The sequence below is a fragment of the Rhinolophus hipposideros genome (assembly GCF_964194185.1).
Source record: "Rhinolophus hipposideros genome assembly, chromosome: 23".
In the NCBI taxonomy this organism is placed as follows: domain Eukaryota; kingdom Metazoa; phylum Chordata; class Mammalia; order Chiroptera; family Rhinolophidae; genus Rhinolophus; species Rhinolophus hipposideros.
In genome coordinates, this window is record NC_138069.1 from 4,245,778 (window position 1) to 4,308,354 (window position 62,577).

The 62,577-nt window shown below is 40.5% G+C and overlaps 2 protein-coding genes across 2 annotated transcripts; one reads left to right on the forward strand and one right to left on the reverse strand.

Annotated features, from left to right (window-relative positions):
• Positions 1 to 2,379: 2,379 nt before the first annotated feature.
• ZFP62 (ZFP62 zinc finger protein) lies at positions 2,380 to 27,951 on the reverse strand. The gene is made up of 2 exons (XM_081034999.1): positions 27,899 to 27,951; positions 2,380 to 17,693 (listed from the first exon to the last, which is right to left on the reverse strand). Coding segments are annotated over exons 1-2 (2,718 nt in total). The 5' UTR covers positions 27,900 to 27,951; the 3' UTR covers positions 2,380 to 14,976.
• A 21,290-nt stretch (positions 27,952 to 49,241) lies between these two features.
• Positions 49,242 to 53,481, forward strand: LOC308491962 (butyrophilin-like protein 8; the record flags this gene model as incomplete). Its single annotated transcript, XM_081036190.1, has 4 exons — positions 49,242 to 49,368; positions 49,770 to 49,796; positions 50,415 to 51,018; positions 53,412 to 53,481. 4 exons carry the CDS (start codon positions 49,242 to 49,244, stop codon positions 53,479 to 53,481), a joined length of 828 nt encoding a protein of 275 aa, XP_080892316.1.
• Positions 53,482 to 62,577: the final 9,096 nt, after the last annotated feature.

Sequence of the window (62,577 nt, forward strand, 5' to 3'; positions counted from 1 at the left end):
GTGCTATCAGCCCATCCCATTCCCACACCTGGGATCTTTGGGGATGGTCCCAAGAAAGTTAGGCCCAGGACAGATGGCGGGAGAGCCGATATAGGGCTTCCCGGTTCGCAGTGACGCCCGTGCCCGCCCTCTTCTCCGCACGCGGGAGACCAGGCGGCTGGGAGAGAAGGCCCTCCGACACAAGCCGGGAGAAGAGGAGCTGCAGCTGCCATCACCCATTTTCTTGGTTTCCCCTATGTTTTCATAAGCCCAAATGAGCCTTTACTCAAAATCCGAGACCCCCAGCTTCCTCAGAGAAATGGCTCTGCTGTGGACACGCGGGTATGGGGATTCGGGTGGTAGCTCTAACGGAAAGAGCTGGTCAGAAGGCGGGGCCAGGAGGGGTGGGATCAGGGCCAGGAGGAGGGCGGGACTTGGGCCGAGGGGGCGGGCCGGGCCGGGAGGGCGGGGCCTGCCGAGCTCCTCCAAGGTGGGAACTTAAACCGCCCTTGGGGTTCCAGCCCCTTCCACCAGAGCCTCACTCCCTCACAAATCTCCACACTCCACCTCTAACCTTTACCCTGTCCCAGAACACTTTCCTTCTCTTTCACACATGTCCTTGACCCCAGCTACCACGTGTACATTTCAGACTTCTAATCTCCTGAACTGTAAGATAATACATTTATGTTGTTTCAGGCCACCATTTATGCTGTTACCGCAGCAATGGAAAACTAATAAACCATATTTGGTAATTCCTTTTTAAAAAATTACTATCTATTGGTGGTATGAAGCATTGTTTTAAATTCTAAGAAGATTGTATCTTCACTTTCCATCTTGTGCATAAGCCCACTGGCCACCTCATGAGCTCCCCAGGACCAGTCAGGGCTGGTGGACTTTAATGTAGAGAGGTTCTAGAACAGCACTTTTCAAAATGTGGTCCCCAGACCAACAGAAAATGCATCACCTAAGAACCTGTAGAAATGTAAATTCTCAGCCTATTCCAGACCTATTGAATCAGGACCTCTGGGGTCTAGCAGTCTGTTTTAACAAGCCTTCCACATGGTTCCGACACTTGCTCAAGTTTGAGAACCACTATTTTAGGACTGAGGCACTAGTCTAAATCGAAGGAGATGAAAAAGATGCAAAATTAAAATGCACGATTCTGAACTGGATCTTTTCATTCCCAAGGACATTATTGGGACAAGAAACTTAAATGGGGTCTGAACATTAGATGGTAGTAATTAATCAATGTTAATTTCCTGATTTTGATGGTGTGTGGCAGTGATGTTGGAGGTCCCTGCTTGCAGGAAGTATACACTGAAAGTATTCAGAGGTGATGGGGCATCTTATAAGCAACTTATTTCTCAAATGGTTCAGGAAAAAAAAGTTTTATACTGTACTTTCCATTTTTCTTTGACACATTTCAAGATTTAAAAAAATTATTTAACAGCATGATATCATTTGACAAATATCAACTTGGCAAAAGTGAAAAATGTTGATAATATCTAGTGTTGTTGAAGGTATGGGGAAACAAAAGTTCTATGCTATTGCTGGAAGTCTAAGTTGTTGCAATATTTTTGGAGGGCAATTTTACAATATCTGTCAAAAATGTTAAAGCAAATTTGACTTAGCAACCCTGCCTTTAGAAATGTATCCTTCAGACAAGGATGAGAAAATATATTTTATCGCAGCATGGTTTATACTAGCAAAAAAAAAGGAAACCAAAATGTTTATCATTAGGCGACTGGTTAAATAAATTATGGTATAGCTATACAGCTACAAAGCCCTAGAAAGAATGCAAAAGATATATGTGTCCTTTTGCAGAAAGGTGAACAACCATATAAATGCAAATATATCAAGGTGAGGTTTCTCTGTGTTAAAAAACTGAAGCAAATGTTTCCAAGCAAAAGTACGCCTTTGAGCAAGCAGTGCAAGGAGCTGCTTCGGGGTCCTCTCACATACTTCTGGCGCTGCTGTGTCTGGTAGGAGCAGTGAAAACCTGCTGTTTGTAGAAATTCCTTAAAGTGTAAATGCACAGATTACTGGTTGAGGTTCTTCCAGAACAGGTATGTTATCCCTGAGTTTAAAATTGGTTGCATCCTGATAAGACATGAATGTTCCAGACCTGATTGAATACAACCCCTTAGAAGGGTCCCCTGGGCATGAAGGTGTGGGGGGCTTCAATTGTGATGTGCTGAATCTGCTTCTTTCCTGCCCCAGCCACCATCTTGCTTGTGATGATTTTGAATTCCTGGTTAATTAAATAGGAAACTTAATCTAACCTTCCAATGGGTGAATGTTTGTAGTCCCTTTCCATCAGTCTGCAGCCCACCTGAAATACTGCAGTTACAGGATTGGCTATAAGAAAGGAGGTCAGGAAGACAAGAGAGGAGAGCTGGTATCCCCAGGTGGAGAACCCACAGCAAGTGGCATGGGACTGCTGAGTCATCAAAGCTGTGTTTTGTGAAGAAGTTCCAGTATGGCGTTTGTCCACTGTCCCCTACCTTTGACTGTTTAGGCATGATGGAGAGTGGTCTGAGCCAAGGGCTGGTGTGCCCAGGGGCAGATCCCTGGCTTCTCCTAAATGCATTGGCCATGACAAGGACAGTGAATTTCAGAGACAACTAAAGAGCTGGGGGATGATAAAGGCCCTGAGGCAGCCCCTCAAAGCCTCACTAGTCAGCATATTTCCAGACAAAATAAACTAGATGACTTCTTGAACTCTAGATGTGGCGGTGGGGGAAGTGAGAATAGAACTGAGAAATGATGTAACTCTTGCCCTAGAAGTGGCTAAAAAAAGTGTTTTTTTTGGTGGGGGGAGGGTGGTAAGACCACAGGAAGAAAAATGTTAGTCTCAGTGTTGCTATTGTTGTATTTTTGTTGTAACATACTTAAATTGATCTTTATTTTTAGAGGAGAAAAGTCTGCTGAAAAAGTTGGGATCTAGGAGCTCCACCGTTTATGCTCATTGAGGAGTCTTGTTTTCTTTTATTTTAATGCTATCTTCAGAGGACAGGGTCTAAGAAACAATTTTTTTGGAATAAGTGACTTCTGAATGAAAAATAATAAATATATATTTGAAATGGCCTCAAGACAACTTAGCTACTAGTAAATAGCCAACTTCTGTATCTCAGACATTGTTTTTTGATGAACTTGCTGGATAACAGAACAACTGAAACAAAATTGGAAAGATGGCAGTGTGCCAAAAAAGTTATTTTTTTTAAAGTTAATTTATTTTTAAAAATTATTTACTAAGACTAGAAGTCTTCAGAAAAGGGATTTCTTTTCCATTTGTGTTCATTTGAAAATCTTGGCTTTAGACCACAACTTCTATAGCTCCTGAACCAAGTTCCCTTTTGCTGAAAGTTAACAAAATATAAAGAAGGGTTGTAGGCTGTGAAAGAATTGCGTAGAAAGTTACAACTGTAAGGTCCAGGGTTGAGAGCTTGACAGATAGCGGTATATCCGTCAGGAAAATGGTATAACCAGGAAAATGGAAACCACTCTACGTACTTGGACAGAGGGACTCTAATGCAGGGGACCTGTGACGTACTCAGAGATCAGCATCAGAGAAAGCCACTGTCAGATGTTATCCAATACAGCTTTTAAAATAATAGTGTTCAAGGAAAATAAAGGCAAATTTGAGAATTTGGCATGCTATTAAAAAGAAAGCAAATGGAAAGTCTATAACTGAAAAGTAGAATATATATTTAATGGCAGATTACACAGCTAAAGAGAGACTTAGTGAGCTGAAAGATAAATTACATACAGAATGAAGCCTGGGTAGGGAGTGGAGGACAAAGGGATGGAAATGAGAGATTAAGAGGCATAGGATATACAGTGAAAAGGTCTAATATACTTTTATTTGGCGTTCTAGAAGGAAATGATAGAGAATGGTGTAGAGCACACAATGGCTGAGAATTTACTGAAACTGAAGAAAGATACAAATGCACAAATTTAAAAGCCCAAAGAATCTCAACCTGGACTCACCTAAACATATAGTAAAACTATATAAATAAACCAAAGACAGAGAAAAAAAATCCTAAAAGAAGCCATTAACAAAAGAGTATATTAAACAGGCAGATGAGCAGCGGACTGCTCACCAGCCAGAATGGACATCAAAAATTGGTGGCTTGATGCCTCCAATGTGACAAAAGAATATGGTGCTCAACCTAGAATTCTATTCCCAGAAAAAATATCTTTTAAGAATAAAGGTGGAATAACACTATTTTTAGGCAAACAAAAATTGTAAGGTTTTACCTCTAACAGGACAGAATGTTCTAAAGGATGTTTTTCAGACAGAAGAAAAATGAGCACCACATGGAAAGTTGGAGAGGCAATGGAAAGTAATTAAAATAGTAAATATGGGGATAAATCTAAATAAAAATTTGTTGTAGAAAACAATAATAATACATTACAATACATATCTATATTCCTTTACATATACATAATTAAAATTCACAAAAACAATAGCATATAAGATGAGAGGTATATGAAGTTCAAGTATTCTAAGATCCTTGCATTGTCTAGGATGAAGATAAAAGTACCAATTTACATTAGGCTTTGATAAGTCAAAAATGGACCATTTAATTCCTTAGCCATTAAAAGAAGAAAAAAGTGTATAACTTTCAAACCAATTTAGGGGAAAATAGAATAATAGAATAATTGTAATAAAATTCTAATAGAATAATTCTAATCCAATCTGAAAGAAGGCAAGAAAAAAATAACAGAACTTAGATAAAATGGGATAAACAGAAAGCAGTGAACAAGATTTAAACCTAAACACATCAGAAATTATACATTAAAGGTCTGATGTTCCTGTTCAAAGAAGTTATTGGACTGGATTAAAACAACAACAACAACAACAACAACAACAGCTATACAGTATTTCCAAGAGGCACATCTAAAACAAGGGTACAGAAAGGTCGAAAATGAAATGATGGAAAGAAATATGCCATGTAACAGAATAAAAAAGAAGCGGATGTTATTAATACTGGAAAAAAATAGAGTTTAAGTAAATAAAAGGCATTACTACAGATAGATGTTTACTTCTTAAAGTTTCAATTCTCCAGGAAGCTATAACAATTCTACATTTATATGCACCTAATAACAAGGCTTCAAATATATAAAGCAAAGCCCACAGAATTATAAGTAGAAATGGATAACTCAATGATCTCATTAATTGACAGAAGTAGAAGAACCATTCATTAAGAGCAGAGAAGATCTGAACAATACATTACAAACTTGATCTAATGGTTTTATCTAGGTGACTGCATGCAGTATCTGTAGATCACATTCTTTTCAAGTGCCCACAGATCCTACCTAAGGTCAAGCACATACTGGGCCATAAACAAATCTTAACAAATTGCTAAGGATAGAAATATATAGAGTATGTGCTCTGACCACAACGTAATAATAAAAATGTAATTAGGAAGTCCCTGCATGTTTGGAAAAATTTTTTTAAGCCACACTTCTAAAAAACCTATGGGATCTGTTTTGTTTATCTGTTGTGTTTATCTGTTGTTTATTTGCTTTTTGTTTTTCCTTGTTTCTCACACCAAAGGTTTATTAATTTTAATATTCTTTTCAAAATACCAACCTTGACTTTTGATCCTTTCTACTGTGTTTTCTGTTTCATTAATTTTTGTTCTCATTGTTGTCTCCTTCATTTAACATTTAAAAATAAGATCATTAGTCAACTTAACAATAATGTTTGTATGAAGAATTACAAAATACAAAGTGCTTTTCATTAATCCTTATAGCAAGTTTGTGAGTTGGGTCCTTCCCCTCATTTTACAGATAGAGACATTGTAGAAAGGAAAATAAATAAATTTCTAATTATTGCATTCACTGGAATACTGGTCTTAAGGTTTGCATCGAAGACCAGAGGTACTTCTCCTGCCCTCCTCCAGGTCTTCACATTGCCCACCCCAGGACCTACTCTTAACCTTTGAGATCTTAAGGGACACTCACCCAAAACAGCCATGGTTAAGATGGTGGAAGCTTAGCTTTCACCAACCTTTTCTGCATGAATCTCCAGCACACCTATTGTCAAGAACTGGGAACAAAAAGCATACAGCATGACTGGGCAGGCTGCCAAAGCAAGTGTGAAGCAGCCCTGACTTCACCCAACACTCTGGGTCAATGGATAGAGATGGAGGCTGTGGGGACAGAGCCAGGAGTGCAGTTTCCAGGCTCTTGCCCTCACGTGGAAAGGTGCTCACTCAGGTAGTAAATGGCCATTAACTGTGATTGGATGGCCATCAGCTGTGGCTAGGTGGCCGTGGAAAGAAGATGGTGGCTGAGCTAGCAAGAGCAGATTGCAGTTAGCATGTGAGGTTGGTTGGCAGAGAAGCAGATGGCAGGTTGTGGACACTGTGGCTCCTGCTTCCTGTGTCTCCAACCCAGGCGCCAGCAAGTGTATAGTGGTATGACCCCTATCTATGGCTCCATGGTTATTCCTTTTTGACCTTGCCATATCCTGAGTTATGTGGGGAGTGGGACAAGAGACCCCACATGACACCCTGCGTGACAGAGGCTTCTCCTGCTAACCCCTTTTCCTGCTTGACAAAGCAAAGCATATTTGCTTAGAAACAATGCATTGCTTGCTTACAAGCAAGATACTACTGAGTAGCCAGATCAAAAAGTTATTTTCCTCAACTATGTGTGTGTGTGGTGGTCCTTGGGGGATTTTCTTGGCCATCAGGTGGGGCTGCCTTCCACTACCTAAGTGTCCAGATGCTAGTCCTGGGACTGGGGCCACCACACCTCCAGACTTACTTAACTCACCTGTATACAAACACTGCTCATCCCAAGCATGCTTCTAATGGCTCTAACAACACCAACTTCTCCAACCTTCGTTACAACCTGAGGTCACTACTGTGACTGTCCCAACCAATAAGAGACAGATGAGGACATACTGCATAAAAACAGAAGACTTAGCCACTTGCCTAAAGTCATCTGGGAGTAAGTGAGAGTTCTCATTTGAGCCTGGACTTCATGGCAGAAGTCCACTACACTTGGCCACTACACTGTGTTCACACAAACTCCTTCCTGAGTATAACCGATACAATGTATAGCCTGAGAAGAATTGCCAGAGTTAAATGGGAACACTCAATGGAAATACGAATTGAGTTAAAGTGCTGAGACTTCTTTCTTCCTGTCTCCAGGCTGTGCTCAGGCTGGGGAGAAGCATGGAGAGACCTCCCAGCTCTGGAAGGCCCCTGGGAGTGGATACGCCCAATTCTTCAAGGTCCTGATGCAGACAAACTTCAGGTTCCCACTGTCTGTCCTTTGCTAACTGGTTCTCAGATGATCCTCTCTTGTTTTTGAATCCGATGAGTAAAAATTCCCTTGTACTGCACAACTGGTCCTCAGTACAATTTCACGCGTAGTCTTTGTACACAAGCCCAGATGAAGTTATTTTTCAGGCTTTCTCTTTCAGACAGATTCACCAGTGGAAACAAAGAGTGCATGCCTGTGGAAGGCTTTTCTCGACCTTGTTTAAGGTTTTCCCTTCCTGCTTTCTTCCCCCTCCCCGCTCTCTGCTCTTCTCCTCTTGCTCCTCCTTTTTGTTCCATAAGGATTGAACTCTTTCTGTAGACTCCCCATACTCCCCACATCCATAAGATGTGAGATCATTAGTAAGTTTTGGTAAATTATATTTTTCCTAGGAATTTTCTCATTTCACCTATAATTTCTAATTTATTGACATAAAGTTGTAAAATGACATCAAATTTTAGAAGTTCTCGGAGACTTGTACTAGAAGGGAATGGGCTCTTTATTGAACCTGTTGCAACAGGGAAAGTTGTCAAACAGAATGTCTCCACAAACAGGAGGAATAGCAGAGTCTTACAGGGGAAATAAACAAAAGCAGCCATGCCCACTGCAGTTTCGGTGGGCTCTGGTCAGGTAGGTATCACAGTCTTACAGAAATGAGTTGTTTCTTTGTAATTTGGCTCATCTTATGTTATATCCTGTTCTCGAAATTGACTCAAGGAATTGAGAGGGGGTGGGTTATTCGCTCATATCAGGGAGCAAGATCAGTGTATGTCCAGAGGAAAAAATTTTTACAGTGCTTCATATTCCTCCTTTATTCCTGACTTTTGTTATTTGTGCTCTATTTTTACTTGATTTATCTCATCACGTTTGTCAATTTTATTAGTCTTTCACAGCATACACACACACACACACACACTCACACACTTGGCTTAACTGATCCTCTATATTGTGTTTGTATTTCTATTTTATAAATGTCTGCACCTTGTTACTTTCTTAACTTTTTTTGGAGATTTTGATTGTTCTGTTTTTCTTTAGATGGTACTTAGGTGATTAATTACTGTTTTCTGATTTTCTAAACTACATTTATTTTTTATTTTATTGGGGGAAGGGGAACAGGACTTTATTGAGGAACAGTGTGTACTTCCGGGACTTTTTCCAAGTCAAGTTGTTGTCCTTTCAATCTTAGTTGTGGAAGACGCAGCTCAGCTCCAGTTGCCAGTTGTTAGTTGCAGGAGGCACAGCCCACCATCCCTGTGGGAGTCCAGGGTTTGAACTGGCAACCTTGTGGTTGAAAGCCCGTGCTCCAACCAACTGAGCCATCTGGCTACCTGGGAGCTGAGTGGCAGCTCACTGACTTCATTCTAGTTGCAGAGGGTGCAACTCACTGGCCCACGTGCGAATTGAACTGGCAGCCCCGTTGCCCAGAGCTCACGTTCTAAGCAACTGAGCCACCCGTCTGCCCCTAAACTATCTTTTAAAGCTATACATTTCTATAAGCATTGCTTAAGCAATATCCCACTGGTCTTGATATGTAGTATTTCCATTACCATTCTGTTCAAAATATTTTCTTCTTTAAACTATGATTAAGAAGTCTATTTGTGAATTTCTGAATATAATGGGGATGACCAAGGTATCTTTTTATTACTAATTTCTAATTTAATTGCAGAGAAAATCCTCTGTATGATTTCAATTTTTAAAAATTTGTTGAGGTGGCTGGATGGCTCATTAACAACAAGGTTGCTGGTCAATTCCTTCTTGGGATGGTGGGCTGCGCCCTCGGCAACTAAGATTGAAAATGGCGACTGGACTTGGAGTTGAGCTGTGACCTCCACAACTAGATTGAAAGACAACGACTTGACTTGGAGTTGACAGGCCCTGGAAAAACAGTTTCCCAATAAAAAATAAAATAAAAAATTTTGTTGAGATTTACTTATGGGCCAGCATATGATCAATATCTTTCCCCAGCTTTACTGAGATGTAATTAATGTGTCAATAATGTTTGAAAATGTTTAATGTGTGCTTGAAAAAAATGTATCCTTGACACATTGGTGCCATGTCTCAAAAAATATATCCATTAGATTGCTTGTTAATCATATTGTTCAAATTTGTATCTTTACTAATTTTTGCTCTGCCTGTCCTATTAATTACTAAGCAAGCTGTCAAAAATCTGCCATCATGATTGTGGATTTTATATTTCTCCTTTGAGTTGCTTGCATATTATTTGCCAACTCTTAAGCTTTGTTATTAGGTAGATACTAACTTAAAATGGTTATATCTTCCCATTGCTTTCTCTTGTGTTAACCTTTTAATGTAATGGTTCCCTTTATCTCTAGTAATGATTTGTGCCTTAAAGTCTGTATTTCTTCTGGCATTAGTAGAGCTACACACACACCAGTTTTCCATTGGTTATTATTTATGTTGTGTCTTTTTTTGAAGGTTTCTTGTATTCAGCACATATAGTGGGGTTTTGTGCTTTTCTGTGTATTATAGTTGGTTCCCCCAGGTCACATGTTGGGATCCTAAGGCCCAGTGTGATGGTGTTAGGAGGTGCGGCCTTTGGGAGGTGATTAGGTCATGAGGGTGGGGCCCTCATGAATGGGATTAGTGCTCTTATAATAGACCCCATAGAACTTCTCAGCCCTTTTCACCATGCAGATACAATTAGAAATCCGAGACCATAAAGACAACGCTCACCCAAACATGCTGATCTCCAACCACTCTGATCTTGGACTTCCAACCTCCAGAATTCTGAGAAACACATTTCTGTTATGTATAAGCCACCAGTTTGTGGTATTTTGTTATAGCAGCCTAACCACACTAAGACACTGACAATCTTTGTCATTTAATGAAATTAAATAGAATGTAAATACTGATATTTTTGTCTTAAGATCTACCATCTTTTTGTCCTGTTCCACCCGTTTTCTTTTGCTTGCCCTTTTGATTTTTAAAAATTCATTTTTCTCTACTACGTAGTATTGAAACATATATATTCTATTTTATGATTCCCCTAGATTTTACAATATATATATATATATTAACCAAAACCTTCCATATAATACTTTCTTTTTTTACTATTGACTTGTTGTCTGGTATTTTAACTCTAGATTTTTACTGTTTCACATAAAATGTTCATTTATATTTGCCTACATATTTCTTACTCTTCTCTTTTCATTTCTTTTTGTAGCTCAGAACCCCATCTGGAATCACTTTCCTTCTGTATTAAAATTAAAAAATACATTATAGTTTTTTAAATTTATTAGGGTGACATTTGTTAGTAAAATTACATAGATTTCAGGTGTAGAATTCTGTATTACATCATCTATAAATCCCATTGTGTGTTCACCACCCAGAATCAGTTCTCCGTCCATCACCATATATGTGATCCCTATAGTTTTCTTTAATGAGGGTCAGCAGTGGATAATGAAACAAATTTTTGTCTTAAAATATGCTTATTTTGTCCTTAAAGATATTTTCACTGGGTATAAAATTCTAGGTTGACAGTTATTTTCTATCTTTATACTGATGTTTTCATTCCACTCTTGGGTTCCATTATTACTGTTGAGATGCCCATTATTCCTTTGAAGAGATTGTTTTTGTCCTTAGCTGTCTTTTTACTCTTTGATTTTCTGCAGTTACACTATGATGTGTGTAGATGTGATTTTTATAAATGTATCCTGCTTTGTATTCTTTGGGTTTTTAAACCTGTAAGTTAATATTTCTCATCAGCTCTGGAAAATTCTCAGCCCCATTCTCTTTACCCCTTTTGTTCTGTTCTTGCCTTCTGAGATATGATTAAACATGTATTAAAGTTCCCAATAAAATCCTTCTTCTCTATATTTTCTCTTATTTTTCTATCTCCATGCTGTATTTTGGGTAATTTCTTCACCCATATCTTTCATATTTTTCACCAATTTTCTCTTTTCCTATTACAACCTGTTGCCACATACATCTTTAAATAGTTTAAGAACAATTTCCCGCCCCCCCCCCAATTGTAACCAATAATTCAATATATGAAGTCTAAGTGGGTTTTTCTGGTTTTCAGTTAAGTTGCCTTTTTTCCTTATGGACCTAATTGTCTTTGTTCAATAAATTAAAAAAAAAATAATAATAAAGGTGTAGTCAGAGAATGTGAAAAAAAAAATATCTGTAAGGGTTACTTGAGGTCTAGATTGAAGGAGTCTTCTTCCAAACAAGTTTTGTGTTGCCTCTGCCAGGTCTCTGGTTGTGTTTACCTGGGTTGGTCAGTGACCACAGGGTGTCAGGGATGTTTTCCCTTTTTCTCTTACTGCTCTGCTCAGTAATAAGGCCACTCTCTATAGTCCTCTGGTTTTGGAGGATGGCTTTAGATCTGGTTTACTTTATCTCAAGGATGTAGCATTTTGGGAACTCAGTTTAAATATGGATAGGTCTCCTACAAGATCATTACCTCAGGTGAGCCTGGCCCTGACCTTCTTACTCCTTGTGGCTGAAGTGGTGCCCAACTGTGCAGCATAGGCAGAGCATAAGGCATAAGCTGTTTTGGTGTTCCCCTCGCTGATGACAGGGTGCCATTGTTAAACCACTCTGCCTGTTTAAACTGCAGTCTTTTCACCCTCAATCCTCTCTTGAGGGGAAGGGAGGGCATACTACTTACATTTTTTTAAATGCAGTCTTTTCCATATTGTTTTTGGTAGGAAATTGATCCAAATAACCTAGCCTACCCTTACCAGAAAGTACTGTCCCACATTTTCAATGTTGTTTTTCTCTTTTCTAGACTGAGGTTTTCCAGTCCAGATTTCTAGATTTATATATTTTATTTCTATCTTTCTAGTCCTTCTCCATGACATTTTATCAGTTAACTTAATAAAATCTAGACTTAAACAGCATCTTGACCATCCTCCCAAATACAAGCACTTGGGCTACTTGTATGCGTATCTTCCAGCCTCCGATTTACCTACTATTGTCCAACACCTCAATTGTCTTTAGTCCTGTGAATGAGACACTGCTTTTAAAAAAGTGTTTTGATTTATCTACTTGTTCACAATTTTCTCTTCCTGCATATCACACATTTTGTCTGAAAAAGTGGGGATGGTGGTTCCTAAACCAGCTTCCTGTCCTGAGGTGGGCTTGAAGAGGCGCAGCTATACCACCTAATTGGATCTGCACCACAAAGTCCACCTGGAATGGCTGGAGATCCAAAGGCTCCTCCTTGTCTGGGATCGGCCCAATCTGCATGTATCTGTCTCTAAGTAGACTCAAGGCAGAGGCCAAGAGGCCTGTTTCCTGTGGGTCAAAGTCAATGGAGGCCTGTTAGGAGTGTCCCAGAGCTCACAGGGTGGGGGCACTCAGTATACCCATTTGAGTTGTGGCCGTCATCTCCCTTATTAAACCTGTTCTCTCCCCAAAGTAGGCAGTACATTAGGTCCAGGTGGAACTCAAGTAGGTGTGTGTGTGTGAGGGGGGTAGAGGCCTCAAGCCCTGGCCACACACAACTTCAGGTAACCCATCTAAAACAGTTAGTGCCAGTCTTAGCTTCAGTAAATGAAAAATCAATAGATACTCCATGGCTTTCCTCTTTTCTTCCACTGGGCACCAAACCTCCCAGGGCCTGGCTACTCTGGAGAATGTTATGAGCTTTTCTGATGCTGCCTTTGATCAGGCCAACCCATTTCTCACTCCTCCCTCTTACAAAGTCCGCTTAAATTATCCCACCCAGATGTCACTGCTGCCTCCCTCTTCCCAGCTGGTAGTGGTCACTTTCCTCTGAATGCTGCAGTTAGTTCAGCATCCATTAAGCTGGCTTTACCTATGGGCTTTCTCCCTTATCCTTTACTTACTCCTGCTGCCTGTGCCTATGACAGTGGACTGTGCCTAGCAGATCCTCAACAAGTATTTGCTGAATTAAATTAACCTGTTTGTGGAGAGGATCATGTTTGACAGTGTTGCGTGTAGAGAGGTCAAAGAGCAAGTGTGGTAGTGACATTAAAGAGTGGACCTGAGTGGCAGAAATGCTTTTCCTCTCCCCTTCCTAGTCTTATCCCTCTGCCTCCATCAAAACTTACTGGTGGAGATTTGGAGACAAAATGAAAGAATTATGATCCTAGAGAGAGGCATGGAAACTTTGTGGCTAAATATTGTTCTCTTGTAAAAAGAGTGGATTTTGGAGCCAGAGAGACCTTAGAATTCAGCCTCCACCAGTGGGCCCCACCGAGTATTCTTGGGCAGGTAACTTAACTCTCAGAAAACTCTCCTTTTAGTTATCTAGTTAACACTTTGTAGCAAGTTAATATTTTGTTAAATTCTGTCTGTTCCCAACAGAACTGTTTCTATGTGTTGACCATCACTCACAGAGACTATCCATTCTCAGGAGTTATGATCCAGTCCCAGTATGTGAGGCTCAATCTATTCTGCACTTCTCCTGGTGGAGATGTCACTTAACTTCTAGTGAAACCTGAGCTGCTAGCCCTGGGGGATGAGCCCCTACTGTTCTCCCTGGTTTGTATCTGGCACAACTTACCCCAAAAAGATGTGACACAAATGGCTTTCTCTGCATACCGCTCCATCTAAAGTCAGGCACAGCCTGTTTACTTTTGAGGAATTTCTTTATTGGAGTTCCACCTTACCTCCCCACAACTACCTGGCTCTTCATGGCCAAGAGAGATTGAGCCCTGAACAAAGTATTCATAACATTTTACAACAGACAATACACACATGTAGTGCATGAAATCTACAAGTCAAAAACAATCAAACATTTAACAGAATTATTAAGAAGCATGAATTTCCTTCTATCCCTCAATTATTAGTAGCTACTTAGCTCTTTAGTTTCTGCAATAACATGCCCTCTTTCTCAGCATTCCTACTCATAGGAATCCTAGAATCAATTCTTTTTGTGTAAGGTGCAAATTTATGCTGAAGACGTGTTCCATTAGTTATTGAGTATACTGAATTTATCTCCATAGTAGAACCTTTTGTTTGCAGTATAATGTGTGAAGTTTTCACTCATCACACATTCATCATTCAGAGGGGTTCGTATAACATTTTTAAAGTTTCACCCACTCAACTAATATATCACAATATTACAACAGCATAGTCCAATCAACTTGCAGTTTTTCTGGAGTGACTATCTTCTATCTCCTGTTAGATTTGTAACTATACTTTTTACCTTTCTTACTACAGAATTCAAATTTTGTTTCAGATTTTATCATCACTCCCCTCAAATCATTCAATTATATCAAGTTTATACTTCATCATCACTATTAAATAAACTTATATTCCCTGAAGCCTATCTCTCCCTGAATTTGCCTTTTGGAGGCCCTTCTTGCATTTTTTTCCCCCACTGACCAATGTATAATTGGGAGTCAAAGTTATACCTGAATGCCCACACTATGATTCACAGAATTTACCCAAATATAAACTTTCTAATGGTGACTATGTGACTTCTAATTGGAATCATATCCTCATCCATGTTTTTCTGCTTATTCTAAAAGTTTTATTTTAACATCCCATCACTCTGATAGTTTTATTCCCAGTATGAACTATTTCATATTCCATAAGGGCTCAAGTACCTTGACATTGGAGGCTTCCTTGCAGCCTGATTGAAGATCACGTAGAAAAGATTACTCACGATTTCATTTATACTATGTAAATTATAAGCCATGAACAATGGCCTCAGACATTCTTACATTCACATGGTTTTTCTTCCATTTGAGTTCTCTGGGACTTGGTAAGCTCTTCCTCCTACAGAGAGAAGTTCATCTTGGTCCCATCCAGAACATTCCCACCCTCATGTGTTCTCTTCTGTGATGTGCCACTATGACTTCCCATATTTGTCACATTTAAAGATTCCTCTCCAGTATGGATTCTTTTATGCTTGGTGAGATTTGATCTGATATTAAAAGCCTTCCCACACGCATTACATCGGTATGGCTTTTTTCCAGTGTGGATCCTTTTGTGTTGGTCAAGGACTGATCTGTAACTGAAGGATTTCCCACATTCACAATTATAGGGCTGCTGCCCACGGTGGATGCTTTTATGGTTGATAAGACTCGAGTGTGAAATATATGCCTTCCCACACTCATCACATTCATAGGGTTTCTCGCCTGTATGGATCCTTTTATGCACTGTGAGGCCTGAGCTGTTCCTGAATGCCTTTCCACACCCTTCACATACATAGGGTTTCTCCCCAGTGTGGATTCTCTTGTGTTGAGAAAGGAGTGAGCTGTAGCTGAAAGATTTCCCACACTCAACACATTTGAAAGGTTTCTCCCCAAGATGGACTCTTTTATGGCTCATTAGAGTTCTGCTTGAGAAAAAAGCTTTTCCACATTCATCACATGTATAGGGTGTCTTGCCAGGGTGGGTACTTTTATGGTTAATAAGGCTTGAGTGTGAGATGTAGGCTTTTCCACACACATCACATTCATAGGGTTTCTCCCCAGTATGGATTCTTTTATGCACTTTAAGGCTTGAGTTGTTTCTGAAGACCTTCTCACACCTGTCACATTCAAAGGGCTTTTCTCTAGTGTGAACCCTTTTGTGTTGAGAAAGCAGTGAAGTGTAATTAAAAGATTTCTCACACACATCGCATTTGTAGGGCTTCTCCCCAAGATGAATTTTTCTGTGGTTCATAAGGGTTCGGTATGTGATGAATGCTTTTTCACACTCATCACATTTATAGGGTTTTTCCCCAGGGTGTACACTTTTATGATTTATAAGGCTTGAGAGTGAGATGTAGGCTTTCCCACATTCTTCACATTTGTAAGGTCTCTCCCCAGTGTGGATTCGTTTATGTACTTTAAGGCCTGAATTATTTCTGAAGGCTTTTCCACACTCATCACACCCAAAAGGTTTCTCCCTCGTATGAATCCTTTTATGTTGTTCAAGGGCAGAGCTGTAATTGAAGGATTTCTCACAATAGCTACATTTATAGGGCTTCTCCCCAAGATGGATTCCTTTATGGTTTTTAAGGCTAGAGCGTGAGATATAGGCTTTCCCACACACGTCACATTTGTATGGTTTTTCCCCAGTGTGGAGCCTTCTGTGGACTTTGAGGCCTGAATTGTTTCTGAAGGTTTTCCCACATACATCACATACATAAGGTCTCTCTCCAGTGTGAATGGTTTTATGCTGAAGGAGAAGTGAGTTATAGCTGAAGGATTTTCCACACTCTTTACATTCATGAGCTTTCTTCCCAGGGTGAATGCTTTTATGGACTGCGAGGCCTGAGCTATAGCTGAACGCTTTGCCACAGACATCACACTTATAAGGTTTCTCTCCCGTGTGGATCCTTTTATGCACAATAAGGCCTGAACTATTCCTGAAGGCCTTCCCACATTCATCACATTCATAAGGTTTCTCTCCAGTGTGGATGACTTTATGCTGAATGAGGAGAGAACTATAATTAAATGATTTTTCACACTCATCACATTTGTAAGGTTTATCGCCAAAGTGGATGCTTTTATGGTTTAGAAGTGTTCGGCAAGTAATAAAGGCCTTCCCACACTCATCGCATTCATAGGGCTTTTCACCTGTGTGGATCCTTTTGTGGACCCTAAGGCCAGAGCTATTACTGAAAGTTTTCCCACAGATGTCACATTCATAGGGCTTCTCCCCAGTGTGGATCCTTCTGTGGACTCTGAGACCAGAGCTATTCCTGAAGGCCTTCCCACACTCGCCACATTCATAGGGCTTCTCTCCAGTGTGGATCCTCTTATGCTGGTCCAAAACAGAGCTATAATTGAAGGATTTTCCACACTCATCACACTTACAATTCTTCTCCCCAGAATGGGTGCTTTTGTGGTTTATAAGGCTGGAGTAGGACATGTAGGCTTTCCCACATTCCTCACACTTGTACGGCTTCTCCCCAGTATGAATCCGCTTGTGGACTCGAAGGCTTGAACTGCTTCGGAAAGTCCCTCCACAGTCATCGCACTCATAGCGTTTTTCCCCAGTGTGCATAATTTTATGTTGAACGAGGCGGGAATTATATTTGAAGGATTTCCCACACTCATCACATTTATGGGATTTCTTAACAGCGCTGGTTTTCTGCTGCAGATGGGGATGAGAGTTTCCATTAATGTTCTCCACACGTTTGCCTTGTTCACTGCTTTTCTGTTCTATAGGGATGGCCTGGTGTGTAACATGCTTTGAACTCAGATGTAAGCTTTTCTCAGATGCCTCGTCTTCCTGTTCTGTCTTTATATTTGCTGTGTTCTTGGGTTTGCCAATCTTTTCCCTGATGCCACTTTTGACTTCCTTCATTCTTTTTCCCTCAGGCTTTTCCAATTGATTTTCTACCTTGTGATCCCAATTCCAAGTTTCACCAACCTTAGATTCCTGCATATGACCTTTGTGAAGACCTTCCACTCTTAGCCACATAGATTCTGTATTTCCAACATTTTCACATTTTTCAGTTGATTCCTCATCCTCAATGCCCCTCGTCTTGAAATGTGACACTAAACCAAAAAAAAAAAAAAAAAGAAATGACACTTGTTCACTTTGTTTACAAAAAACTAAAAGAATTACATCTAAATTCACTCATTCACTTGACAAGTATTTATTGACAGCCTACTGTGTGATGGGCACCATTTTTAACCACTAAGATACAACGGTGGACATGCCAAATTTTCTGCCCCAGGGGACGTAATGTTAAAATGCTAGAGCCCTGGATTTTCAATGAAACAAGGAGCTTTTCTATTTTTTCGTAACAGCTTAGCGTGAGGATAAGTTGAAATGTGCTGACATGATGCACATGGTGTGATCAAACATTACAGTGAATGCTTAAATTAAAAAAATGTTACAGTAAAACACACATTGCCATCAATCCCCCTCAAAATACTCTCGGGCTGGCCTGGTGGCTCATGCGGTTAGAACTCTATGCTCCTAACTCCGAAGGCTGCTGGTTCGATTCCCACATGGGCCAGTGGGCTCTCAACCACAAGGTTGCCAGTTCAATTCCTCGAGTCCCACAAGGGATGGTGGGCTCCGCCCCCTGCAACTAAGATTGAACACGGCACCTTGAGCTGAGCTGCCGCTGAGCTTCTGAATGGCTTAGTTGGTTGGAATGCATCCTCTCAACCACAAGGTTGCCAGTTCGATTCCTCGAATCCTGCAAGGGATGGTGGGCAGTGACCCCTGCAACTAAGATTGAACTCGGCACCTTGAGCTGAGCTGCCACTGAGCTCCTGGATGGCTCAGTAGGTTGGAGCGCATCCTGTCAACCACAAGGTTGCTGGTTGGACTCCCACAAGGGATGGTGGGCTGCACCCCCTGCAACTAGCAACAGGCAACTGGACCTGGAGCTGAGCTGCACCCCCCACAACTAAGATTGAAAAGACAACAACTTAACTTGGAAAAAAGTCCCGGAAGTGCACTGTTCCCCAATAAAGTCCTGTTCCCCTGCCCCAATAAAATCTGAAAAAACAAACAACTCTGTCTTGCTTCAAACATACTTATCTCATCATTCTTGCCATTTTCTGAAGCTGTTCTGGAAGTCCTCTTTCTTGAGTGTCTTTAGTTGCGCTGTCGTGACTACTTTTATGTCCTGAATCATTTTGACTTTGGGGAAGGGCCAGAAGTTGCATGGTAGGAAGGGCCAGAGTTGCAGATCCAGTGAATAAGGTGGATGAGGACACACTGTATAGTTTTGATTTTACAGAGATTTCCGTATACCAGAAGTGATGTATGACACAAACTGTTATGATGGAGGATGAAACCGTATGCCCATTTCATATTAATGCGTTGTTCGTGATCCATGATTTGTGGCACATATTTAAAACACACCTCTCAACTGTAGCTCACACCCGACTGACTACATCATACAAGTTGAAACTTGTCACACACTGTTAGTAAGGTTCGATGTGCTGCTTCCTGTATTGAAAATCCCTGCTTTTCCATTGGATGGCAGTTGGCAGCAGCATTCACTGTACTTTTTTATCACAATGGAAAGGCTGTGTCACACATGGTTTCGGGTATGGCAATTTCTGTCAAATAAAAACATTATAGTGTGTCCTCATTAACCTAATTCACCGGATCTGGCACTATGTGACTTCTGGCTCTTCCCCAAAGTCAGAATGATTTAGGACATCAGACAGCCATGACAGTGTAACTAAAGACATTCATGAAAGAGGATTTCCAGAACTGCTTCAGAAAGAGGCAAGAATGATGGGCTAAGTGTGTTTGAAGTGAGGGGGAGCATTTTGAGGGAGATTAATAGCAATGTGTCTTTTACTGTGATAATTTTTTTATTTAAACATTCACCATGTTTTTAAATCACACTTTGTACAGAACCAAGGGCAACATTGATCAGTTTTTGAAAACTGTCACCAAGTCATGGAAAAACAAAGGATAGAAGAAATCTCTGAAGAAGAGAAGACAAAAAGATTAATAAGACAAAAGTTAAGAAGACAATCAGCAGAAGACAGGCAAAATTAAAGAAAAGGAGAGAGTAGTACCAGGGAGAAGTATTGGGAAGGTGGTTATACAATCATGAGCATAGTCATGTCAGAGATGAAAAGAAAACAAGCCTGTTGGTTTGGACTCCTTTTCCTTGACTTCCCCTCAAGGAAAACACTGACCCTGGAAAGTAGGTAGTTAGGGAGGAACTCTATATGGAAGAACATGCTCCAGCCTGGCAGGCAAAGAGGCTTTCACTCCTACTTTATGAACATGCTAACTACAGTCAGAGAATGTCAAAGATCAGAAGGAAAACACAAACCTTTAAACGAAGGAAATAATTCTGCCTAGGTTCCAATACTTAGCTGTATGACCTTGAGAAAGTTATTTAACTTCTTTGTGCCAGTTTCCTCATAAGTACAATGAAGGCAATAGGGTTGGTGTGAATATCAAACGAGAGAACATATGTATAGTACTGAAAACAATGCATGTCACTTGGTGAGTGCTATGTGCTATCCGAGGTCAGGTTATTGGATCAGGGTTGGAACCTGAGAAGAAAACACAGGACTCAGGAAAGGTAACTCCTTCTCAGAGGAGTTTAGGAGCCAGGCAGGGATGCTGTGTCCCCTTGAAGGTACTCTACACACAGCTGGCACTCCTCTATATACCTACTGATAGACCAACTCCTGAGAGCAAAAGAAACAATTGTAAACCCCTTATCCCGCAACCTTAGACCATTAGACATGTGTTTAGACTTAGTTAAAATGTGAATCTCCACTCTTACTCTGGGTATCAGACACTCTTGGGTCAGTACTCTGAAATTCTGTCAGTCCTACTTAGACACCCTATATGTGTGTGAGGAAGGAAGGAAGCAGAGGGAAAAAGGAAAGTAAAAAGTATATTCTGAAGTAGACATGTATAAATAAGCATAGTCATGATCCAACTTATGCTTACAGGACTGGAATGATGGACTCAAATAAAATTTACAGAAAAGGAGAAGAAGCTAGGAACTCAGAGTATCAGTAGGACAATAAAACAAAGCACTACTCAGGAGGCATTAAACCAAAAGGTGGTTCAGCTCAGAAAGCTTCACAAAATGACTATTAAGTGATATTAGGTAAGAGATCTTCAGAGGTCACTAAGGAATGGTGGCACAGGCTTGTTCTTTGCTCCCTTTCTTTACTACTTTGGGCAGAGTAGTCCATGTCACATAATGTGTGAGGCTACTGGGTAAGCAGTGGAATTCCAGAACCATCAGCAGCAACACATCTCTTATCTGTATTCTAAATCCTGCTTCCACACACATCAGGGACCCTGCCCCATCTATTCCCTTTGGCCTTGGTCCCTCCACCTCTGCTACCCTCAGCCCTCAGGAGAGAAAGATGTTCAAGTTCCTACAGACATAAAACCAAATCCCCTAAAAAAAAAACACAAAAAATTGCTAGAGAAAAAAAGAGAAAAGGAAGAGCTGTGAGGGGAGACTAGACATACTAGATATTAAAGCATACCACAAAGCCTCTACAACCAAAAGATGTACACATGTGGTACTGGTGTATAGACAGAACAGGAAGTTCAGAAATAGTTATAATTACAAATAGAAATAAAACATATGATAAAGATGGTACATGAAATTATTGGGGCATAGATGGTCTCTTTAATGGTGTCAGAGCAACTATAAAGCTGTTTGGGGAAAAAAAATTAGATCCATTCTTTACACCATACATAGGAATAAATTCCAAATGGAGCAGAGCTCTAAATATAAAGGAGTGACACTATACAAATACTAGAACAAAACGTGGGTGAATGCCTCTATAACCTGGGTATAGAGAAAGCTTTCTAACTATGACCCAGATGCAATAAAAGATTGATATTTTTGACTATATCAAAATAAAACTAAATTGCATTTCAAAAATACCATAAGCAAAATCAAGAAATAAATCACAAAGTAAAAGAAAATATTTACAACATACATCCTATATAAAGGCTAATATCCTTAATATATAAAAATTTTTAAAAAATGATGTAACTTAGGTGTGTAATACGACTATATACTATATACTCTGTTTGGGGAAGGCTAAAGGGAGTGGTGGGGGAGAGCTGCAAACAACTGAACTCTTTTTAAAAGCAGGTTTGTTTTCTGTGGTCATATGGGTGAAACAACTTTAGATCTGTTATGGGACTGAGCATATGTGTTTGATTGTGAGCCAGGGCTCTCCTGGAAGAAGGGACACAAAAATATGGAATAAGGGAAGACAAGAAAGAATCCCATGGGGGTGAAATGTAGGTATTGGTGTGAACCTATGATTTCTAAATTATACATACACACACACATAGGTATGTATGTATGTACATTCACATGTATATTTGTGTGTGTCACACACACACACACACACACACACACACACACACAGTGCCAAAAAATGTATACACATTTTAAGAAAGGAGAAAACTATTAAAATTGTACTACTCAGTATATACCAATAACAAAAGATGAATACAAGTCATGTTTGACTTCTGCATTTATAAGAGGTGCTCAAAGTGGCTACCATCAGTGTAAAACAGTTTTTTCCTTTCTTAAAATGTGTATACATTTTTTTTGGCACCCTCTGTATATATTCCCTAGCTCTATCTGCTGAAAAGCTAAGAAATAAAAACACCTCAGTAGTAATGCACATATCTAGCACACTATTCTCAGTCTCTCCTATTATTGCCTATATTGGTGGATTCCAGGCTGGGGCAGGATACATACAAGATGAGCTGGGACATCTTGTTATATTACCAAGTAAGGAGATGCTCAAAAACAATGATGGGGCCATGTCAACATACAAGACCATAAGAGCCAGCTTGAATAGTTAATACAGGCTCCATAATAATTAAGGAATGAATTACGAATTACTGAAAATAGGATTTCATGAGTCCATACAGATACAAACAGGGAAGAAAGGGAGGCCTCTTGCTTACAGTAGAATGCCATGGCTGCTTAGTAAATGTGGAGAGTAGTAGGGTTGGGGAAAAAAAATCAGCATTCTACAACTACTGGAGTAAAGAATGAATCAGGAGAATTATCAACATATTCTAAATCGGAGTAGAGGGGGACACTTTGACAAGGAGCAGTTTATCTACACAGTCTTAAAATATTCCCCCAGACAACAAGGAGAAAACAGTAATTACACAGTGGAGAAATGAGACGATGCCTTGGCCAAGTACTGTAAATTACTATCACCAATGGAAGCAGATGGACATCATGTGTTTCCAGAAGTGACACTCTAAGGACATATCACCTATGAGAATGCACTACCTGAATTGAATCAGAAGGAAACATCAGATAAATCCAAAATGAGGAACATTCTACTAAAAGGTATTTGTATCATTTCAAAAGTATCATTTTCATAAAAGACAAGGAAAAGCTATAGAAATGTTCCAAATTAAAAGAGGCTAAAGAGCCTTGACCACTAAATTCAATACATGACCTGGAATGGATTTGTACTGGAGGGAAAAACTGTTATAAAAAATAATTGTGTCAACTGACAAAATTGGAATATGGATGGTTAGACAAAAGTAATACCAACTTTGAATTTACTGAAGTTGACAGTTGTACTGTATTTATTCAGGTGAATATCCTTATATTCTTAGTAAATATACACTAAAGTATTTAGGAGTAAATAGCCATGATGTATGTAAGTTACTGTCAAATGGTTATAAAAAATAATATGTATAACACAACATGAGAGAGAAAACAAAATGAAATAAAATAAAATGTTAACTACAGGTGAATATAAGTTAAAGGTATCTTTTTACTATTCTTATTCTTGAAATTTTTCTGTATATTTGAAATTATTTCCAAACAAAAAGTTTAAAAAATTCAAAAAAGTGCATTTAAAATTCCGTCAACTATATTTTTCCCTCCAGGTACTGCTTTCACATCCTGCCTGACTCTTGTTAACCATTGTGTCTTGAAAAAGCGGTCTCCACGTTCCCATGTCCCTTCATGCCTCATCTACTCAATCTGATTTCTCAGACCACACTGTGTTAGTTTCTTCTAGGCCACACACCACCAACTCCTTAGCCTGCTGCCCCTTGGATGTTCCTGGGCCCCTGTTCCACCTGGAACCTTTCCTCTTCTGACTCTACATGCCTATAGATGGCAGCTCCATCTATATGTGCGGCTCCTGCCACTCCTATAAGCTGTCTCACAGAGTCTCATCTCTGGGTCAGACCCCTCTCTTCAACTACAGACCCTCATATTCACCTCTGTCCTCCCCTTTGCCTAAATCAGAAGTGTGCTCATTTCTTTCCCTCACCCCTTCATATCTGAAAGAGCCCCTAGGGGGTCCGGCGCGGTGGCTCAGGCAGTTGGAGCTCCATGCTCCTAATTCCGAAGGCTGCCGGTTCCATTCCCACATGGGCCAGTGGGCTCTCAACCACAAGGTTGCTGGTTCAATTCCTCTAGTCCCGCAAGGGATGGTGGGCAGCGCCCCCTGCAACTAAGATCGAGCACGGCACCTTGAGCTGAGCTGCCTCTGAGCTCCCAGATGGCTCAGTTGGTTGGAATGCGTCCTCTCAACCACCGGTTAGCTGAACGGCCCTCCACAACTAAGACTGAAAGGACAACAACTTGACTTGGAAAAAAAGGCCTGGAAGTAAACACTGTTCCCCAATAAAGTCCTGTTCCCCTTCCCCAATAAAATCTTTAAAAAAAAAAAAAGAATCCCTAGGACCAGCTAATTCTACTGCCTAAACACTTCTCAAGTTCCCATCCCCAACTCCATTTCCACTGCTAACGCCTAGTTTAAGCTCTCCTAAAGTCCCTTTTGAACTTCTGTCAGTCCCCCTCCTTCATTTTTACCCCAGTTCAATTCTTCCTCCAACAGATGTCAAAGAGATTTGGAAAATGCACACCTAGTCACTCACCAATGCCAATCTTCCCAGGCTACCTACTGTGGCACATGAAGCCTTCTGCATCTGGCCACCTGAAATGACTTGCTGGACATCAAATGGGCCATGCTAATTAACCCCTCACTGTCACTGCACTCACTGGTCCTCGGCCCTGATGGACGCTTTCCCTTGATGCTCTCTGACAGGCTAATTCTTAGACCCCTCATGTCCTCTGGGATTCCCTGTTTGCTGCTGACTGGCCTCATCTGCATGATCACAAATACTTCACCTCTTACCCCTCTGACCTAGGCAGATGCCAGTAGTTTCCCTGTTCCAGCCCTGCTTAACCTCCTCTGTTTGGGGGGCGGGTACAATGTCCCATCACCCAATGTAGTTCACCCAATCCTCTTAATGACTGAAATTAAAACAGATCAACATAAATGTGCATCTTCCTTGAAAATAGATGATTTGCAATGAGATTCATATTAATCAATACTAAGAAAGAGAGTCTAAGAAAAGGTCAGTCAAAAATAGGCAGAAATGCACCAAGACATATAGGATCTCAACACAGGAAATAGGGGGAGAGGGGACACAAACATTCAAGCTGTAGCATCAGCATTTACCCTAGTGCTGGTTTTATACGTCTTGGTGCTTTCTGTCTGGAATTTCCTTTAAAATATTTGAACAAATCAAAAATAAAAAGGGAAAAGTGAAACAAATGTAACAGAATCCTGATAATTGTTGAATGTGAGCTATGGGTATATGGAGTTCATTGTATTAGTCTACTCTTCTGTATGTTTAAATTTTTTCATAACACAAAAACTAAAAGAAAGATTACTCATATTAGTTACAGTGGGAAAATGAATTAAGGGGAGAGAGAACTGAATCCTGGAGTCTGGAAGGTTATTATAATCCAACAAGATGAGTGATGTGGTAGCTGAATCATGTGCCCACCATGACACAAGAGAAAAAATCATCCCAAAAGCACAACTCCTACACAGAGAGGGCCAGAAAAGTTTTTTAATTTCTAAACAGTTCTAAGGGTTAGATTAGAAACTCCTCTCTAATCAGTTCTCAACAGCGAGCATGATGCAGTAGCCTGGTTGCATCAGTCAAGTCTCAGCCACAGCCAGCCATCCACTCCTTGCAACTTACATATGACCCACAACCACTGGACACCTCTGGACTCGTGTCATGTTCTGACACCAATGCCTAGAAAATCTCATGCAGATAGTATGAACCTGCCCTGAATTCTTGCTGTGCCTGCCCCCGAGTCAGGAAACACTTCTCAAGAGCCAAGACAACTCACCAGAGAGCAACTGTTGCTCCCTCTGGCTGAAAATTTCTGCCTGTTAACAACTTCTTGCAACAAGCAACAGGTACAACACATCAGCAGGTACTGTGGATTTCCAACCATATTCCACAAGTCAATCTACCACCAAGTGTCACATTTGGATTCTGTATCTTCAATTTTTGGAAATTGTATTTGGCTTGGAGATGACCAAGTCATCTCCTCTTTCTTCAGAGGGAAAAAGCAAGAGGGAATGTGAACACAAAATGCTTACAAATTCGGAAGAGTACCTAGGCAGTGGGAGAACGGGACACATGAAAAATGGGAAGAAGGAGTGAGAGAAGTGAGATGCAGATGGGAAGAGAGAGGATATGTTTGTGCTTTAGTTATTATTTTATAGTTTATGACTAGCAAAATAGTAAATGGTTAACATGAGTTGGTTCTATTGCTTAAAAGTAGAAATAAGGATTAAAGGTAATTGTTTTCCCAAAGTAAAAAATGAAACAGAACATTCTCATACCTGGTAGTGGAGAAGAAATTTCTAGTCATCCTTGGGAATAAATTAAGCAAAGGAGATTCTAAATGGGAGACTGAGGTTTTCTGAAATTCAAAGGGGTGGAGACTGGCTTAAAGAGAGTCGTTAATTGAAGTAGTTAACACAAGTCTCAGGAGAGAAAAACTACTTGGTTTTATTTGTTCTTTAAACACTCTATATGACTTATAATAATGATCTGGCATATTTAATAATCTACGCAAAACTAGCTGAATTGATATAAAATAAAACTATTTTGTTTAATCCCTGCTTTAAAAACCCTTGCTTAGATATGCTCTAGTACAATGTTACTGAGTGTAACATTGTTTGAAGTGACAAAAATTGGAAACCCCCAATGTCCCTGATTAGATCTAAAAATTATGGCACATCCAAAACATCCAAACAATGGCCAATCCAATACCACAGCACTGAAAACAAACAAACAAACAAAAAGCTCTTTGTGTTCTGATGAACTCTAAGATAAGTGAAAGCTGCAAGAGGCAGAATTTTGAAGTGACTTACCATCTGTCTGGAAAAAAGAGGGAACTAACTACATTCATATTTGCCAGTATTTGCATAAAGAAACTGGGAGGATATGCTCAAATAAACTAACTGTGGTTATCTTAGGGGGTTGGGCCTAGGAAGATTGCTGCGTGGGAGGAAACCTTTTCGCTGGTAACTTTTTATATTTTAGATATCTGAACCATATGAATATGTTACATTAACATTTATTAAAAGAAAAAAACACACACCTCGTGCTTTCAAACAGAAAACACACCTAGTGGCCACCTAGTCCAAACGTCTTAGAACAGCACGCCCAGCCATGGCACCCCATTCATCTTTCATATCCCCTCCGCCTGGGTTCCCGGAGGCTGTTCCCGGGTCTGGGAGCCTCCTCGACCGTCTTTCTCCCAACCTAGTCAACTCCTCAGCTTGTGGAGCCCAGGACAGGCCGCCTCCTCCGGAGACACCGCTGCTTGTACAGAGGTGAGCTTCCCCAGGAAAAGGGCCGGGAAGCGCCTTCCGAGGGCTAAATCCGCACCAGCAACAGATGTCTCAACATCACCCCTCCATCAAAGAAAAACAAAAGGGGGGGGGCTCGAATCAGATCACCCTTAGGGGTCCCTCTAACGCTCACATTCACTTTCAAGTTCCGAGGCTAAACTTAACTGGAACGGGGTCCCGACAAGGGGAGCATTTTAAAGCGCTAATTTTCACGGTTCCCCAGCCTCTCGAGACAGCATCAAATAGTTGAGAAACACCGGCGCGGGGCCTTTCTTTGGACACCGGGCAGCCCTAGCCCGACCCTGACCGCTCGGACGGCCGGAGCTAGGGCCTTCTGTGAGTCCGGTCTACTCCAGCGGCGCGCGCCCCACACCCCTCAAGCGGCCCGAGGCTTCCCTCCCCTCCACTCCCCCAGACGCGCCTCCTGAGGTGTACGGGGAGAGAACACACTTCCTCCCAGATTCTGCTCGCGACCCAAAGGCAGCCAAAATCAGGCCAAGAAGGGAAGGGCGTGGCAGGCGAGGGCCGGGGGCGGGAGCGCGGGCGGACGCGGACTCACGTACTGGCTGACGGAGCGCCGCGGGAGCCCGGCCACCGGCGGGACAAAAGCGCGGACAGCCCAGCCGGAAGGACCCGCGCCGGCTCCGGGACACTTCCGAGTCCTCTCTGGGAGGTTGGAGGACTGACTCGATGGTAAGCCTCCGTTGGAGCACGTGATCCGTGGTGCGCTTGACTGGCGGGTTACTCCTCTACTATTCATCGGGCGCTGGTCGGGTTGCGTGCTTGGTTGTGGCGGAGGAACAACGGGGCAAGCTGCTAGTAATCCTGGACTTTCCGCGGCAGAGTGGGGCCGACAATGAAGCAAACAAGTGTCTGGTAAACACCTAACGATCTAATACCTGAGCACACAACTCATTACAAAGTGAGACCACGGGGGCGGAGGGGGCCACCTCCCCCCCGCCGTGGAGCAGGCGGAGCAGGCGGAGCAGAGTGCGGGGACTGTAGGCCCGTCTGCCTTGGAGAGACCTGTAGAGGGGCGCCCGGCGTACAGTCTGAGCCCACCGGAGACCCCCCACCAACCCTGAGGCGGCGCCAGTGAGTCATCCCCCGGTGTTGGCTCCCAACCCTTGGCCTAAAATGACTTTGAAAAACTATCCTTACTTTTACAGTAATAAATAAACATTTTTTGCATATTGTTAATATTAACATTTAAAAGACAAAACTGCTTATTCTTTCAAACACATCTACACTAATCTAAGTCCACATGGTTGGACTATTATCCACTTTTTAAAATTGAGATATAATTGACACATTAGTTTCAGATAACACGATTCAATATTTGTATATATTATGAAATGATCACAAAATCTGGTACATCCATCACCACACACATTTTTTGTGTGATGAAAACTTTTAAGATTTGCTCTCTTAGCAACTTTCAAATTTGCAATATAGTATTATTAACTATCACCATGCTGTGTGTATATTCCACCCCAGGACTTTTGGTAACCACCAACCACCAATTTGTTCTCTGTGTCTGACTTGTTGTTTTTTAAGACTCCACCTATAAATGAGATCAAATGGTATTTATTCTCTGGCTTATTTCACTTAGAATAATGCCCTCAAGTTTCATCCATGGTATCACAAATGGCAGGTTTTCCTTCTTTTATATGGCTGAGTGATACTCCATGATATACATACATACTGGGAGTGCCAAAAAAATGTATACACATTTTAAGAGATGTTATTTGTATAGCACTAGTTCGCCATAGTCAGAAGTGTCTGGATGCTGACAATAACCACTTTGAGCACCTCTTGTAATTGCAGAAGTCAAACGTGACTATATACTGAGCATTACAGTATTAATTTTTTTTCCTTTCTTAAAATGTGTATACTTTTTTTGCATCCTGTGTATAGATATCACATCTTCTTCATCCATCGATAGACATTTAGGTTGTGTACGTGTCCTGGCTATTGTAAATAATGCTCACCAACCACTTTAACGGTCAGAAATTTTACTTTTTTTTCCCCTTGAACCACTATTTTTATTTTACGTCCCTCACAGCATCTTTGTCCTAATCTAAAATAATTTCATTCTACGTGCATTGCTGCACTTTACCCTAATGTAAAATAGTTGCATCCTCTAAGTTTTATTGTTCACCCTAGCACACATCTCTGTAAAGAAATTAGGTTACAATTTTTTTCTCACTCTTAGATATTAATTATTTGCCGGACTAGTAGCAAAATTGTATAAACATGCTTCAAAATTTTACTATGAGTTTTTACACAAAACCTGAAATGTTTTGGAAGCACAACTTTTTTTATTTTTATTTTAATTTATTAGTTTCAGGTGTACAAGACAAGGTAATACTTAGACGTTCATCATTTATATCCCTCACACTGTGAATCCCCCTCCCCCCATCCACTATCCCTCCGACCTCACACGGAGCCATCACATTATATATATAAAATTATAGTTGGCATTCATTAATGTTTAGCTTCTGGTGTACAATGCCATGATCAGGCATCCACAATATCCCTGAGGTGGTCTCCCAAATAGGACGCATGTCCATCGGATACCCAACAAAATCTTTACAACATTATTGAATACGTTCCCCAAATTAATTTTCAAAAAACCCTGAGGCCATCTTGTGGTTACCATCTGGAAGCACAACTTTTAATAAGGTAGATTTTTTTAACAGTTCAAGTTATACAAATTACTTGGGTGAATTTTACTTATTGCTGGAGTGAGCCAGTGTTCAGCACCAAATCAACTCTATGTTAATCTTCCATTTTTTATATATGCAGGTGCTGGTTAAACAGAGGGAATAGAAGGACATTTGTGTGTACCCATGTATTCTAAACCGCATTTGGCTCCATGCCAGAACTGCATGCACCTCCAAGAAAGTTAGGGACAGTGCCATGTATACTGTGTCTTAGAGCAGACCCAGGCAGCTGCAAACCTTAAGACGAGCAGAGCCTGGGATTCTCCTCATGCTGCAGTTTTTAGGCAAAAGCACACTCACTTGTTGAGAATTGGGAGTGGATTCCCCTAGAGCTGCCCCCAAAATAGCAGAGAGGCATGTAGCTCTTGAGCACTTGAAAACTGGCTAGATGGCTGAGCGTTTGAATTTTTAATTACATTTAATTTAAATAGCCACATGTAGCTAAAGTCTGCCTCATTGAACAGCACAGCCCAAGTTGCTTCAGACAGCCCTCCCAGGCCTCTAGAAGAATTCATACTCCAGATTGAAGGTTGGTGTGTCAGGCCAGTTCGTCACCCATGGCAGGAGTTGACTGGATTTTTCCCTTGAGGCAGCAAGGTGGACAAATGTTTATGTCCAGGTTAGGAGGCATTGCTCCTCCATGAAAGGTAGTGTGTGTGTGGCGGAGGGAGGGATCATTGGGAAGCCTAGGTGAATAATCTTAATTCTCATGATTTTTATTTTGGATGATGTTTTATCCTCCATGAGCCTTGCTATAATCTAGGCACCTTTTGTTTGCCCTATGTCTGCACACACACACACACACACACACACATGTGCATGCACACACACTTTTTCCAATACCAGTCTTTTCTGGACATCTACAAATCAGAGCAGTGTCTAGACCTGCACTGCCTGATACGGCAGTCTCTTTTCACATATGGCTATTACGCACATGAAATGCAGCTGGTCTAAACTGAGCTATGCTGTAAATGTAAGATCCGCATTGGATTTTAAGACTTAATAGGAAAATAGAATGTACAACATTAAAATTTACGTTGATTTTTATGTTGATAATATTTTGGCTTTTTAAAAATATATTGTTAAGATGAATTTTGCTTGTTTCTTTTTACTTTAAATTTATCTACATTTAAAATCAGAAATCACATATATAGCTGGAATTACATTTCTCAGCTCTACTCTAGAAAGCCAATAGTTACATCCATGATGTTGTCCTCAGTTTCCTTTTGCCATGGGGCTCCTCTGCCACCTTTGGGATGGTTCAAGTGCAGATTACTGAGCTATGCCCAAAGGGGCCTAATTCTAACTCCACTTTTAGTTGTTGAATTGGTCACACGTTAAAAAAATAAATGTCCCCCTCCCACTATAGAGCATAATATCAGCTCATTGTGTAAAATCTGGAAAAGAAAGAAAAATTAGAAAAAGTAATCATTTGTAATTCTTTTACCTAGTGACAAGCACTGTTAACATCTTAGCAAACTTCGTTTTCTACTCCCAATTTGCAGGTGTTTTTCAGATAGTTGTAATCGCACTATATCTGCCATTTTTATATAGTGTTTTTTACAAATAATATTATACATGATCATTTTCCATGTTACAACAATTTGTGATATGCCAATGAGCTATAATCTTTTTAACTCTTCTATTGTTAATCGTTGAAATTATTTCCGATTAAATCTTTTATTACTATTATTATTATTAATCAGTACTGTAATAAATAGTAGTATGCAAAAGCTTTTTCTGTATTTTCCTTGGAATAGTTGGCAAAAAGACTCAAGAAACGTTGGAAGCAATCAGAGTAGTGAACTAGACAATGATATTATTCATCACTACCATTACTTCCCATTGTATGTGGGTGAGGAAAAAGAAAAGTAGAATATAAACACTGGAAAACAGGGAGTCATTATCCTTTTATAGATAAAAAGATTTTATTTCTGGTAATCCCAAGAGATTCAGCTACCAAAAACAAAACAAAACAAAAAACCCCCAAAACCCTAGAGAATTCTGTAATGGGTGTGGACACATACTACCTGGAGTGGCCCTGGAGAATACATGGGATGCCCCAAAGACCTAGAGAAAGGTACTCAGAAGGGGCAACGTTTAGTCAGAATGGCTAAGACTGGCTACGGTAACACATAAACCCTCCTTGTGCCTTAACACAAGATTTACTTCTTGTTCATGTAAAGTTTAATTAATACCGGTCAGCTTGCCCTCCTTCATCTTGCACCCATCACATCTGGAATGTGCGGCCTTCAGGGTTGCCATTGTAGGAGAAGAGAGGGCTGGAAGGTCCCACGATGTTTTTCAGGAGCAGTCCTGCAAGTGCCTGACATCACTGACACCCACATCTGTTTGGCCGGAACCAAGACACACACCTCCATTCTCATTACAAGGAGGTTTGGAAATAGAGCAGCTTGTGAACATTTGGTGAACATTAACAGTCTTGCCACCATCAGGGAACCTGAAAAAGGTGAAAAGAGAGAGGCCCGGTAGTCACACTGAGCTCTGCGCCTTGGGCTGGCATCATCCCATGAGGCCAAGTTTGTTACCCGGGCTCGAGACACCTGTATTCAGGTAACCCAGGAATCTTTCCTTAACATTTAGACGGTCCGTTCCTCTCCAAGGTCTACCCCCATTTTATTTTCATTTATTTTATATTTTGCTTTTTGAGTCTTTGTGTTAGTGATCTGTTACTGTATAACAAATTACCCCTTAAATTTGGTGGCTTCAAACAACAAAAACTTATTTTCTCACAGTTGCTTTGGGAAGGAATTTGATAGCATCTTCACTGAGTGGTTCTGACTCAAGGTCTCTGATGAGATTGCAGTCAAGGTGTTGGTTGGGGCTGCAGCCATTCGGAGGTGTGCCTGGGGCTAGATACTTTCTCACATGGCTGTTGTCAGGAGGCCTCAAACCCTCACCACGTGGGCCTCTCCACAGGCTTATGCGACTGTCCTCATGGCGTGGCAGCACCTGATGTAAGAGAGAGGGCAAGGCAGAAGCCGCAGTGCTTTCTGTCCGAGTCTCTGAAGTTACACTATGCTGTTTGTTCAGCCGATACTCAAGAAGAGTAGAATTCAACTCCATCTCTTGAAAAGAGGAGTATAAAAGAGTTTGTGGACATATTGTAAAACCACAACAATCTAAATAAAATTTATGTTATAGTATGAATTTCCCTTCTGCAAAGAACTGATTGCCCCATTACTCATTATTTACTTTCCCTCTTGATTTGTAATACTTTATTGTTGTCACGCAGCAGCCTACCTGTCTGTCCCCTCATACCCACCCCTAAAGAAAGGAGAATCTGTGAGACTAATCCTTTCAGGGACTTTGCTGCACCTTTATGCTTACACCTTATGTCTCCCTGTTTGGCCCCAAGGATGGCTGGTCAGCCAATGACGAGTAAGATTCCCCACGGGGGGACAACTCAAGCCAGGCACAGTCGAGTGGGGACCAGCAGGAGAACCCACGGGGTTGGTAGAGGTGGGCATAGACCCCTACCTTCCCCCGGTTAAGGAGAGCTTCTGCCTTTGTGGCTGCATTCCTTCCCACAACCTGCTTGGGAAGAGATTCAATGCTGTAATAACATCAGTTCTCCATCTATCCATTTCACTAAGTTTCAGCATAAACGTTTTGTCTCTTGGGGAGGTACATCCTGAAACTGACCATTCAGCTGTTTACAGGCAAGGGTAATTAGTTCAAATCAATTTCTTAGTATAATGTGTGAAATTCACAGACCAGTGGAGAAAACAATGTTGCTTTCTTGTGTGTGCATCAATAAAAGCCACAAGGTGGCCCCATTCGGTGCTCTCAGTCTTTTGAGGCTGTGAGACCCTTAGCCCTGTTTCATAACTTTCTTGATTTCTGTTTCTTACTTTCTTAACCCTTCGCCGCCCCTTCTCATTCGCTCACTGCCTATGTTGTGCACAAGTTTATTCTCACACCTGTAACAAATCTCTGCTCAAAACCCCCTCCCTTATAAAGGTCCCAAGAACTATCTCATTTAAAAGAGCCCCCACCCCTCCACCTTCATTTTTCTTCATAGCATGTGTCTGTCTCTGACATAGTCTTTGGCACAGTCTCCCTGGTCACCTGAGCTAGGTGCTCCATGCATATCCTTTGTGTGGGTTATGTGTGCCCTCTTGTAATTGAGCGTTGATTGCTGCTGGCATGTCAGTGGGTAGGGTTGACCCTCAGACTGAATGGCAGTGAAGTCTGGCTGTCACTACAGTGGACGAGCAGAAATTAACAGTATTACAATAATAGTTGAGGACTTTAATACCCCACTCACCTCAATGGATAGATCATCCAGACAGAAAATTAATAAGGAAACAGTGACTTTCAATGTCACATTAGACCATATCAACTTCATAAAAATTTATAGAACATTTCATTCAAAAATTACAGAATACTTATTTTGTTAAGTGTACACAGAAACTTTCCCCAGAATAGACCACCTATTAGGTTGTTGTCACACAGCAGCCTAGCCGACAGTCCCTCTCTCCTGCCCTCCCCTTGTGTCTTTCCTTGAGGAAAGAAAAGTCTGTGAGACTGTGCCTTTTTGGGACTTTGCTTATCTCAATGTTTTACACCTTATGTCTCTCAGTCTGGTCCCCAAAAGATGGTTTGCAGCCAAAGACAGGTAAGATATCTCATGTGAGATACAACCTAAACCAGGCGGAACCGAGTGCAGACCGCCAATGAGCTGCTTTAGAAAATCCGGGAAGGAGTCTTGCTTCCCTTTTCCCCCTGCCTGGGAAAAGCCACTGCTGACTGGCTTTCCTTTCTCACCTGATTGTGAGAAAAGTCATGAGTGCAATAAAGATCAGATCTCTCCACTTATCTCAACAAAATGATTACAACAGGAGAAACTTGACCCCCAGAGAGGTGCATACCTCACCTAAGTTATCATAAGACTTTCCGCTCCGGCTGCTTGGGGACAAAGATAATTGGTTTGATTCACTTTTGTGATATGATGGATGAGTCTCACAGACCGTGTAAAAAACAATACCACTTCCTTGTATGATTATCAATAAAAGCCACCAGTCGGCCTGATTCGGGGTTCCAGTCTCTGGTGACTGCGAGACCCCCTGGCCTTCTGAGATTTAACTGCATTAAGTCTCTGTTTCTTTCTTACAACCTAACACAACGCCGCCTTTTCTTGCATCCTTACTGCCTGTGTTGCGCTGGATGCACATTAGGCCACAAAACAATCCTCAATAAATTCAAGAAGACTGAAATTATATCAAGCATATTTTCTGACCACAAAGGCATGAAACTGGAAAACAACTAGAGGAAGAAAACTAAGAAAAATACAAATACATGGAGATTAAACAACATGCTACTAAACAACCAATGGATCAAAAAGGAAATAAAACAAAAAATCAAAAAGTACCATGAGACAAATGAAAATAAAAACATAACTTTCCAAAATTAATGGCATGCAGCAAAAGCAGTTCTAGGAGGGAAGTTCATAGCTATACAGGTCTACCTCAAGAAACAGGAAAATTACCAAATAAACACTCTAACTATACACCTAAAAGAATTAGAAAAAGAAGAATAAACAAAACCCAAAGTAGAAAGAAGGAAATAATGGAGATCATATCAGAAATAAACAAAATAGAGGCTGGGAAAAAAAATAGGAAGATCAATGAAACTAAGAGCTGTTTCTTTGAAGAGATAAATAAAATTAAGAAATCTCTACTCAGACTTATCAGCAGGGAGAGAGAGTGCACTCGAATAAATAAAATAAGAAATGAAAGAGAGATTACAACTGATACCACAGAAATACAAAAGATCATTAAAGAGTACTATGAACAATTACATGCCAACAAAATGGACAATCTAAAAAAAAGATACAATTCTAGAAACATGCAACCTTCCAAGACAAACAGGAAGAAACAGAAAATCTGCACAAATTACTAGCAATGGTTTTGAAGCAGTAATCAAAAACAAAAGCCCAGGAACAGACGGCTTCAAAGGTTAATTCTACTAAACAGTTAAAGAAGAATTAGTACCTATCCTTCTCAAAATTTTCCAAAAATATGAAGAGGAAGGAACGCTTCAAAAGTCATTTTACAGGGGCCGGCCCGGTGGCTCAGGCAGTTAGAGCTCTATGCTCCTAACTCCGAAGGCTGCCAGTTCGATTCCCACATGGGCCAGTGGGCTCTCAACCACAAGGTTGCCAGTTCAATTCCTCGAGTCCTGCTGCCTGCAACTAGAAAATGGCAACTGGACCTGGAGCTCAGCTGTGCCCTCCACAACTAAGACTGAAAAGACAATAACTTGAAGCTAAATGGCACCCTCCACAACTAAGATTGAAAGGACAACAACTTGAGTTGGAAAAAAGGCCTGGAAGTACACACTGTTCCCCAATAAAGTCCTGTTCCCCTTCCCCAATAAAATCTTTAAAAAAAAAATTAGCGCATTAAAAAAAAAAAGTCATTTTACAAGGCCATTATTACCCTGATACCAAAACCAGACAGAGACATTACGAAAAAAGAGAATTACAAGCCAATATTCCTGATAACCATAGATGCAAAGATCTCAACAAAATAGTAGCAAAACAAATTCAACAATACATGAAAAAGATTATGCCCCATGATCAAGTGTGATTCATACAAGGGATGCAAGGATGTAAAACAATGTAAAACAATGTAACACACCGAATCAACAAAACCAGATAAAAATCATATGATCATCTCAATAGATGCAGAAAAAAAGTGTTTGACAAAATTCAACATCCATTTATGATAAAAACTCTCAAGTGGATATAGAAGGAACTTACCTCAACGCAATAAAGCTATATAATACAAGCCCACAGCAAATATCATACTCAATGGTGAAAAGCTGAAAGTTTTTCCTCTAAAATTAGTAACAAGATAAGAATACCAACTCTCACTACTGTTATTCAATATAGTATTGGAAGTTCTAGCCACAGCAATCAGACAAGAAAAAGAAACAAAAGGCATACAAATTGGAAAGAAAGAAGTAAAATTGTCACTTTTTGCAGATGGCATGATACTTATTATATATAGAAAGCCCTGAGATCTCTCAGTTAGAGGCATCTATGCCTTTTATATGCTCTTTTTATCCTTTCTAATGATAGGATATAGGAGTTGTTTTTCTTTCTTAATCTACACATTGTGTTCAACTTTTATATGGAACACTTGTGGAAATTTAACATTCTACAAACAAAGAAGAGGTCTTGAAAGGAACAAGAGATAAACGAGTATTTGACTGACTGGATTTTTCATTAGAAACCACAGGTGCCAGAAAGGATTGTAAAATATCTTCAAAATGCTGGGGGAAAAAACTTGTAAACTCTGAAATGTATATGAAGAAAAACTATCTGTCAGAAATGAGATAAAATAAAGACATTGTCAGGGAAAGCAAACTAAGAACTTTTGTTGCCAGCACACCTGCTGTGAAAGAAAAGCTGAAGGAAGGTTTTTATGCTGAAGGTAGCATCAGGAACTTCAGGAATGAAGAAAGGGCAATAGAAAGAGTAAATATATAAGTAAATATAATAGAATATTTATTAAGTTTTAAAAAAATTGCCTGACTGTTAAGATCAAAAATTATAATTCTATAAGGTAGGGTTGTCAATGTATATAATAAATATGACAAATATAACATAGAGAGGGGAGGGTAAAGACATTATATGTTTGTAAGCCTTCTTCATTTTACTTGACTTTGCAAATGTTAACTCTAATATGTGTGAAATTTTAGCTAAGTATATTGTAATCCCTAGAGTAGTCACTAAAAAGTCAACAGATGAAATGCAAAATAAAAATATTCAATTGATCCAAAAGAGAGAAAGACAGGGGGCATAGAGGAAAAAGAACCAAAGTAAATAATGGGAAAATAAACAGATAATAAAGCAGTAGACCTAAATCCAACCATATCAATAATTACATTTAATGTAAATGGTCTGAATACACCAATTAAAAAAGGTTATCAAATTGGATAAGAAGCAAGATCTAATTATACTGTGAATAAGAAACCAACCTTAAGTATAATTACATATGAATTTAAAGTAAAGTAAAAGGTAGAAAAACATACACATGTAACTGCTAGTAAAAAGAAACCTGGCATTAACATCACTATTAAAAATTTTATCCATTCATCTATCGAAGGACATTTTGGTTGTTTCCATGTCTTGGCCACCGTAAACAAAGCTGCAATGAACATTGGAGCACACGTGTCTTTATGTATAAATGATTTCAGATTCTTTGGGTAGATACCCAGGAAAGGGATTGCTGGGTCATATGGTAATTCTATTTGTAATTTTTTGAGGAACCTCCACACTGCCTTCCATAGCGGCTGCACCAGTCTGCATTCCCACCAACAGTGTATGAGGGTTCTTTTTTCTCCACAGCCTCTCCAACACTTGTTGCTATTTGTCTTGTTGATGATAGCCATTCTGACTGGGGTGAGGTGATATCTCATTGTGGTTTTTATTTGCATTTCTCTGATGATTAGTGATGTTGAGCATTTTTTTCATATGTCTATTTGCCATTTGTAAGTCCTCTTTAGAGAAATGTCTCTTCAGGTCCTCTGCCCATTTTTCAATTGGGTTGTTTGTACACCTGAAATTATGTAATTTCATTATCAATTGTCACCCCAATAAATAAATTTAAAAAAAAATTAAATAAATATTTCTTAATAGTAACATTAGACTAAGTAGACTTCAGAATAAGGAAAATTATCAGAGACAAAGAAGGATCTTACAAGAAGATAAAAGGATCAATTCACCATGATATAACAATCCAAAATATATATGTACCTAATATCAGAGCTTCAAAATCCATGAAACAAAACTGATAGAAATGAAAGAATAAATAGGCATATCCACATTCCTGCTAAGAGATTTCAACCTTCCTCTCTTAGTTATCTATAGAATATGTAGACAATCAGCCAAGATGTAGCAGATCTGAACACTTATCAATCAATGACCAAAATGATATTTATAGAAAACTCACACACCAGCAGTAGAATATATATTTTTCTCAAGTGCTCATGGAACCAATATCCTGAGCCATAAATAAACCTTTATTTATAAGAATTGCAAATGTACAAAGTGTGTTCTCTTTAAAATAGAAATCAATAATAGAAAAATATTTGGATCCATGATTTTTGGAAATTAAACAGTACACTTCTAAATAACCCATAATCCATAAACCTCAAGGTAAATTAAGATTTCCTGTTTGGCCTTTTGATCCTTAGCCTCTTTTTTTTCTCTTGGTCATCTGTCTTTTCCTTGTTGTTTGGAGAGTTTCTATGTATTCTATGTATGAGTCCTTTGTGGATAGCACGTTGTGACTAGCGTATCACTTCACACTCTGGGTTTTGTCATCTCACAATTTTAAGTTGTCATTTTTTTGAACAGGCAGTCTTAATTTTAATATGGCCAATTTTTTAATTTATTTTTTTAAACTAAAGTTTTTGGGGTGACAATTATTAGTAAAGTTACATAGATGTAAGATGTACAGTAAGGTCAAATTTATTTATCTTTTTCTTTATGCTTAGTGCCTTTCATATTTCATTAAAGAAATAACTCCCTATTTAGAACATATCCTCCAGTTTATCTTATATAAGATTTATAACTAACATTTAGGTATTAAGTCACCTAGAATTGATTTTTTGTACAACGTGGTGTAATAAGATAATTTAAAATTTCCTTGTACTAACCCAATTGTTTTGGCAGCATTACCAGCATATCTCAATACATGGATCTGTTTCTACCCTCTATTATGTGCCATTGTTATATTTTCTCCACCCTATACAAACACCATACTTACTTATTATAATAGATTTATAGTAAGTCTTGATTTGGTGAATTTTCTCAAATTTTCTTAAGGAGGTCTTGGTTATTCATTTTTATTTACATTTCCATGTAAATTTTTAGAATCAGTCTTCCAAGTTTCATTAGAAAAAATTAGTTGAAGGACTGTCAGTCTCTCAGGATCCTGGTGTTCCTCATGGGTCCTGAAATCTAGGGAGGTCAACACTGAGGTGGGAATTCCTGTCCTTGTTTCACAGGTCAGGAGCCAGAGAGCTTGTTACTTGTCAAAGGTCCTTTGGCTGCAGAGTTGGTGCAAATCAAATGCATCATCAGCTTTCTTCCCTCCCCATCTCAGGGCAGCCATGACCCCTGACCTCACATGGATTGGCCAGCCCCCCTCATCTGGAAGCCTTGCTGCTCTCTGCTGCAGGGCTCTGGAGCCTGAAAGGATTTATCATCACAAGACCTTCATTATAAGAAATGTTGAAATGAGCTCTTTTCTCTGAAACAAAGAGAAGAAAGTATAAAAAAACTTTGAGAAACATGACAATCAGGAAATTGCAAGTCTATTTCAGAATAGGGTGTTAAACACTTAATAATAACATAAAGGTTAAAGGGGAAAAAGCATTTTAAAAGGACTGTAACTTCTGCAATTTGGAAACAAACATGCAGCAAAAAAGGGGATAATTTGTGACAACAAAAACATAAAAGGAAAGGAGGGAAAAGGACTGAAATTGCATGGGTGAATGAAGATAAGATGCAACCAGAAGAAAAAAGACTATTGTATTTATGAAACTTTCTTTTTACATAAACCTAATTATAGTCACAAAACAAAAGTCTAGAGCTGAGACATGTAACATAAATAAAGAAGAAATGGTCATCAAAATGGCGGCGTGAGGTGAGCCTCTGTAAAGCTCTCCTGGAATTTACAACTAATCAGACAACAATAACTCCACAAAGGACTCCCTGCACAGCAGACAGGCAAGACGAAGAGGTCCACTACTGAATTCACCTAAAGGTGGGCAAATCCCGCGAGCTGGGGAGGAGGGAAGGGAGAAGTGCGGGACAGAGCCGCGCGGGCGCAGGACTCAGACCCAGCTCAGTGCTCCGAGCTCGCTGCATCCCGGAACTACCGCAGCTGTGGGAGAGGGAAGAACTCGGACTGCTAGGGCTCCACTTATGGCCCACAGGGCTGAGGGGGCAGCATATAACATGGCTGAACCCAAAGCTTACGGCAGAGACCTCGGAGAAAAGACTGAGGGAAGAAGTCTGAAAACGGTGGTTTAAGCCCTCACTGCCGAGCAGAGAACGGAAGCCTTAGGCACTGAGACTAGCTGCCCCCTCCCTACCCTCCAGAGCTCGCCCCACCCCCAACAGCCCTGTGCTAGAAGCGATAAAGTAGCAGTGTGAGATCAAAAGGACAGGATATTTGCTGTTCTGAGAACTGTGGACTGCAGACACAGATTCGCAGCCCAACTAGTTCCAGCAAAGGGGAGGGAGCTGTGGAGCAGGACCAGCTGTGGTGGTGGTCGCTGCCATTGCTCTGGGCCACCTCTCACAACTCACCCCACCCCTGACCCCACCAATATGGGCAGATCCCTTCAGGAGTAAACAGAACTGCTGAAACATACGGGCTCTGAATCTGGTGCAGAAAGAGCTTTGGAACTTCAAAAGCTCTCCGCACCCCCACAGGGTCGTGGCACCCTATGACACAGGTGAACTGTTAACAGAGGAGAGGCCCATCTCCCAGGGAATCCCCCCATTCTGTGAGAAGCTGGAATAGTGCAGAGAAAACAGCACTACTGTGTGAGAGAGAGAAAAAAAAGGCTGCAGTCGGAGAGAAAATAAAACATTCTACCAACAAGCACTAGAAAACAAAAGAAAGACCTCTTCCTATCAACCTGTTGCAGAAGCCACTCCTGTAGATGTCTAGGAAGAGAAATAGTAAATCAGTGATTGCCATGAATAACCAAGGCAACAAGACAGCTCAGAAAGAAAGTGAAAAGTCTCCAGAAAAGGACCTTAGAGATATGGAAATATGTGACTTCAATGATAGAGAATTCAAGATTGCAGTCTGAAAAAACTCAACGAGATGCAAGAAAACACAGAAAGGAAATTTAATGAACTCAGAAATGCAATCAAAGAACAACATGAGCATTTTTCGAAAGAGATTGAAATTTTAAAAAAGAACCAAATGGAATTTCTGGAGATTAAGAACTCAATATAAGAAATTAAGAATGAAATAACCAGCTTAGGTAGTAGAGTTGACCATATGGAGGAAAGAATCAGTGACATTGAAGACAGAAACCTGGAAATTACACAGATGGAAGAAGAAAGAGACTTGAGACTTAAAAGAAATGAAAGAACTCTACAAGAACTTTCTGACTCTATCAGAAAGAGCAATATAAGAATAATGGGCATACCAGAAGGAGAAGAAAGAGAGAAGGGAACAGAGAATATATTCAAACAAATTGTTGATGAGAACTTCCCAAATTTATGGACAGAACTGGATCCTCGAATCCAAGAAGCAAATAGAATATCTAATTACCTCAATCCCAACAGGCCTTCTCCAAGGCACATTGTATTGAGGCTGTCTAAAATTAACACCAAAGAAAGAATCCTCAAGGCAGCCAGGGAAAAGAAGATGGTAACCTACAAAGGAAAGCCCATTAGATTATCTCAGATTTTTCAGCAGAAACTCTACAAACCAGGAGGGAGTAGAACCAAATATTCAAACTATTGAAAGAGAGAAATCATGAGCCAAAAACAATATATCCAGCAAAGATATCCTTTAGATATGAAGGAGGAATAAAGACCTTTCCAGACATCCAGAAGCTGAGGGAATTTTCTAATACACGACCTGCACTACGAGAAATACTAAAGGAGGCTATTTGACCACCATCAACAGGGACAATTTGTGGTAACCGAAACATAAAAAGGGGGAGAGTAAAGGCCTGAAACTGAAATGGGAATGGAGAAAGTAAGCGTGCTGAAGAAAATGGAATACTCTAAATATCAAACTTTCTTTTACATAAACTTAAGGGTAACCACTCAAAAAAAAAATCCAGAACTGAAATATATACTGTAATAAAAGAAGAAACAGGGAAACATCATAGAATACCACCACACAGAAATAATAGACAACAACAAAAAGGCAAAGAAACAATGGAGACACAGCCTTACCAGAAAACTAAAGACAGAATGACAGGAAATCCTCACGTATCAACAATCACCCTAAATGTAAATGAACTGAACTCATCAATGAAAAGACTTTAGCTTGTACTAGAGGGCTACAATAATCAAAACAGCATGGTATTGGCAGAAAAACAGACACATAGACCAATGGAATAGAATTGAGAACCCAGAAATAAAACCACATAAATATGGACAGATAATTTTTGACACAAAAGCTAAAAACATACGATGGAGGAAAGACAGCCTCTTTAATAAGTGGTGCTGGGAGAATTGGATAGTCACGTGCAAAAGAATGAAACTGGACTGCTATGTGTCACCATGTACCAAAATTAATTCAAAATGGATCAAAGATTTAAGCATAAGACCTGACACAATAAACTGCATAGAAGAAAACATAGGTACTAAACTTATGGACCTTGGGTTCAAAGAGCATTTTATGAATTTGACTCCAAAGGCAATGGAAGGAAAAGCTAAAATAAACGAATGGGACTATATGAAACTTAAAAGCTTCTGCACACCTAAAGAAACCATCGAAAAAATAAAGAGGCAACCCACTGAATGGGAGAAGATTTTTGCAAACAGTTCCTCCGATAAGGGTCTAATATCCAAAATATACAAGAAACTCATGAAACTCAACAACAAAAAAACAAACAACCCAATTGAAAAATGGGCGGAGGACCTAAAGAGACATTTCTCCAAAGAGGACTTACAAATGGCAAATAGACATATGAAAAAATGCTCAACATCACTAATCATCAGAGAAATGCAAATAAAAACCACAATGAGATATCACCTCACCTTAGTCAGAATGGCTGTCATCAACAAGATATTTGTTACAAATAGTAACAAGCGTTGGAGAGGCTGTGGAGAAAAAGGAACCCTCATACACTGTTGGTGGGAATGCAGACTGGTGCAGCCGCTATGGAAGGCAGTGTGGAGGTTCTCAAAAAATTACAAATAGAATTACCATATGACCCAGCAATCCCTCTCCTGGGTATCTACCCCCAAAATTTGAAATCATTTATACATAAAGACACGTGTGCTCCAATGTTCATTGCAGCTTTGTTTACGGTGGCCAAGACATGGAAACAACCAAAATGTTCTTCGATAGATGAATGGATAAAGAAGTTGTGGTATATATACACAATGGAATACTATTCGGCGTTAAGGAAAGATGATATAGGAACATTTGTGACAACGTGAGTGGATCTTGAGAGTATAATGCTAAGCGAGATAACTCAGACAGAAAAAGCAGAGAACCCTATGATTTCACTGATATGTGGTATATAAACCAAAAACAACAAATGAACAAGACAAACAAATGAGAAACAAAAACTCATAGACACAGACAATAGTTTCGTGGTTACCAGAAGGTAAGGGGGGTGGGGGGAGGGAGATGAGGGAAGGGGGATGAAACATATGGTGATAGAAAGAGAACTGACTCTGGGTGGTGAACACACAATGGGATTTATAGATGATTTAATACAGAATTTTACACCTGAAATTATGTAATTTCATTAACAATTGTCACCCCAATAAATAAAATAAAAAAAGAAGAAGAAATGGAGCAAAGAATCATAAAAAGCCACCAAACTAAAATAGCAGACAGGAAAAAAGAAACAATGGAGATACAGAGCAACCAGGAAACAATCTTTGAAATGGTTGTAGTAAGTCCTCGTATATCAATAATCACCCTAAACGTAAATGGATTGAACTCACCAGTCAAAAGGCACAGAGTAGGGTGTTGTATTAAGAAAACAAGACCCAACTAATTATATGTTGCCTTCAGAAGATCCATCTCAATTAAAAGAGAAAAATAGTCTCAAAGTGAAGGGGGTGAGAACCATAAGATGTTTGGCTTTTCTGTGTTGGTTCTCAAATCCTGAGACGCTAGTCAGTCCACCTATCTCTTTCCACCTTTCCAGAGTACTTCTATGGTTGCTTTTTGTGTTGTTTCCAGGGTTTGTAATTCTACATAGAGGGAGTACCAGAGAGAGATTAGTCTACACAATCTATTGGAACTCTCTTCTTTGGTGCTTACACCGTAGTTCCTTTTTTCATTCACTCAACAAACATTTATTTGTCTCCATTTATTGGGTCCAGACCCTAGAGAATGGAAGAGAACAGCGCATTGAGGGTAAGTTCTGTTTGGGTGGGGGAGATGGCAATAAGAAATCCTCAAACAGAGGATACCCCTGTATGGGGCACTCTCCACAGTCTCTCAAGTCACAAATCTGGATGTCAGGCAAAACACTCCCTCATCCTCTTGATAGTCTTGTGAAATCTATGTCCCTGCACCTGTCTCTCTCCTTCTCACAGTGTTCTTTTCCAGACCTTCTCATGTATCACAGGAGTGACTTCAGTGACCATCTGTCTGGCTGCTTTCCTTTTAAGTGTTCCCACTGACCCCTCCTACATACTGCTGCCTGGGGGCTTCTCTAAGATGCATGTCTGCTCATAACCCTTACCTGCTGGAAGCTCTGCAGTGCCTACAGGACAACGGGCCACACTCTTTAGGTCAGTGCACCCATCTATGTCCTGCCACTGTCCCTCCCCCAAACCTCACACCTATCCCTTCTTGCACATCACAGTCTTGACATGCCAAATGCTCATAGGTCCTTGGGGATAATATGGCCTGTCCACTCCTCATGCCATGATGTCTAGTGGGCCGTCTGCCTGTCATGCTTCTCTTTTTCTCTCTGTTCATATTAAAACATTCTATTCATTTGACACAATGGAGTGCAAATATCACCCCCAGGAAGTATGTCTTCCGATGACAATCTCTGTCTCCACATGCTAACTTGACCATCCTTCCTATCTGCACACTTCACAATGACGTGCATTTGTTAATAGTTGTCTCCTGTTTTAGTCAGCAAGCCTTTCATTAGAATGGAATCTATCTTATTTTCTTCATCATATTTAGTGTTTAGGAATATCCATGTGTGTAGTAGCTGTTAAATGCATGTTGACTGAACAAAGACCATGGAAAGGCTTACCACAGTGTTCTAAGTCTATGTGTATTTAAGAGAGAAATGGCTATGGGGTGTGGTATGTCTACAGACTTGATGAACCTGGCTCAGCACTTCTGTGGCCTTGGAACATGATGTTTGCTTTCATCCCTTTCCTGTTTTCTCCCCAGTGTTTGGCTCAGCTCCTCTGGTTTCTATCATGGGAATGTTGATGGAGGCCTCTAGCTACTCTGCAAGTCCTCAGGCTGGTTTCCCCAGCCCACAGCGAAGTGGAAAGGCCCACAAGGACATGATTTACTCTCAGACTCAAAGGTGAATGCAGACAGACGTGGCCTGTTTGATGTGGAGACTTCCCTTATAGTCCCAGAAAATGCTGGGAGTATATCATGTTCTATCCAGTACTCTGAGCAGAGCCGAGAGGTGGAATCCAGGGTATGGATAAGAGGTGAGTGGGGAGAAGGAGGTGAGGGGAAGAGATGCATGTTTGTGTAGCCTAGAGGGAGAACAGGAGCCTCTACTTCAGGGTTGTTGCGTAGTATTGTCCAATTAAAGATTACTTTTGAAAGCCAAAGATCCATGAAGTATAAAGATTATATCATGAAATTTGCTTATGTAGAAATAATCGTTTACCATTGCAGTAGAGTAGTATCAAACACTTCCTTTATCATATGGTCTTCTTCCTGGCGCAACCCTCAAAAGTCAACACACAAAATTTAAGAATGCTGACATGAGGAAGAAGAAAGAAAAGTTTACCCTGTGATTTATAGATGATGTAATACAGAATTGTACACCTGAAATCTATGTTACTTTACTAACAATTGTCACCCCTATAAACTTTAATTAAAAAAAAAGGAAAGAAAAGTTTACTCGTATTTTAGAAAACATTTAATCACTATACTTTGAAACCAAAGAAAATAAACATATAAATAATTTTCAGAAGGATTTAAAAATTATAGTATAATTTATATAAACTCAAATATGTAAATGAACTTTATATCAAGGGATTTAATTTATCAGTAAAAAGTCAAAGAATATCAAACTGGATTTTTGAAACTTGACTGTTGCCATTCCATAAGAAAAAAACAACACATATTCATTGAAAATAAAAGTCTAACAAAAACATACCAGACAAATATTATCATTAGAAAAATCATAACAGATATATAGTGTCAAGGAAGGAAAAAAAACATTAAGAAAAAAACATTAGAATTTGTATGAAAGGAAGGAATCAAATGGCCATTTTTCACAGGATATGTGGTGACATACAATAGAAATTTAGAAGAATATAAAGCTAAATTTTTTCAATTCATAAATGAATTTACTATGTTCATATGAGATTAATAAAATGTATTGCATTTTTGTGTAAACCAGCCACGAGAAAAATGAACATGCCATCTATAAGGACAACCAAAAAATATGTTAATGAGGAGTAAGTCCAATGAAATATTTTCAAACTCTTATTGAAGATCATATAAAAGTTTATTAAAAGATACTAAATAAAATTAAATAAGAGGATGTAACATTTTTCATGTAAGATATACAATATTTTAAAATCAGTTCTCCCAAAATTGATCTATGGAATCAATATAATTTTATTGACAATCTCAACAGAGCTTTCTTAGCAGAATATACCTTGGTTCCACATTTAAGTGATTGAGCCATTGGCTAAGAATTACCAAAACACAGCAAAATAAGGTGAAACTGAGAAATTTAATGTAGTATGTGTCAAGACATATCTCAGAGTTGTGAGGATGAAGCCAGTCAAAACTATGGGCACAGAGATAGACAAGCGGACAATGGCACAGAAAGTGAACCAGGAAACAACAGAGGCTTGAATAGAAACTCGATGTAGACTGAGCTGACATTACATATAACAGTGTGTGAGGGAAAGTCCGTTCGACAAACGATGCTGGTACAGTTGTTAGCCATTTAGAAGGAAACGAAACCAAACCTCTACCTCATTTTATACTTAAAAGTAAAATCCATACAGATTTTACATGGAGGACTTATCCAGACCTGCAAAGTTTGAAACCTCTAGAAGAAATTAGAGAAACAGATTCTTTTCATCTTGAGATATAAGATCATTCCCTAGATGAGAATCAAATTGCATTCACCTTTCAGCAATGATTAAGGAGTCTGTGAATTGCTTTTCAGAGACTTTTTTTCCAGTTCTTACCCTATCACCTGGCCTCCATTTCACAGTGAATACTCTGGGTGTCCTGGGTGTTGAAGTCCTAGGACTGATTTCTTACTCAATACCCAAAGGTCAGTGAGAAAGTGAAGGCTGGGCTTGTGGCATATTCAGGTTCTAATGGGGCCGGGATCAGGGATGCTCCCATTCACCTCCTGGATCTGTCCTTAGAGCCCCGGGATCCAGGTTCCCATCACCTGGGCCACAGGGACCCCAGCCCTCACCATCTCCATGCTGCCTTGAAATGGATCCCTTGGGCAATGCCAGCCTCCACCAACCTTTTCCTACTTCAGTGATGGCCAAGAATTAGAAGAAGCACAATTTTCAGTACCTGTACATCAAATTAAGTTCTAAGAACAGCACCTAAACTCCAGTAAAATTTTTCAATTTTCTCATTTTGGGCTGCGACATAACCTCTTTGACAACCCATGTGATAATCCCCCTTCCCTCCCAGCCTTCTTCTCCCTGATAACCTTCATTTCCTCCTCCACAGGACCCCAGATGTCAGTCCCTCCTTTCATCATTAATGTTGCTTATCTCTCCTTTTACCCCAGATAGAGATGCTCAATTCATAGGGGTGGGGGCAGCACAAAAGGACAGTTCTATAAGAATCCCCATTATTCATCCTCAGCTTATCCTCCTGAGCAATGAGCCAGGGCTGTGTTTGTAACTTACACACTGCTGTGTCCACCACTGGATATTCTGTTTCTTTTTCAGGGAAAATCTGGGCAGAATTGGGTGTCTCATTATGTTCTGAGCCTTCCCCACAGTTCTCCTGGGTCCGTCCTGTTCCCCAGTTTGAGCCACTTGGGGGCTGTCTTGGCTCCAGACTGGATGGGAAGCATGGGCATGCCAATGAGGGCAGGTGGTTCAACCCCCCCATCCATTGACTAATAATTTTATTCTCAGATATCTGAGTATTTTAAAGGTCATCAAGTGTTGGAAATGCCTATAAATTGTACGCATATTTTACTAATGACAATTCTGTGGAGAGAGGAACCATAGATTTCATGGGCTCTCTGAGGGTGTAGACCCAGAATGGGGAAGAGCCTGTCAGGCGTCTCCCTCAACCTACTTCCTGGCTCGGTACTTAGAGACAAGCATTCTAGGCTTGTGTCAGCCCAGAATATTCTTCCTTTTGTGTCATGGAAACACCACGAACTGGGTAAGAGTGTTGTAGAGCTTTCCTCTCACACTCTCCCCTGGACCCCTGTTCTGTGATTTCAGCCTCTTGTGTGTTTTTGGTTTTCAGACTAGAGAAGGAAGCATGGAGGGGCAAGTGAGAAAAGCTATTCCTTCCACGCCCATTTATCTCTTCCTTACAAGTCCCCAGTTTGTGAATCTTGGGACCCTGAGGCCATGGTTCTCTGCAGAGACAAGCTTGTTTGGGAGACCCTGAAACTGCCTGCAGATGCTGGGGGAGGTGCATTTCTAGAGAACGCCATGGCTTCAGAAGGTCTTGAGGACCCATGACACCCACAAACATTAACCACCCTGGTCTCCTGTCTCCCTGCCCCTGTTCTCCACTTGAGCACTGACCCTCCTGTTCTGTCTGCTTGTTTTCAGAATTGAGAAAGGCTCGGAAACACGCATGTACCAATGCTTGAGAGGGTGACAGTGGACAGGGCCTTGGGCAGGCATGTGAGAGTTTGCCGAGGAGACACAAACAAGGGGGAACAGTAACACTGAGACACACTGGACTGCAGACTATAAATCTGTGAGGCCCGATCCACCCTAGGGGGCAGCTGCCCCAGATTCATTTCTTGGCTCAGGACTAAGAGTGGATAGGGCAGGAGTTGGGTCAGTCAGGGTAGGGGTCAGAGGCTAAGCTCCAGGGAATTGAGGGCCCTGGTGACTGCCCAAGGGGATGGACTGAGAGGAAGGGGGTGAAGTTGGGCAGTACTCAGAATGGAAGGGAGTGGTTAGAAGGGATGATCGGGGTCTCACAAAGTCCTGTGGAGGCACAGTGGTAGGGCTGGGGTGATATACAGGAGTTTGGACCTTACAGTTGGTCATCTCCAGGCATTGGTGAGGCCCTAGGGCCCCACTGGTGATGAGGTAGGGGAGGGGGCAGTGTATTATGGAGCCTGTGGCTCTGGGTCCTCATTTGATCCCACGCTGCTTCAGTCTGCAGTGGGAGAATGTGATTTCTGCATCTAGCTCAGGTCCCTCCTCAGTAACTCATGCTCTCTCTCCCCCACCACACCCCAGTGGAGGTGACTCTGGACCCAGAGACGGCTCACTCCCAGCTCTACATTTCTGATCTGAAAGCTGTGTGCTATAGGAGCATTTCCCAAGAGGTGACCGACACAGACAAGAGATTTACAAGGAAGTGTGTAATGGCTTCTAAGGGATTCCAGGCAGGAAAACATTACTGGGAGGTAGACGTGGGACGCAATGTAATGTGGTGTTTGGGAGTGTGCTGGGACAATGTGGACAGGAAGGTGGCATATGAGACATTGTGTCCCTACAATGGGTACTGGGTGCTTGGACTGAATAGCAAACATTGTTATGTCACATTTAACCCTTATAGAATTATCTTCTCTTTGAGAACAACCCCTACACAAGTGGGGGTCTTCCTAATCTATGAGGGTGGGACCATCTTCTTCAATGTAAATGATCAGTCCCTCATTGACACCCTGACACATCAGTTCGAAGGGTTATTGAGGCCCTACATCCAGCATGATGTGAACGATGAGAAAAATGTGACTCCCATAGTGATCTGCCCAGTGTCCCAGGGATCAAAGAAAGAAGCACCTTTTGACACAGACAACCTGGAGTACTCCCCACAGGTGACCACATCCTTCCTGTCCAGGTTGGTGCACAGAGAGAATCACACCTCACACTCTCCCTTAGGACACAGAGCTTTTTCTCAGCCTCAAGAGCCCTGTAGTAGACAGCAGCATGGCTTCCAAATGAGGAGGGCTGGCCCATCCATGTGGGGTCAGGGTCATGGGTGCCCCGAGGCGGGGAGGGAAGAAGGCTGATGATGCATTTGGTTTGCACCAACTCTGCAGCCAAAAGACAAGTAACAAGCTCTGGGGCTCCTCACCTCAGTGACAGGAATTCCCACCTCAGGGTCAAGTGAAGACCAAGGCAGTGAATGTGAATCATGCTGTCTAATGTTGGTGGCCTAGTGTCAGTGAACGATGTGTTCTTTATATTAAACTTTTCCAACATGATCTGTGTTTATTTATTCCATATTAATTCATTTTCCTCTATTCCAAATCAGCTGTAGAATAGTTATTCACCTTTCTGTGCCAAGCCCAAAGAATTGATGAGGAGGGAGACTTTTCAGTTCATTTTATAAAACCAACAGGACCCAGATACTAAAACCAGACAAAGAAATTAGAATAAATAAAAGAAAACTACCAATTCTTATCCTTGAAGAATATAGTTGCAAAAATTTAAATAAAATTTTAGCAAATTGAATTCAACAACATATTGCAAGAATAACCCATTACTGCCAAATGCGTCTTTCCCAGTAATGAGGGAATGTTTTAATGTTCAAACAACAAGCAGTGTAATTCACCACATTAACAAACTAAAGAAGCAAACCATATGATTATCTCAATAAATGCAACAAAAGAATGTTTGACATAATCAATATTCATTGCTAATAATTCTTTCAGCAAAGAAGATATAGGGATGGTTAGTAAACCCTCGAAAAGATTCTCTACAAATTCACACAGTAAGAAAATGCAAATTAAAACCACAATGAAACACTATTACCACTTATTAGAGTAAAATTAAAAAGACTGATCATGCCAAGTTTTGATGAAGCTGTTGAGGGACTGGAAGTCATACACAGCTGGTCGGGAGATAAAATGGTGCAATTACTTCAGAAAACAATTTGTCAGTTTCTTTAAAATGTAAACAGTCCCTTACCATGTGATTCTACCAGTTCATGCTAAGTGTTTTGTTTAAGAGAAAAGCAAATACATTCCTCTACAAATTTGTACATGAATGTTCACAGCAGCTTTATTTCTAGTAACTGAAAGTTGTAAATGATCCAGATGTTATTAACAGATGAATGGATAAACAAATCATGGTATATCCATGCAATGAAGTACTACTCAACAATTAAAGAGAATGAAATATTGACACACCACAAGGAAGAATCCAAAATAATTATTCCAAGTGAGAGGTCAGACAAAAAAAAAAAAAAAAGGAAAGAAAAAAACAACCAACCAACAAACAAAAAACCAAACCAGCCAACCAAACAACAACAACAAAAAAAACTGTCAAAGAGAGAAAGAAAAAAAAACCTCAAAAAGAATACATACTGTGTGACATCACTTATATAAAAGTATAGAAAATGCAAACAGAAAAACAGAACCCCCTGACAGAAAGCACATCAGTGGTTGCTGGAAGGAACAGCAGGATAAAAGGGATTACAAATGGGAACAAGGATGCTCTTAGGGTGCAGAAATGCTCACTGTCTTCTTTGGGGTGATGGTTTCATGGGTAAACACACAATTCAAAACATCAACTAGAGATGGCATGGAGGGACTTTCAAGATGATGGACTAGGTAAATGTAATGCCTACTGCCTCCCAGGATCACACCAAAATTACAGATAAATTATAGAACAATCAACCTTAAGAATCATCTGAACACTAGCTGAACAGAACCCCTATAACTAAGGATATAAAGAAGTGGCCACATCAAGACTGGTAGGAGAGGTGGAAATGCCATACATTCTGACTCAAGACCCACAGAGAGAAATGCCAGGAGGGACACCTTGGTGGCAGAGTTTCCCCCTGAAGAGGAGGGACCCCCCAACTCCATGTTGGGCTCCCCAGCCAGGGGTCCTGTGCCAGGAAGAGGAGTTCCCACAGCATCTGGCAGTGAAAATCAGTAAGGACTCTGTCTGCCCTTCCCAGTGGGTCAAAAGGTGGCTGGAAACCCAGATGCCCTCTTGCAGAGCTGGCAGATGGACTCACTCATTCACTAACCTGGTCTCTGGTGGAGGCGTGGCAGCTTGGAAGGCCCAGGGATGTGCGGGGAAGGACTGAACTGAGTGACTTTGGTGCTGGAGCCGGAGGGACAGAAGCCATTGTTGTCCCTGTGTGGAGCATAACACACGTGTGGCTTTCATGGTTAAGCCCTCCCCCAAAGGGACAAGTCTGGGACCTCATTGGTCTGGTGGAATCCGCAACATGCACAACAGCCTTGGTGACACCCTGAGTCCCTACCCTCTGCACAGGTGGTGTTACATTGCCCAGGAAACCCATTACTACTGGGCTGCTGGCCCCGACCCACAGACTGTGGATTAAAGTGGGTGGAGGGCCTGCAGCAGCCCAGAAAATGGGAAACGTTTACTGGTGGGTGGTAACCCAAGACCTGCTCCACAGCACAGATGGACATTGTCTGACCATAGTGTTCTTGGGGCATTTTTGCAGGGTGGTCTCGGGCTAACCCTGGTGAGGGAGCTGAGACTGCATTTTTATAGAAACCACCGACCAAACTCCCTGGAGCCCCACCCAGCCCACCTAGAGCTGCATTACCAGGCACACTCTGGGCCCCTGGTTGGCTGGCCCCACCTGATAGCCATGGAGGAGGTTTATTTTACAAAAGTGGACAATCCACAATAGCCCAGGGATATTTTGGTGGTGGACAGTGACCCAAAAACTGCACTGCAGCCACTCGGGGGCAGCTCTCAGGAATCTGAGTCTGAGGTGGTGGCTGGCTGCAGTGTTCTAAGGGCACTGTGCAAGGTGGTCACAGGTCAGGCACTGGCGTAAGAACTCAATCTGCATTAACATTGTAAAAACCACCAGTCACATCCCATGACTCCCTTGAACTCCACCCCATCCAACTAGTGCTGCATCACCACGGGGACTCTCAACACTGGGTCAATCATCCCAGCATGTGCCTCTTTCAATGACTAGGCCTGATGAGCAGCTGGAGGGTGGCAATAGGCCTAGGGAGCCCTGGACCTTTTGCTAAGCTGCCTCAGGCCCACTACTGGTGGCAGCAGGCCTCAGTTCACAGTGAGGCCAGCCTCACATGCCTCCAAATCCAGCCCGGGCAGCAGCCAACCACATACAGCATTGAGGCTCCCACCAGGTAGCCATGGGTCTGTAACAGGCAAGGCTGAAATTTTCCTGCATGGGAGCCCCTCCCAAGAGACACCAGAAACAACACACCCAAGGCCAGCTTCAGACCACACCAGAACAGTACCTGGTTAGCCCCACAAGCGGCACACTAAAAGTGGGGGTTCTCAACAGTCACAAGAGCACACAGAGGCAAAGCCCACACACAGCAGCTCATACACTATGAGCACAGCCAATCCTCACAGTTAGTCAGCTTAGGAGTCAATCCCATCCACTGGTGCACCAAAAGCAATCAAGGGTCAACTACAACAGGAGAACACACCTAACGTACAAGGGTCACTCCTGGAACACACACACAGGAGATTAGGGAGACTGCACAATTGGACTACACAGAACACATACTATTTAAGTCCACCCAGCAAAGACTGAGAGACATAGGAGCTCTACCTAATGCATAGAAGCAAACACAGAGTGGCAGCCAGAATGAGGAAACAAACAAACAAACAAAAAAACATGTCCCAAATAAAAGAACAGGAGAAACCTCCAGAAATGGAGCTAAATGAAATGGAGGCAACCAACCTCTCAGAGACAGAGTTTAAAACACTGGTTATAAGAATGCTTAAGGAATGTACTGAGAATTTCAACAAAGAGACAGAAAGTACAAAGAAGGACATAGAAAAAAGAACCATAAAAAAGAACCAGTCAGAAATAAAGACTACAATAACTGAAATGAGGAATACACTAGAAGGTGGACTTCATAGAAATGGCGGCAGTGAGGACGGCTTCTTGAGTTCTCCTCTGGAAGTTACCACAAATTGAACATTTATAACTCATCAAATGATTCTCTGCTCATCACACAGCACAGACAAACGACTCACACGAAGATTAACTGAAGGTGGGCAAACCAGGTGAGGGAAAGGAGAGGTGTGGAGACCAGCCCACATCCGTGGCTGCAGAGATGCGGGGCCCCATGATATAGACCAGAGATGGCAGCAGCCAGTCTGTGGGCTTTTTCCCTGTGCCCCACAGTCCTGCCAAGAGATCAGCATACAGGGTGGCGTTGCCCAGCATTTGAGGGCTGCATTTGAGTTGAGAACTGCGGCTGGACTCTCTGGGTCAGACAGAAATCAGTGAAAACTCTGTACCCAGGCCCTTCCCCGGACTCTTCCGCAGCAATCCTACCCCCACCCTTCCAGAGTCTTAAACTTATCCCAATACAGAAGAGTAGTGTCAGATTACAGAGGAGCTGTAGCGCTCAAGAAATGGAAAGAGCTGATTTGCAGCTGTGACCTAGGGAAGAGGCTGGACAGGGAGACAAATACACCTGCCTACCCAGCCCCACCTTTTCTGGGTGGTTCCCAGCAGGGCAATGACTGCTGCTGAGACATACACAAGGGTCAGCAGAGGGTGGCAGAGGCAGCTCTGGGCTTTCAGCAGCTCAGAAATCTTGCACCCTCGGCATCCCACCCCTACTCCCCTCACCCCCCGCCCCATGGAAGAAGTGCCCTAAAACTCAGGACACCTGGGCACAGGAAATAAACTCACCTCCCCGTGGCTGGTTGTGGTGCTCTAAGTGCACGCTTGGGCAGGCGAGAGCAGAAACTGCACTGACTTTGTAAAAACTACCGACTACAGCCCAGCTTCACTCATTTAGAACTATACTACCAGTGTCACTCTGGGTACCAGGTGCCTGGCTCTGTCGCCACAAGACAGACAGGAGTTTTTCTACAGCAGAGCACAACCTGGAGATAGCTTGGTGGGCTTAAGCCAAGACTGGTGCTGTTTTTCATTTTCTTTTATTTTTCTATTATCATTTTAAGTGTATATATATATATATATATATATATATATATATATATATATATATATATATATAATTTTTCCCCTTTCTCTCTCTCTCCTTTTCTATTTTCTTTTTCTTTTCCTTGCTCTACTTTTCCTCCTTTCCATTTTTCTGTGTTGATTTTTTTTGGTGGGGGTTGCTATTTTTTGTTTTGTTTCTTTTGTTTTTTGTATTTTTGATATTTTTGTTTCTTTTCAGCGTTGGTTGTCAGTTGTTTTTACCTGTGAGTATATTTGTTTTGTTGTTGTTGTTGGGCTTGTTAATTTGTTCTGTTCTGAAATCCCCCAACACCAGGGCCCAGTCCAAGAGGTACAAGAATCAACACATCCAGAGGCCAACTCCAGACCAAACAAGAGCATTTCCAGGTTTGACCTACAAGTGACACACCCAGAGGGAATTCCCTGCAGGCACAAGAGCCCATAGGGGCCAAGCCTCATCAGAGGGGGTCAACCCTCACACAGCAGATCATTCACTGTGGGCAGAGCCAATTCTCACAGCTAGTCAGCCTGGGAGTCAATCCCACTTACTAACAAGCCCAAAGCAATTAAAGCTCAACTTCAAACATGAAAATATACACAAAACAAGGGACACTTCTGGAACACACACACAGGAGAATAGGGAGACTGCAATTCAAATATGAAGGACACATACTACACAAGTCCACCCAGCAAAGATCGAGAACCCTAGGGAACCTACGTAACACATCGAAGCAAACACAGAGAGTCATCCAGAATGGGGAGACAAAGAAACATGTCCCAAATGAAAGAACAGAAGAAACCTCCAGAATTAGGACTAAATGAAACAGAGATAACCAACCTATCAGAGACAGAGTTCATCACACTGGTGATACCAATGTTTAAGAAGCTTAGTGACGACATAAAGAAGGATAGAGAAATCATAAAGAACAAATAGTTAGAACTAAAGAATACAATAACTGAAATAAAGAACACACTCAAAGGAATTACCAGCAGATTAGATGAAGCAGAGGATCGAATCAGTGATCTAGAAGACAAGATAGCAGCGATCACCCAAGCAGAACAACAAAAAGAAAAAAAGAACAAAAAACAATGAACATAGTTTAAGAGACCTGTGGGATAACATCAAGTGCAAAAACACGCGCATCATAGAAATACCAGAAGGAGAAGAGAGGGACCAAGGGATAGAGAACATATTTGAAGTAATAATGTCTGAAAACTTCCCTAACCTGGTGAAGGAAATTGACATACAAGCCGAGGAAGTGCAAAGAGTTCCGAAGAATATGAACCCAAGCAGGCCCACACCAAAACACATTATAGTTAAAATGGTAAAGGTTAAAGACAAAGAGAGAATCCCGAAAGCAGCAAGAGAGGAGACAAGGGTTCTCCCATAAATCTAACAGCTGACTTTCCCTTTATTTTATTCAAATTAAAGTTTATTGGGGTGACAATTGTTAGTAAAGATACATAGATTTCAGGTGTACAATTCTGTAATACATTATCTATATCTCATATTGTGTGTTCACCACCTAGAGTTAGTTCTCTTTCCATCACCATATATTACACCCTGTTTACCCTCTTCTAGAGTCCCACCCCCCCTTTACCCTCTGGTAACCCCTATAAACTATTGTCTATGTCTATGAGTTATGGCCCCTTCATTTGCTTGTCTTGTTCTTTTGTTGTTTTCAGTTATTTTTTTTAAATTTATTTATTGGGGTGACAATTGTTAATGAAATTACATAATTTCAGGTGTACAATTCCGTATTACATCATCAATAAATCCCATTGTGTGTTCACCACCCAGAGTCAGTTCTCCTTCCATCACCATATATTTGATCCTCCTTACCCTCATCTCCCTCCCCTCACCCCCCTTACCCTCTGGTAACCACTAAACTATTGTCTGTGTCTATGAGTTTTTGTTTCTCATTTGTTTGTCTTGTTTTTGGTTTATATACCACATATCAGTGAAATCATAGGGTTCTCTGCTTTTCCTGTCTGACTTATTTCGCTTAGCATTATATTCTCAAGATCCATCCATGTTGTCACAAATGTTCCTATATCATCTTTCCTTAACGCTGAATAGTATTCCATTGTGTATATATACCACAACTTCTTTATCCATTCATCTATCAAAGGACATTTTGGTTGTTTCCATGTCTTGGCCACCATAAACAAAGCTGCAATGAACATTGGAGCACACGTGTCTTTATGTATAAATGATTTCAAATTCTTTGGGTAGATACCCAGGAGAGGGATTGCTGGGTCATATGGTAATTCTGTTTGTAATTTTTTGAGGAACCTCCACACTGCCTTCCATAGCGGCTGCACCAGTCTGCATTCCCACCAACAGTGTATGAGGGTTCCTTTTTCTCCACAGCTTCTCCAACACTTGTTGCTATTTGTCTTGTTGATGATAGCCATTCTGCTGGGGTGAGGTGATATCTCATTGTGGTTTTTATTTGCATTTCTCTGATGATTAGTGATGTTGAGCATTTTTCATATGTCTATTTGCCATTTGTATGTCATCTTTGGAGAAATGTCCCTTCAGGTCCTCTGCCCATTTTTCCACTGGGTTGTTTGCTTTTTGTTGTTGAGTTGTATGAGTTCCTTGTATATTTTCGATATTAGCACCTTATCGGAGGCAGTGTTTGCAAAAATCTCCCATTCACTTGGTTGCCTCTTTATTTTGTCAATGGTTTCTTTTGCTGTGCAGAAGCTTTTCAATTTGATATAGTTCCATTCATTTATTTTAGCTTTTACTTCCCTTGCCTTTGGAGTCAAATTCATAAAACGCTCTTTGAACCCAAGGTCCATAAGTTTAGTACCTATGTTTTCTTCTATGCAGTTTATTGTTTCAGGTCTTATGCTTAAGTCTTTGATCCATTTTGAATTAATTTTGGTACATGGTAAAAGATAGCAGTCCAGTTTTATTCTTTTTCAGGTGGCTTTCCAATTCTCTCAGCACCATATTGAAGAGGCTGTCTTTTCTCCATTGTTTGTTTTTGGCTTCTTTGTCAAAAATTATCTGTCCATATTTATGTGGGTTTATTTCTGGTTTTTCAATTCTATTCCATTGGTCTGTGGGTCTGTTTTTCTGCCAATACCATACTGTTTTGATTATTGTTGCCCTGTAGTACAGGGTGAAGTCAGGGAGTGTGATACCTCCAGCATTGTTCTTTTTCTTTGGATTGCTTTGGCTCTTTGGGGTCCTTTGTGGTTCCATAGAAATCTGATGACTTTTTGTTCTATTTCTTTGAAAAATGCCATTGGGATTTTGATCGGGATTGCATTAAATCTGTATATTGCTTTGGGTAATACGGCCATTTTAACTATGTAGATTCTTCTAATCCATGAGCACAGAATGTATTTCCACTTCTTTTTGGGTTCTTCAATTTCTTTTTAAAGTGTCTTATAGTTTTCAGCATATAGATCATTCACATCCTTGATTTAGTTTTCTCCTAGGTATTTTATTCTTTTTGTTGCATTGCAAAAGGAATTTTTTTTAAATTCCTTTTTCTGAGACTTTATTGTTAGTATATAGAAATGCAATGGACTTTTGTACATTGATTTTGTAGCCAGCAACTTTACTGCATTTGTTTATTGTTTCTAATAGCTTTTTGGTGGAGTCTTTAGGGTTTTCTATATACAGCATCATGTCATTTGCAAAGAGTGACAATTTAACTTTTTCATTTCTAATTTGGATGCCTTTATTTCTTTGTCTTGCCTGTTTGCTCTGGCGAGGACTTCCAACACTATGTTGAAAAGCAGAGGTGATAGGAGACATCCCTGTCACATTCCTGAACATAGAACAAAGGGCTTCAGTTTTTCACCATTAATTATGAAATTAGCTGAGGATTTGTCATATATGGCCTTTATTATGTTAAGGTATTTTCCTTCTATACCTATTTGATTAAGTGTTTTAATCATAAATGGATGTTGTATCTTGTCAAATGCTTTTTCTCCCTCAATTGATATAATGATATGATTTTTGTCCTTTATTTTGTTTATGTGGTGTATCACATTGATGGATTTGCATATGCTGAACCATCCTTGTGCCCCGGGGATGAACCCCACTTGGTCGTGATGAATAATCTTTTTAATGCATTGTTGCATTTGATTTGCTAGAATTTTGTTTAGGATTTTAGCATCTGTATTCATCAGAAATATTGGTCTGTAGTTTTCTTTTTTGTGCTTTCCTTACCAGGTTTTGGTATCAGGGTAATGTTGGGCTCATAAAATGAGCTAGGGAGTATTGTCTCTTCTTCAATGTTTTGGAAGAGTTTGAGTAGAACAGGTATTAGATCCTCTTTGAAAGTTTGGTAGAATTCACTAGAGAAGCCGTCAGGTCCCAGACTTTGACTTTTGGTAAGATTTTGGATGACTGATTCAATTTCTTACTGGTGATAGGTCTATTTATATTTTCCAATTCTTTGTGATTCAGCCCAGGAAGGCTATATGTTTCTTAGTACTTGTTCATTTGTTCTATGTTATTGAATTGGTGGCATATAGTCCTTGGATGATCCTTTGTATTTCTGTGGCATCTGTTATAACTTCCCCTTTCATTTCTGATTTTGTTTATTAGTGTATTTTCTCTCTTTTTTTTAATGTTTTTATTTTATTTTTTATTTATTTATTTGTTTGTTTTTTGTTGAGAGCCCACTGGCCCATGTGGGAATCGAACCCGAACCCGCAGCCTTCGGAGTTAGGAGCACGGAGCTCTAACCGCCTGCGCCACCGGGCCGGCCCCGTATTTTCTCTTTTAATCTTAGTGAGTCTAGCAAGGGTTTGTCAATTTTAGTAATCTTTTCAAAGAACAAGCTCTTGGTACATTAATTTTTTCTATTGTCTTTTTGTTCTCTGCTTCATTTAGTTCTGCTCTAATTTTTATAATTTCCTTTCTCCTGCTGACCATGGGTTTCACTTGTTCTTCTTTTTCTAGTTCTTTAATGTGTAACGAAAGGTTATTTATTTGGGATTTTTCTTGGTTTTAGAGGTAGGCCTGTAATCATATAAATCTCCCTCTTTAAACTGCTTTTGCAGCATCACAAATATTTTGGTAGGTCGTTTGTTTCTATGTATCTTTTGATCTCTCCTCTTATTTCTTCTTTGACCTGGTTGTTCTTTAAAAGTATGTTGTGTAATCTGTAGATATTTGTGGATTTTCCTGCTTTCTTTTTGCAGTTGGTATCCAGTATCAAAGCCTTGTGATCAGAGAATATGCTTGGTATGATTTCAATCTTCTTAAAGTTGCTGAGGCTAGTTTCATGTCCCAATATATGGTCTATCCTTGAGAATGTTCCATGTACACCAGAAAAAAACATATAGTCTGATGTTCTAGGATGACGTGTTGTATAAATGTTAATTATGTCCATTGCATCTAATGTGTCATTTAGGGCTGGTGTTTCTTTATTAATTTTTAGTTTTGATGAACTATCCATATTTGTCAATGATGTATTTAGGTCCCCTAGTATAACTGTTTTGGTCAATTTCTTCCTTTAGTTCTGTTAGTAGTTGCTTGGTATATTTTGGTGCTCCCTGATTTGGGGCATAAACATTGATGACTGTTATGTCTTCTTGTTGTATAGTCCCCTTTACCATGATGAAATGTCCATCTTTGTCTCTTGTTATCTTTTTCACCCTGAAGTCTGTTTCATCTGATATCAGTATGGCTACACCTGATTTTCTCTGGGTACCATTTGCTTGGAGTGTCAATTTCCACCTTTTCTGTTTGAGTCTATGTTTGTCCTTGTAGCTGACGCGTGTCTCTTGGAGGCAGCATACGGTTGGGTTTAGTTTTTGATCCAGTCTACTACTCTGTGCCTTTCTATTGGTGAGTTCAGTCCAGTTACATTTAGGGTGATTATTGATATGTGAGCACTTCCTATCATTCTACCTTTGGTTTTCTGGTAAGAATGTGTCTCCATTGTTTCTTTGCCTTTCTGTTGTTTTCTATTATTTCTACGTGGTGGTATTCTATGATTTTTCCTCTGTTTCTTCTTTTATTACATTATATATTTCAGTTCTGTTTTTTTTTTTAGTGGTTACCATTAAGTTTATGTAAAAGAATGTTTGATATGTAGAATATTCCATTTTCTTCAGCATGCTTACTTTCTCCATTCCCATTTTCCAGTTCAGGCCTTTAGTCTTCCCCCTTTTGTTTTGGTTGTCACAAATTATCCCTACTATGCTGGTCAAATACCCTCCTTCAGTATTTCTTGTAGTGCAGGTCACGTGTTAGAAAATTCCCTCATCTTCTGTATGTCTGGAAAGATCTTTATTTCTCCTTCATATCTAAAGGATATCTTTGCTAGATATATTATTCTTGGCTCATAATTTCTCTCTTCAATAGTTTGAATATTTGTTTCCACTTCCTCCTGGCTTGTAGAGTTTCTGATGAAAAATATGATGTAATTTAATGGGCTTTGCTTTGTAGGTTACCGCCTTCTTTTCTGTGGCTGCCTTGAAGATTCTTTCTTTGTCGTTGATTTTTGACAGCTT